General features: G+C 42.1%; 1 pseudogene; it reads left to right on the top strand.

The window, feature by feature from the left end:
- The first annotated feature begins 54,395 nt into the window (after positions 1–54,395).
- Positions 54,396–69,237, top strand: LOC126956136 (syncytin-1-like; annotated as a pseudogene).
- The last annotated feature ends 2,852 nt before the right edge of the window (positions 69,238–72,089 follow it).

Genomic DNA, 72,089 nt, shown 5'->3' with positions numbered 1-72,089 from the left:
TTAAATTAACACATAACAATATTAACCTTAAATGTAAATGGGCTAAATGCTCCAATTAAAAGACACAGACTGGCAAATTGGATAAACAGTCAAGACCCATCAGTGTGCTGTATTCAGGAGACCCATCTCATGTGCAGAGACACATACAGGCTCAAAATAAAGGGATGAAGGAAGATCAACCAAGCAAATGGAAAACAACAACAACAAAAAAGCAGAGGTTGCAATCCTAGTCTCTAATAAAACAGACTTTAAACCAACAAAGATCAGAAGAGACAAAGATGGCTATTACATAATGGTAAAGGGATCAATTCAACAAGAAGAGCAAACTATCCTAAATATGTATGCACCCAATACAAGAGCACCCAAATTCATAAAGCAAGTCCTTAGAGACTTACAAAGAGACTTAGACTCCCACACAATAATAATGGGAGACTTTAACACCCCACCGTCAACATTAGAGATATCAATGAGACAGAAAGTTAACAAGAATATCCAGGAAGTGAATTCAGCTCTGCACCAAGTGGACCTAATAAATATCTACAGAACTCTCCACCCCAAGTCAACACAATATACATTCTTCTCAGCACCACATTGCACTTATTCCTAAATTGACCACATAGTTGGATGTAAAGTTCACCTCAGCAACTGTAAAAGAATAGAAATTATAGCAAACTGTGTCTCAGACCATAGTGCAATCAAACTACCACTCAGGATTAAGAAAATCAATCAAAACTGCCCAACTACATGGAAATTGAACAACCTGCTCCTGAATAACTACTAGGTAAACAACGAAATAAAGGCAGATATAAAGATGTTCTTTGAAACCAATGAGAACAAAGACACAACCTACCAGAATCTCTGGGACACAGTTAAAGGAGTGTGTAGAGGGAAATTTATAGCAGTAAATGCCAACAAGAGAAAGCAGGTAAAATCTAAAATCCACATCCTAACATCAAAATTAAAAGAACTAAAGAAACAAGAACAAAGACATTCAAAAGCTAGCAGAAGGCAAGAAATAACTAAGATCAGAGCAGAACTGAAGGAAATAGAGACACAAACAACCCTTCAAAAAATCAATGAATCCAGGAGGTGGTTTTTGAAATGATCAACAAAATTGATAGACCAATAGCAAGACTAATAAAGAAGAAAAGAGAGAAGAATCAAATAGACGTAATAAAAAATGATAAAGGGGATATCACCACCGATCCCACAGAGATATAAACTACCATCAGAGGATACTGTAAACACCTCTACACAAATAAACTAGAAAATCTAGAAGAAATGGATAAATTCCTGGACACATACATCCTTCCAAGACTACACAAATAAATTCCAGGACCGGAGGGATTCACAGCTGAATTCTACCAGAGGTACAAAGAGGAGCTGCTACCATTCCTTCCGAAAACATTCCAATCAATAGAAAAAGAGGGAATCCTCCATAACTCACTTTAGTAGGCCAGCATCATCCTGATACCAAAGTCTGGCAGAGATGCAACAAAAAAGAGAATTTTAGACCAATATCCCTGATGAACATTGATGCAAAAATCCTCAATAAAGTACTGGCAAACCGAATCCAGCAGCACATCAAAAAGTTTATCCACCATGATCAAGTGGGCTTCATCCCTGGGATGCAAGGCTGGTTCAACATACAGAAATCAATAAACATAATCCATCATATAAACAGAACCAAAGACAAAAACCACATGAATATCTCAATAGACGCAAAACGCCTTTGACAAAATTCCACAGCCCTTCATGCTAAAAACTCTCAATAAATTAAGTATTGATGGAACATACCTTAAAATAATAAGAACTATTTATGACAAACACACAGTCAATATCATACTGAATGGGCAAAACCTGGAAGCATTCCCCTTGAAAACTGGCACAAGACAGGGATGCCCTCTCTCACCACTCTTATTCAACATAGTGTTAGCAATTCTGGCCAGGGCAATCAGGCAGGAGAAAGAAATAAAGGGTGTTCAATTAGGAAAAGTGGAAGTCAAATTGTCCCTGTTTGCAGATGATATGATTGTATTTTTAGAAAACCCCATTGTCTCAGTCCAAAATCTTCTTAAGCTGATAAGCAACTTCAGCAAAGTCTCAGGATACAAAATCAATGTGTAAAAATAACAAGCATTCCTATACACCAATAACAGACAAGCAGAGAGCCAAATCATGAGTGAACTCCCATTCACAATTGCTACAAAGAAAATAAAATACCTAGGAATACAACTTAGAAGGGATGTGAAGGACTTCTTCAAGAAAAACTACAAACCACTGCTCAATGAAATAAAAGAGGACACAAACAAATGGAAGAACATCCCATGCTCATGGATAGGAAGAATCAATATTGTGAAAATGGCCGTACTGTCCAGGGTAATTTGTAGATTCATCCCCATCAAGCTACCAATGCCATCCCCATTAAGCTACAATGACTTTCTCCACATAATTGGAAAAAAAAAAAAAAAACTACTTTAAAGTTCATATGGAACAATAAAAGAGCCTGCATTGCCAAGACAATCCTAAGCCAAAAGAACAAAGCTGGAGGCATCATGCTACCTGACTTCACACTATACTACAAGACTGCAGTAACCAAAGCAGCATGGTACTGGTACCAAAACAGAGAAATAAACCAATGGAACAGGAGGAACAAAGTCTTCAGAAATAATACCACACATGTACAACCATCTGATCTTTGACAAACCTGACAAAAATAAGAAATAAGGAAAGGATTCCCTATTTAATAAATGGTGCTGGGAAAACTGGCTAGCCATATGTAGAAAGCTGAAACTGGATCCCTTTCTTACACCTTACACAAAAATTAATTCAAGATGGATTAAAGATTTAAATGTCAGACCTAAAACCATAAAAACCTTAGAAGAAAACCTAGGCAATACCATTCAGAACATAGGCATGGACAAGGAATTTATATCTAAAACACCAAAAGCAATGGCAACAAAAGCCAAAATTGACAAATGGGATCTAAATAAACTAAAGAGCTTCTGCACAGCAAAAGAAACTACCATCAGAGTGAGCAGGCAACCTACAGACTGGGTGAAAAATTTTGCAATCTACCCATCTGATAAAGGGCTAATATCCAGAATCTACAAAGAACTTAAACAAATTTACAAGAAAAAATCATACAGCCCCATCAAAAAGTGGGCAAAGGATATGAACAGACACTCCTCAAGACATTTATGCAACCAACAGACACATGAAAAACTGCTCATCATCACTAGCTATCAGAGATATGCAAATCAAAACCACAATGAGATAACATCTCCCACCAGTTAGAATGGTGATCATTAAAAAGTCAGGAAACAACAGGTGTTGGAGAGGATGTGGAGAAACAGGAACACTTTTACACTGTTGGTGGGATTGTAAACTAGTTCAACCATTGTGGAAGACAGTGTGGTGATTCCTCAAGGATCTAGAACTAGAAATACCATTTGACCCAGTCATCCCATTACTGGGTATATACCCAAAGGATTATAAATCATGCTACTATAAAGACACAAGCACACGTATGTTTATTGTGGCAGTATTCACAATAGCAAAGACTTGGAACCAATCCAAATGTCCATCAATGATAGACTGGATTTAAAAAATGTGGCAAATATATACCATGGAATACTTCTTTACGGCTATGCAGCCATAAAAAAGGATGGCAGCCATAAAAAAGGATGCATTCATGTCCTTTGTAGGGACATGGATGCAGCTGGAAACCATCATTCTGAGCAAACTATCGCAAGGACAGAAAACCAAACACCGGATGTTCTCACTCAAAGGTGGGAATTGAACAATGAGAACACTTGGACACAGGGTGGGGAACACCACACACCGGGGCCTGTCATGGGGTTGGGGGAGGGGGAAGGGATAGCATTAGGAGATATACCTAACGTAAATGACGAGTTAATGGGTGCAGCACAGCAACATAGCACATGTATACATACGTAACAAACCTGCACGTTGTGCACATGTACCCTAGAACTTTAAATTGAATGAATGAATGAATGAATGAATGAATAGAAGTTGGAATGACCACCACCATAAAACACTTCAAAAGGTGACGTTTAACACAGGCAGAAGAGTCTCCTGATTGGCATGTAGTCCAGACAAAGTGATAAAAAGTGTCCACATACATGTACATAAGCTAGTCTCCCAAACGAGGGAACATGTGTGACATCCATTTGACAAAGAGAATTAGGTTCCAATCCTTGAGGATTAACTCCTCCTGCAAAAGATGAAGAATGCACCATTTGGCAAGTTGGGCATCACTGGATAACAGCTTTAGCTTCTTTCCAGGTAATGTACTTGAGACCAGAGGCATTAACATGGGTTAAATTGTGAAAGTATCTAGCATTAGATATTGCAGCAGCAACTAGCCGATCAGTCATTTGATTCCCTTTAGTCTAAGGTCCTGGAAGAAGTGTATGAGCCCTAATGTGAGTAATGTAAAAAGGGTGCATTCTACTCCTAACTGCTGTTTCCAATTATGTAAATAAAGTCATCAATGGTTCATCTGTGTGGAAAACTGAGCATTTTCAATTAATTGTGTAGAATGAACCACATATGAAGAATCAGAAATCACACTAATAGGCATACCAAAAGCAATCAATACCTCAATTACAGCTACAAGCTCCACTTTCTGAGCTGAAGTATAGGGCATCTGAAAAACTTTACTTTTCGACCCGTAATAAGAGGCTTTACCATAGCTAGATCCATATGTGAAGACATTTTCAGTACCTTCAATTGGTTTAAATTTAGTTATTTTAGGGAGAACCCAATTAGTTAATTTCAAATTTTGAAACAGTTTCGTTTTAGGAAAATGATTATCAAGAATAGCAACAAAGTCAGCTAAATGGGTTTCCCAAGTAAGACTATTTGTAAAAGCTTGCAGTATTTGTGCCTTTGTGAGAGGGACAATAATTTTTCCAGGATCACATCCATGTAATTTAACAATCTGAGTTATCCCATTTCCTATCATAGTAGCGACTTGATCCAAATAAGGGGTCAAAGTACATGAACTAGTATGTGGAAGGAAAAACCATGCTATAAGATCTTAGTCTTGAACAATAACACCAGTAAGTGAATGCTGAGTTGAAAAAATTAGCAAATCTAGAGTCTTCTGTGGATCTATTCTATTTATTTGAGCTTTATGGACTTGCTTTTCAATCAGCTGTAACTCTGCCTCAGCCTCCTTTGTTAATTACCAAAGGCTAGTGAGACTAGGATCTCCTCTAAGGATAGAAAATAGATCACTCATGGCATAGGTAGGAATGCCTAGAGCAGGTCATACCCAATTTAACATCCCCTAGTAGTTTTTGAAAGTCATTTAATGTTTTCAGTTGATCCTTATGTATGGTTACTTTCTGTGGCACTATTGTAGTGTCATTTACTAAGGTCCCCAAGTAGGAGTAAGGAGTAGCAGTCTGAATTTTGTCAGGAGCTGTAATTAAACCAGCACAAGAAATCGAATTTTACTAGTGATCATCACATTGGAGTAATATTTTTCGAGTGGGGGCACCACAAAGTATATCATCCATATAATGAATAATGTAACACTGAAAAATTTTTCCGAGTAGGTTCAATTGCTTGCCCTATATACATCTGGCGAATTGTTGGACTGTTTAACATGCCTTGTGGCAACACTTTCCAATGAAAACGCTTAGCAGGCTGCAGGATGTTTACTGCAGGAATTGTAAATGCAAACCGTTCACAGTCTTGCTCAGCTAAGGGGATAGTAAAGAAACAGTCTTTTAAATCTATGACTATTAAAGGCCAATTTTTTGGATTCATAGAGGAAGAACGCAGTCCTGGCTGCAATGCCCCGATAGGTTGTATAACTGAATTAATGGCTCTAAGATCTGTCAACATTCTCCATTTACCTGATTTTTTTCTTAATAACAAAGACAGGAGAATTCCAAGGGGAAAATGTTGGTGCTGTGTCCTCTTTCTAATTGTTCATTAACTAAGTCCTCTAAAGCCTCCAGTTTCTCTTTACTTAGTGGCCATTGTTCTATCCAAATTGGCTTATCTGTTAACCATTTTAAAGATATAGGTTCTGGAGGCTTAACAATGGCCACCATCAAAAATGATATCCTAAACCTTGGTGGGAACTCTGTCTTTCCACTTGAAGTAGTTCCTTCAAACCTTGCAAATTTTTTCCTAGTCCCATACCAGGGACATACCCCATTTCATGCATCATATGTTGACTTTGAGGACAATAATTGCTCTGGAATTAGAACATGTGCTCCCCATTGTTGTCATAAATCTCTTCCCCATAAATTTATAGGTAGAGAAGTTACAATTGGTTGAATAGTCCCAGGTTGTCCATCAGGTCCTTCACAATGCAAAATATAACTACTTTGATATACTTCAGGGGCTTTACCAACTCCAGCTATGTTAAATTGAGCAGGTTGAATTGGCCACACAGACGGCCAGTGCTGTAGAGAAATGACTGAAATGTCTGCTCCTGTATCTATCAAACCTTTAAATTTCTTTCCCTGAAGTTATTTCACAGGTAGTACATTTATCAGTAGTTTGATTCACCCAGTAAGCTGTTTTGCTTTGTTTGTTTGTGCTTCTAAATCCTCCTGTTTATTTAGTTTTACTTTTCCCTATTTCCACATATGGCAGGAGTTCTGCTATACACTCTCCTGGCTCTGCTTTCCAGGGAACAGAAGTAGATATAACAATTTGAATTTCCCCCATTGTAATCTGAATCAACGACTCCTGTATGTACTTTCACTCCTTTTAAATTTAAACTAGACCTACCTAGAAGTAATCCTATCGTCCCCATTGGAAAGGGTCCGCAGACTCCTGTTGGAACTTTCTGCAGGGGTTCCCAGGGCAGAAGGCTCATGGCTTCTGTGCATCATAAATCTACTGCAGCAATACGAGCTGTGCTGGGGGAGAGGCATTGTACAGCAGTGAGGGAATGGCCTGAGCCAGAAATGCCCCGGTTTGGAATGGGGCCCAGGATGGGCCCCTCATGGCATTTCTCGAAATTGGGGTCACATCTTTATCAAACTTAGAGTGACATTGATTAGCCCAATGTTTTCTTTTATATTTTGGGCATAGACTTGGTTCATACTGATTGATAGCCTGTTTAAACTCTTCAAGTATTTTAAAAGGAAAAGGTTCAAATGTCGCTATAACATTCCCCTGTTGATAAGGTGGGTGTATCCTAACAGGAAACTACCAAGGTTGATAAGGTGGGTGTATCCTAACAGGAAACTACCAAGCCTCTATATCACGCTCTCGTTTAGCTTGCTGAATTCCTGCCTGAATAGAACTGAGAGCAGTCACTCGAGGTGCTACTCAGACAGTCACTGGGGCAACTACTTTTTGCCCAGTGTTCTCAGGAAAAGAAAGATCCAGAGGGTCAGGCCACTCTTCTTCTTCAAAACAATGAGGGAGTTCGGAAGGGTAAGAATGAACCTCTTCCTCCTTTGCCACTTTAGCTTTATCTGGCAAACAAACCTGCTCTGTCACCTCTTCTGTTACTTGGTTATACTTTCCTTCCTCCTCATCATTAGTGTGAAAAGGTTCCAAGGGGGAACAAACCAGAACCCACACTTGTGCCATTGTTACACTGATGCTTCCGAGCTCTCCTTTGTACTCACCACAGGGATTGCTTAAGAGTACCCGGGAAGACCCAGAGCAAGAGGGCTGAATAGGAACAGCTCCAGCCTCCAGCTCCCAGGGCTAATGACACAGAAGATGGGTGATTTCTGCATTTTCAATTGAGGTACCAGGTTCATCTCACTGGGGAGTGCCAGATAATTGGTGCTGGTCAGCTGGTGAAGTCCCACCAGCGAGAGCTGAAGCAGGGTGAGGCATTGCCTCACCTGGGAAGCACAAAGGGGAAGGTAATCCCTTTTCCCAGCCAGGGGAACTAAGACACACAACACCTGGAAAATTGGGTCACTCCCACCTTAGTACTGCACTTTACCAAGGCTCTTAGCAAATGGCACACCAGGAGATTATATCCCACACCTGGCGGTGAGGGTAGCATGCCCATGGAGCCTCCCTCATTGCTAGCAGAGCAGTCTGAGATCTAACTACAAGGCAGCAGCGAGGCTGGGGGAGGGGCACCCGCCATTGCTGAGGCTTAAGTACGTAAACAAAGCAGCTGGGAAGCTCGAACTGGGTGGAGCCCACGGCAGCTCAAGGAGGCCTGCCTGTCTCTGTAGACTCCACCTCTGCAGACAGGGCATAGCTAAACAAAAAGGAGCAAAAACCTCTGCAGATGCAAATGACCCTGTCTGACAGATTTGAAGAGAGCAGTGGATCTCCCAACACAGAGGTTGAGATCTGAGAACGGACAGACTGCCTGCTCAAGTGGGTCCCTGAACCCTGAGTAGCCTAACTGGGACACATCCCCGACTAGGTGCAGATTGATATCCCACACCTCACACGGCAGGGTACACCCCTGAGATGAAGCTTCCAGAGCAAGAATCAGACAGGAACACTCGTTGTTCAGCAATATTCTATCTTCTGCAGCCTCTGCTGCTGATACCCAGGCAAACAGGGTCTGGAGTGGACCTCAAGCTATCTCCAACAGACCTACAGCTGATGGTCCTGACTGTTAGAAGGAAAACTAACAAATAGAAAGGACGCCCACACCAAAACCCCATCAGTACATCACCATCATCAAAGACCAGAGGCAGATAAAACCACAAAGATGGGGAAAAAGCAGGGCAGAAAAGCTGGAAATTCAAAACATAAGAGCACATCTCCCCCTCCAAAGGAACGCAGCTCATCGCCTGCAACGGATCAAAGTTGGACAGAGAATGAATTTGATGAGTTGAGAGAAGACTGTTTCAGTCCATCAAATTTCTGGGAGCTAAAGGAGGAATTACGTACCCAGCGCAAAGAAACTAAAAATCTTGAAAAAAGAATGGAAGAATGGATAACTAGCATAATCAATGCAGAGAAGGACATAAACAAACTGACAGAGATAAAAATCATGACACGAGAAGTGCGTGACAAATGCACAAGCTTCAGTAACCAACTCAATCAACTGGAAGAAAAAGTATCAGCGAATGAGGATCAAATGAATGAAATGAAGTGAGAAGAGAAGTCTAAAGAAAAAAGAGAAAAAAGAAATGAACAAACCCTTCAAGAAGTATGGGATTATGTGAAAAAAACAAATCTACATCTGATTGAGGTGCCTGAAAGTGAGGGGGAAAATGGAACCAAGTTGGAAAACACTCTTCAGGATATCATCCAGGAGAACTTCCCCAACCTAGTAAGGCAGGCCAACATTCAAATTCAGGAAATACAGAGAATGCCACAAAGATATTCCTCGAGAAGAGCAACTCCAAGACACATAATTGTCAGATTTGTCAAAGTTGAAATGAAGGAAAAAATGTTAAGGGCAGCCAGAGAGAAAGGTCGGGTTACCCACAAAGGGAAGCCCATCAGATTAACAGCAGATCTCTCGGCAGAAACTCTACAAGCCAGAAGACCAAGGGGGCCAATATTCAACATTCTTAAAGAAAAGAATTTTCAGTCCAGAATTTCATATCCAGCCAAACTAAGTTTCATAAGTGAAGGAGAAATAAAATCCTTTGCAGACAAGCAAATGCTTAGAGATTTTGTCACCACCAAGCCTGCCCTACAAGAGACCCTGAAGGAAGCACTAAACATGGAAAGAAACAACCAGTACCAGCCATTGCGAAAACATGCCAAAATGTAAAGACCATCGATGCTAGGAAGAAACTGCATCAACTAACGAGCAAAATAACCAGCTAATATCACAATGGCAGGATCAAGTTCACACATAACAATATTAACTTCAAATGTAAATGAACTAAATAGTCCAATTAAAAGACACAGACTGGAAAATTGGATAAAGAGTCAAGACCATCAGTTTGCTGTATTCAGGAGACCCATCTCACATGCAGAGACACACATAGGCTCAAAATAAAGGGATGGAGGAAGATCTACCAAGCAAATGGAAAACAAAGAAAAAGCAGGTGTTGCAATCCTAGTCTCTGATAAAACAAACTTTAAACCATCAAAGATCAAAAGAGATAAAGAAGGCCATTAAATAATGGTAAAGGGATCAATTCAACAGGAAGAGCTAACTATCCTGAATATACATGCACCCAATACAGGAGCACCCAGATTCATAAAGCAAGTCCTTAGAGACTTACAAAGAGACTTAGACTCCCATACAATAATAATGGGAGACTTCAACAGCCCACTGTCAACATTAGACAGATCAACAAGACAGAAAGTTAACAACGATATCCAGGAATTGAACTCAACTCTGCAACAAGTGGACCTAATAGACATCTACAGAACTTTCCACCCCAAATCAACAGAATATACATTCTTCTCAGCACCACATCACACTTATTCCAAAATTGACCACATAATTGGAAGTAAAGCACTCCTCAGCAAATGGAAAAGAACTGAAATTATAACAAACTGTCTCTCAGACCACAGTGCAGTCAAACTAGAACTCAGGATTAAGAAAATCAAAACCACTCAACTACATGGAAACTGAACAACCTGCTCCTGAATGACTACTGGGTACATAACGAAATGAAGGCAGAAATAAAGATGTTCTTTGAAACCAAAGAGAACAAAGATACAACATACCAGAATCTCTGGGACACATTGAAAGCAGTATGTAGAGGGAAATTTATAGCAGTAAATGTACACAAGAGAAAGCAGGAAGGATCTAAAATTGACACTCTAACATCACAATTAAAAGAACTAGAGAAGTAAGAGCAAACACATTCAAAAGCTAGCTAGAAGGAAGAAATAACTAAGATCAGAGCAGAACTGAAGGAGATAGAGACACAAAACACCCTCCAAAACATCTATGAATCCAGGAGCTGGTTTTTGTAAAAGATCAACAAAATTGATAGACTGCTAGCAAGACTAATAAAGAAGAAAAGAGAGAAGAATCAAATAGACACAATAAAAAATGATAAAGGGGATATCACCACCGACCCCACAGAAATACAAACTACAATCAGAGAATACTATAAACACCTCTACGCAAGTAAACTAGAAAATCTAGAAGAAATGGATAATTTCCTGGACACTTACACTCTCCCAAGACTAAACCAGGAAGAAGTTGAATCCCTAAATAGACTAATAGCAGGCTCTGAAATTGAGGCAATAATTAATAGCCTACAAACCAAAAAAAGTCCAGAACTAGACGGATTCACAGCTGAATTCAACCAGAGGTACAAGGAGGAGCTGGTAGCATTCCTTCTGAAACTATTCCAATCAATAGAAAAAGAGAGAATCCTCCATAACTCATTTTATGAGGCCAACATCATCCTGATACCAAAGCCTGGCAGAGACAAAACAAAGAGAATTTTAGACCAATATCCCTGATGAACATCGATGCAAAAATCCTCAATAAAATACTGGCAAACCGGATCCAGCAGCACATCAAAAAGCTTATCCACCAGGATCAAGTGGGCTTCATCCCTGGGATGCAAGGCTGGTTCAACATAAGCAAATCAATAAACGTAATCCAGCATATTAGAACCTAAGACAAAAACCACATGATTATCTTAATAGATGCAGAAAAGGCCTCTAACAAAATTCAACAGCCCTTCATGCTAAAAACTCTCAACAAATTCGGTATCGATGGAACATATCACAAAATAATAAGAGCGATTTATGACAAACCCACAGCCAATATCATACTGAGTGGGCAAAAAATGGAAGCATTCCCTTTGAAAACTGGCACAAGACAGGGATGCCTTCTCTCACCACTCCTATTTAACATAGTGTTGGAATTTCTAGTTAGGGCAATCAGGCAAGAGAAAGAAATCAAGGGTATCCAGTTAGGAAAAGAAGAAGTCAAATTGTCCCTGTTTGCAGATGACATGATTATATATTTAGAAAACCCCATTGTCTCAGCCCAAAATCTCCTTAAGCTGATAAGAAACTTCAGCAAAGTCTCAGGATAAAAAATCAATATGCAAAAATCACAAGCATTCTTAAACACCAGTAACAGACAGAGAGCCAAATCAGGAATGAACTTCCAGTCACAATTGCTTCAAAGAGAATAAAATACCTAGGAATCCAACTTACAAGGGATGTAAAGGACTTCTTCAAGGAGAACTACAAACCACTGCTCAGTGAAATAAAAGAGGACACAAACAAATGGAAGAACATACCATGCTCATGGATAGGAAGAATCAATATCATGAAAATGGCCATACTGCCCAAGGTAATTTATAGATTCAATGCCATCCCCATCAAGCTACCAATGACTTTCTTCACAGAATTGGATAAAACTGCTTTAAAGTTCGTATGCAACCAAAAAAGACCTCGCATTGCCAAGACAATCCTAAGCCAAAAGGACAAAGCTGGAGGCATCATGCTACCTGACTTCAAACTGTACTACAAGGCTACCATAAACAAAACAGCATGGTAGTGGTACCAAAACAGAGATATAGACCAATGGAACAGAACAGAGTCCTCAGAAATAATACCACACATCTACAGCCATCTGATCTTTGACAACCCTGAAAAAAACAAGAAATGGGGAAAGGATTCCCTATTTAATAAATGGTGCTGGGAAAATTGGCTAGCCATAAGTAGAAAGCTGAAACTGGATCCTTTCCTTACTCCTTATACGAAAATTAATTCAAGATGGATTAGAGACTTAAATGTTAGACCTAATACCATAAAAACCCTAGAAGAAAACCTAGGTAATACTATTCAGGACATAGGCATGGGCAAGGACTTCATGTCTAAAACACCAAAAGCAATGACAACAAAAGCCAAAATTGACAAATGGGATCTAATTAAAGTAAAGAGTTCTGCACAGCCAAAGAAACTACCATCAGAGTGAACAGGCAACCTACAGAATGGGAGAAAATTTTTGCAATCTACTCATCTGACAAAGGGCTAATATCCAGAACCTACAAAGAACTCAAACAAATTTACGAGAAAAAAACAAACAACCCCATCAAAAAGTGGGCAAAGGTTATGAACAGACATTCCTCAAAAGAAGACATTCATTCAGCCAACAGACACATGAAAAAATGCTCATCATCACTGGCCATCAGAGAAATGAAAATCAAAACCACAATGATATACCATCTCACACCAGTTAGAATGGCAATCATTAAAAAGTCAGGAAACAACAAGTGCTGGAGAGGATGTGGAGAAATAGGAACACTTTTACACTGTTGGTGGGATTGTAAACTAGTTCAACCATTATGGAAAGCAGTATGGCGATTCCTCAAGGATCTAGAAGTAGAAATACCATTTGACCCCACCATCCCATTACTGGGTATATACCCAAAGGATTATAAATCATGCTGCTATAAAGACACATGCACACGTATGTTTAGTGCGGCACAATTCACAATAGCAAAGACTTGGAATCAACCCAAATGTCCATCAGTGACAGACTGGATAAAGAAAATGTGGCACATATACACCATGGAATACTATGCAGCCATAAAAAAGATGAGTTCATGTCCTTTTCAGGGACATGGATGCAGCTGGAAACCATCATTCTCAGCAAGCTATTGCAAGAACAGAAAACCAAACACTGCATGTTCTCACTCATAGGTGGGAACTAAACAATGAGATCACTTGGACTCTGGAAGGGGAACATCACACACTGGGGCCAATTATGGGGAGGGGGGAGGAGGGAGGGATGGCATTGGGAGTTATACCTGATGTAAATGACGAGTTGATGGGTGCTGACGAGTTGATGGGTGCCACATACCAACATGGCACAGGTATACATATGTAACAAACCTGCATGTCGTGCACATGTACCCTAGAACTTAAAGTATAATAATAATAAAACAAAAAATAATAATAATTAAATTAAATTAAATTTTAAAAAAAGAAGTGTACTCAGGTATCCTCCAGCTTAGTTCCACATTCTCCAACTGTTGCTCCTGTGACCCTTTGACCCAGGTTTGAGCTGCACATATGGGCACCACTTGCTGAGACCAGCTCAGTCATGGAGACCCTAACCCAGTGGCACTAGAGGAATTAAAGACACACACACAGAAATATAGAGTGTGGAGTGGGAAATCAGGGGTCTGACAGCCTTCAGAGCTGAGAACCATGAACAGAGTTTTACCCACATATTGATTGACAGAAAGCCAGTGATAAGAACTGTTTCTATAGATTATAGATTAACTAAAACAGGAAACAAAGGGATGGGCTTTGGCTAGTTATCTGGAGCAGGAAAATGTCCTAAAGGCGCAGATTGCTCATGCTATTGTTTGTGGCTTAGGAGTGCCTTAAGCGGTTTTCCGCCCTGGGTGGGCCAGGTGTTCCTTGCCCTCATTCCGGTAAACCCACAACTTTTACTGTGGGCATCATGGCCATCATGAACATGTCACAGTGCTGCAGAGATTTTGCTTATGGCCAGTTTTGGTGACAGTTTATGGCCAGATTTGGGGGCCTGTTCCCAACACCACAGAAATACAACCTGCTGTCAGAGAATACTATAAACACCTTTACAAAAAACTAGAAAATCTAGAAGAAATGGACAAATTCCTGGACACATACACCCTCCCAACATTAAACCACCAAGAAATCTAATCCCTGAATAGATCAATAATAAGTTCTGAAATTGAGGCAGTAATTAACAGCCTACCAACCAAAAAGAAAAAAAGCTCAGGACCAAACAAATGCACAGCTGAAATCTACCAGAGGTACAAAGAGGAGCTGGTTCCATTTCTTCTGAAACTATTACAAACAACAGAAAAAGAGGGATTCCTCCCTAACTCATTTTATGACACCAGCATCATCCTGATACCAAAACATGGCAGACACACAACGCAAAAAGAAAATTGCAGGCCAATATACCTGATGAACATCGATGTGAAATTCCTCAATAAAATACTGGCAAACCAAATCCAGCAGCATATCAAAAAGCTTATCCACCATGATCAAGTCAGCTTCATCCCTGAGATGCAAGCCTGGTTCAACATAAGCAAATCAGTAAACATAATTCATCACATAAACGGGACCAATGATAAAACCACATGATTATCTCAATAGATGCAGAAAAGGACTTCAATAAAATTCAACACCGCTTCCTGTTAAAAACTCTCAATAAGCTAGATATCAATGGAATGTATATCAAAATAGTAAGAGCTATTTATGACAAACCCATACCCAATATCACACTGAACAGGCAAAACCTGGAAGCATACCCTTTGAAAACTGGCACAAGACAGGGATGCCTTCTCTCACCACTTCTATACAACATAGTGTTGCAAGTTCCGGCCAGGGCAATCAGGCAAGAGAAAGAAAAAAAGTGTATTCGAGTAGGAAGAGAGGAAGTCAAATTGTCTCTGTTTGCAGATGACATGATTGTATATTTAGAAAACTCCATTGTCTCAGCCCAAATTCTCCTTAAGCTGATAAGCACCTTCAGCAAAGTCTCAGGATAAAAATTCAATGTGCAAAAATCACCAGCATTCCTATACACCAATAACGGACAAGCAGAGAGCCAAATCACAAGTGAACTCCCATTCACAATTGTTACAAAGAGAATAAAATACCTAGGAATCCAACTTACAAGGGATGGGAAGGACCTCTTCAATGAGAACTGCAAATCACTGCTGAAGGAAATATGAGAGGACACAAACAAATGGAAAAAAATTCCATGCTCATTTCACGCTCATGAAAATGGCCATACTGCCCAAGGTAATTTAAAGATTCAATGCCATCCCCATCGAGCTACATCGACTTTCTTCACAGAATTGGAAAAAAACTACTTTAAATTTCATACGAAACTGAAAAAAGAGCCTGTATAGCCAAGACAATTCTAAGCAAGAAGAACAGAGCTGGAGGCATCACGCTACCTGACTTACAACTATACAACAAAGCTACAGTAACCAAAGCAGTATGGTACTGGTACCAAAACAGATATATAGACCAATGGAACAGGACAGAGGCCTCAGAAATAATGTCACACATGAAATGTAGCAGGATGAGCCACAGACAAAGCTCCTCAGACACTGGATTAAAGAAGGAAGAGGTTTTTTATTCAGCTGTGAACATCAGCAGACTCGTGTCTTAAGAGCCAAGCTCCCTGAAAAAGAAATACTTGACCTTTTTAAAGGCTTACAACTTTAAGGGGTCCACGTGAAAGGGTGGTCATAAATCAAGCAAGCATGGGAAATGTGACTGGGGCTTACATGCATCAGATAACAGAACAAAAAGTTTTACAATGCTTTTTTTTTTTTTTTTTCATACAGTGTCTGGGATTTACAGATAATACAAGTAGTTTAGGACAGGGGTTGATGTTATTGTTATTACTTTTTTTTTTTAACTCCTAGGGCCAGGTGGTGGTGCCAAGGTTGTCTGGCTATTTATCTTACTCTTGTTTCTTTCTCTTTCCTCCTGTCTTGTGAACCAGGCAAGGTGGGGGAAGGAGGGTAGCAGGAGTAGTAGTGGTCTCCTTCCTTACTACAACCACTGGATCTTTGACAAACCTGACAAAAACAAGCAATAGAGAAAGGATTCCCTATTAAATAAGTGGTGTTGGGAAAACTAGCTAGCCATACACAGAAAACTGAAACTGGATCCGTTCTTTACAACGTATACAAAAATTAACTCTAGATGGATTAGAGACTTAAATGTAAGGCCTAAAACCATAAAAAACCCTAGAAGAAAACCCAGGCAATACCATTCAGGACATAGGCATGGGCAAAGATTTCATGACTAAAACACCCAAAGCAATGGCAACAAATGCCAAAATTGACAAATGGGATCTAGTTAAACTAAAGTGCTCCTGCACAGTAAAAGAAACTATTGTCAGAGTGCACAGGCAATCTACAGAATGGGAGAACATTTTTGCAATCTATCCATCTGACAAGGGCTAATATCCAGAATCCACAAATAATTTAAACAAATTTACAAGAAAAAAAAAACTCCAATAAAAAGTGGGCAAAGGATATGAACAGACATTTCTCAAAAGAAGACATTTATGCAGCCAACAAACATAAGAAAAAAAGCTCATCATCATAGGTCATTTGACAAATGCAAATCAAAACCACAATGAGATACCATCTCATGCCATTTGGAATGGCAATCATTAAAATATCAGGAAACAACAGATGCTGGAGAGGATGCAGAGAAATAGGAACACTCTTACACTGCTGGTGGACATGTAAATTAGTTCAACCATTGTGGAGAACAGTGTGCCGATTCCTTGAGGATCTAGAACCAGAAATGCCATTTGACCCAGCAATCCCATTACTGGGATTATGCCCAAATGATTATAAATCATTCTACTATAAAGGCACAGGCATACATATGTTTATTGCAGCACTGTTCACAACAGTAAAGACTTGGAACCAACCCAAAAGTCCATCAATGATAGACTGTATTAAGAAAATGTGGCACATATACACCATGGAATCCTATGCAGCCATAAAAAAGGATGAGTTCATGTCCTTTGCAGGGACATGGATGAAGCTGGAAACCATCATCCTCAGCAAACTAACACAGGAACAGAAAACCAAACACTGCATGTCCTCACTCTTAATTGGGAGCTGGCCAATGGGAACATATGGACACAGGGAGGTGAACATCACACATTGGGGCCTGTCAGCGGGTTGGAGGCTAGGGGAGGGATAGCATTAGGAGAAATACTTAAAATGTAGATGATGGATTGATGGGTGTGGCTAACCACCATGGCTTGTGTATACCTATGTAACAAACCTACACATTCTGTACGTGTATCCCAGAATTTAAAGTATAATAATAATAATAAACATCTTGCATGATTCTCTACTCCCCTCTTTCCTGTATATAGCAACTCTAAGACTGTTCCAGCCAGTAAAGCAACAGGATGGTGGGGCCTCATCAGATGCATTCTGAGTGACTACAAGGAACAGGAGTATCTCCACCCATTCACCCTTTGGGCACCTACTGTACTTTAGAAATAAATCTTTTTAAATTTTTTGTTAATTTTTTTTTTTTTTTGAGACAGAATCTCACTCTGATGCTCAGACTGGAGTACATTAGCAGCATCATGGCTCATTGCAGCCTCAACCTCCCAGGCTCAAGTCATCCTCCCACCTCAGCCTCCTTAGTAGCTGGGACCACAGGTGCACACCATCACGCCCAGCAAATTATCTTTTAATTTTTTGTAGAGACAGGGTCTCACTATGTTGCCCAGGTCTTGAACCTCTCACCTCAAGCCATCTTCCCACCTCCACCTTCCAAAGTGCTGGGATTACAGGTATGAGCCACCACCTCCCTCCAGAAAGAAACCTTGACATTTGACAATAATTAACATTTCGCGGTTAATATAGTTCGTGTACTGGCTAGTCCACACAGTAACCTCAACTGGATGTCTCAGAAAGCACACTTTTGGTAAAAAATAAATAAATAAATAAATAAATCCAAAGAAAGTGTTTGCTTGAAATTATTCAAATCCACCCAACCTTCAGAAAAATTGTTTTCAAGGGTCCTATTACTGCATCCAGAATTGGTGAGTTCTTGATCTCACTGACTTCAAGAATGAAGCCGCGGACACTCGTGGTGAGTGTTATAGTTCTTAAAGGTGGTAATCTGGAGTTTGTTCCTTCAGATGTTCAGATGTGTCCACAGTTTCTTCCTTCTGGTGAGTTCGTGGTCTGACTTCAGGAGTGAATCTGCAGACCCTCGCGGTGAGTGTTACAGCTCTTAAAGGCAGCACATCAGGAGTTGTTCGTTCTTCCCAGTGGGTTCGTGGTCTTGCTGGCTTCACAAGTGAAGCTGCAGACCTTTGTGGTGAGTGTTACACCTTATAAAGATGGTAGTCCAAAGTTTGTTCCTTCAGATGTATCCGCAGTTTATTCCTTCTGGTGGGTTCGTGGTCTCACTGACTTTAGTTGTGAAGCTGCAGACCCTCGTGGTGTTACAGCTCTTAAAGGCAGCATGTCTGGAGTTGCTCATTCTTTCTGGTGGGTTCGTGGTCTTGCTGGCTTCAAGAGTGAAGTTGCAGATCTTCGCAGTGAGTGTTACAGCTCATAAAAGCAGTGTGGACCCAGAGTGAGTAGCAGCAAGATTTACCTAAACAGCAAAAGAACAAAGCTTCCACAGTGTGGAAGGGGACCCAAGCAGATTGCCACTGGCTGGCTCGGGCAACCTGCTTTTATTCCCTCATCTGGCCCCACCCACATCCTGCTGATTGGTCCATTTTACAGAGAGCTGATTGGTCCGTTTTGACAGAGTGCTGATTGGTACGTTTACAATCCCTGAGCTAGACACAGAATGCTGATTGGTGCATTTACAATCCTCTAGCTAGACATAAAAGTTCTCCAAGTCCTCCTAGGTTAGCTAGCTGCAGAGTACTGATTGGTGTATTTACAAACCTTGAGCTAGATACAGAGTGCTGATTGGTGCATTTGCAATCCCTTAGCTAGACATAAAAGTTCTCCAAGTCCCCACTAGACTCAGGAGCCCAACTGGCTTCATCTAGTGGGTCCCTCACCCCACCTGCAGGCAGAGCTGCCCACCAGTCCCTTGCCGTGGGCCTGCACTCCTCAGCCCTTGGGTGGTCAATGGGACCGGGCGCTGCAGGCACAGGGGGCGGCTGCCTGCTGGGGAGACTCAGGCTGGGCTTGGGCATGGTGGGCTGCAGGTCACGAGCTCTGCCCGGCGGGGAGGCAGCTGAGGCCCAGTGAGAATTCAAGCACAGCACCGGCAGGTCGGCTCTGCTAGGAGACCCAGCACACCCTCTGCAGCTGCTGGCCCCAGTGCTAAGCCCCTCACTGCCCTGGGCCAGCAGCTCTGGCCGGTGGCTCCAAGTGCTGGGTGAGCCCAGCGAGCGCGCACCCAAACTGGCGCTGGCCCATGAGCACCGCACACAGCCCTGGTTCCTGCCTGTGACTCTCCCTGCAAGCAGAGGGAGACGGCTCCAGCCTTGGCCAGCCCAGAGAGGGGCTCCCATGGTGCAGTGGTGGGCTGAAGGGCTCCTCAAGCACCGCTAGACTGGACACCGAGGCCGAGGAGGCAACGAGAGTGAGGGTTGCTAGCACATTGTCACCTCTCATTACTATTAAGTTAGCACATGTTTATTATCATCTGCATATTTTACCTTAATCACCAAAGATTGCCATTCTTGGCCAAAAATAAATTCTACCAAACTTTAAGCTTTTTCCTACTTTACCAAATGTGGAAAACACAGAGGGAGATAGATTTTTCCTTAAATATCTGGGGATGTTTTTACTTTGTTAATAACTGAAAATTGTAGCTCAACTGTTAAAAGAAAAATTTTTTAAGTAGTTCAACTTTAAAACTGCCAGGTAGAAAGTTGAAATGAGGAGACTAGAGTCCATGTTAGGTTGTCTTCAATTTGGGGTTTAAAGTAATATATACTTAATATTTGTAAAATACTCAGTATAGTTATGGGAAGTAGGAAATCTTTTTAACCTAAAAGATGAATATAACTTGAATAATAGCATCAATCTGTTCTCCAAGAAAGAGCATTGTTATATATCTTTAAGTAAATACTAAAACTTAAAGGCTTATACCTTTATAAAGGCCTTAAGCCTTCCTTATACTTTTGTTGAGTAACCCCCTGGGTGAAAGGAAATATACTCACATGCTGTTCTTGTTTTTTGGGATTAACAACAAAGGAAAAAGATCCCAAATCTGAGGTGGCAAATCTTAGATTAAAGCTTAGGGCAATAGTTGTAATATGTGACAGAACAAATTCCACTCTGCTCATGTATGGTTCAGGGAAGGTATGGCTAAAGCCTCATTGTGCTGCCCCTTGGAATCTTAACCCCTTGTGCTCCCAGAATTATACCACTTTTATTCCAATATCAAATAATTTCAAACTTTCAAGTTGACAGATTTCATTTATATTAGGTTGGTGCAAAAGTAATTGCAGCAGATGCCATTAAAATTTGAAAAAACTCCAATTACTTTTGCTCCGACCTATAAAAGGCAAAGGCTAACCAAAAGTAAGCAAGATTTAAAACAAGAAAAAGAAAAACAAATTTAAGAAGAGAGCCACAAGAATAAAGAGAAAAGTAGAAATCGGGAAAAAAAAAAAAAAGAGAGAGAGAGAGAGAGGCAGGGCAAGGTGGTGATGAGAGTCACCCAGCTTCCGCCTCCCTCAAGGTATACCAGACAAGGAAACAATGAACAGCTGAGAAAGGCTATGGGAACCAGCTGTGCAGGAACATAACCTGAGTCTAATGGCATATGAAAAATTACCTGATGACTGTTTATTTACATTTGGCTTGTCTCATTATATCATTTCATTTTTAAAGTAAGGGACCTTTAACCCTAACAACCAGGAGCCCAGCAGGTATCATTTACTCTATAATGAGCCCTCTGTCCTATCTGGTTCTACTTCAAGTCTGTTCCTTGCTTATCTCACCCTTAGGGTCAAAAGAAGTCAAATATTCTTCAGCCTTCTCATTATCTTGATGAACTGAGCATTTCAACATAACTTTTAAAAAACTCTAAGTACTAAGTTCTACAAGATTACCTTCCTTCTCTTTGCAAAGCCTTTTACTGAGCACCAAACAGTAACATTTATAAATCCACATACTTCTATTCACATTGCTTCTATTCTAATATAATTGACGTCCTCCCTCTCTGTATCAGAATCTATCATTCTCCCTGAACAATCTTATTCAAGCCCTTTCACTATTGTCTGTAGATGGATGACTTCCAAGTCTATATCTGTAACGCAGATCTTTCTTCTAAATGCCAGCCCATATTTTCAGCTATTTATTTGGCATGTCCCTGAGCCACTTTGTTTCACTCCAATTCCCTGGGAGAAAGACTCTGAGTTGGAGATTTGAAAGTGGGTGGTTCACTGGAGATGTCCTTAGGAACAGCACCTGTAGGTGAGTAGAGGCAGCAGGACTGGGTAAGTGGAGAAGCTGAAGTGTGATGCACCATGGCAACAAACTGTCAGTCCCACAGGCAGCTGGGAGGACCCTTCCTTTCTGCCCAACATTGTGGTAAGGGGGCTCAAATTTTGTACCCTGAGATCCACCAGCCTTTAGCTGTAGGCTGCCCCCAGGGAAGGGACAAAATCTTAAGTAAAGCAGCTCCCCTCAGCCTAGGGCAATTCCCAGGGAGGAATTTTGCTGTGAGATATCACAGCCAACTGCCCTGGCAGTGGGGAGACGAGTACCTAGCAGTCATACATCCATTTGATGATCAGAGTAAATTCGTACGGCCAGTTAGTGATTTCTTTGCTTGCATCATGCCATCTTGGCAAGAGGAGCCTGGGATAACTAAGTGGCAGCCACAGCTTGAAGTCTAACACAGACTTTTATGTTTCCTGGTGGAAGCACGCCTTTCTGGGCACCAGGACTTCTAAACCCAGGAAGCCCAGAGTTGCCGGGATAAGAAGCACAAATTGCCCAAATGGGCCACTTGGAGTAATGGTAAAAGGAACCACTTCTACTTCTACCCCTTGATTTCCAGACCCATATATTCTACCTGTAAGTGATATAGCACTACATATTGGTTGTTGATTTAGGATGCATATTGTATCCTAAAGAATGACACGCATTCTGTGAGGTATTATCTTCAAGCTGGTGCCATAGCTGTGCCTTTGAAAGGCCTTTCTGTTGCTCTCTTCAGCTGAAGCTAGGTGGACAGCTAGGTGGAATGATGTTAGAACCGGAGGAGCAGTACGTGGGTCCCTGGGTCATAGGCCTCCTGCTGCACTTCCTTTGCTGTAAAATAGGACTGAGTGACACATCACTCAGCTACATATTCAAAACCAAACTCATCATCATCCCTGTCCCCACTCTCAATCCACTCCAAATACTGTTTTTCTACATTATAATAAGTAGGCTGCCATGCTGTTCTCATGGGTCATGCCCAGAGAGGCAGCACCACTACTGGAGGCAGCCTTGAACCAGCATCTTCCCAGGCATGTGGTTCCATCACCCCAGAACACACCCAAAGCATCCTCCTGGAGCAGCAATTCTACTCCAAGATAAGTAGCTTTTAATCACATTACTATACAGAAGGAACAAACATGTTATACAGTAGAACAATAAATCTGATGAATTTTAAAAATAAACAGACAATTTCAAATAAACATATTTATGACAGTTGATCAGGGCTAAGTGCCCTGAATCCCAGGAAAATATGTGCATTGTCCTTTATTCTTTGACATCACTCGATAGAAAGAACTGGTCAGGGAATGAGCACTGAAGTAGGAATCGGGAGATCTGAAATCTAGAATTGGATCTTTCATTCTTAGTGAGAGAATTTTGTTAAGACATTTGGCAACTTAAGTTCTCCATCTCCTCATCTACTATTCAATGTCTCCTCTTGGATGCCTCAAAGACATCTCAAATTCAACATGTCCCAAAGTTACCTCATGATCTTTCCCACAATCCAGTCCTTTTCCAATATTTCTTATTCCTACAAATGGCAGTATTGTATATTCAAGTGCTTAGGTCAAAAATCTAGGAATTATCTTTGACACCTACTTCCTAACTGCTATATTAAATCTACAAACAAACCCTACTGGTTTTACACCCTAAATTGCTTTAGGAGCCATCCACTGCCATACACCACCTCAGCCACGACCCTCAGCTCAGCTTCTTCTCATCTGGACTGTCTCAGTATCCTCCCAACTGCTCCACCTGCATTTACTCTGCCTCTGCCCCATTCTCCTGGGATGCTGAGCATTTAGCCCAAATGTCCCACAGACACACACACATCTGCCCATTTCTCCCCAAAGCAACCAGAATAACCCTTTTTAAAACAAACTTCATCCTGCCACCACCACCTCCTTGTTAACACAATCTGTGAGGCAGATGGGGCCTGGCCCCTGCCCCCTTCCCAGTTTTGTCCGACTTCAGGCTCCTATGCTCTCTCCAGCCACACAGCTTTCTTCACACCCTCAAATCCCTTGACTCTGTTCATTCCCTCCAAAGAGCCTTTGCACATACTTTTCCTCTCTGTTAGGACCTTTTTTTCCCAGCTCCTCACCTAGTACACATTGCCTTACCTGCCACTCTTTCAAACAAGCCCCCACATACCCTGGATGTAGCTAAATATTGTATTGATATAATATTCTGAAAAGGAAGCCTTAAATTCTTTATTGGACCGTGTAGGAAATTAAAAAACAAACTAATACCTATTTTGGCCACGTGCCTGCCACCTCTATCAGCACCTCCAAAGGAAAGGAGGATGGCTTTTGAAAGGGAGTAAGGTGGGTTAGGGGACATCCCCCATGCATCCAGGTGCCCCGAAGGCCTGCGTCTTAGTCCACTGGGGCTGTTATAACAAAATACTATAAACTGGGTGGCTTATAAGCAACAGAAATTTATTCTCACAGTTCTGGAGGCTGTAAATCTGAGATCAGAGTCCCAGCATGATTGAGTTCTGGTGAGGGCCTTCTTCTAGGTTGTAGACCGAAACTTCTCATTGGAAGGGGCAACACAGCTCTCTTGGGCCTCTTTTATAAGGGCGTGAATCTCAATCATGAAGGCTCTACACTCTTGACCAATCACCTACCAAAGGCCCCGCCTCCTAATACCATGGCCCTGGGGTTAGCATTTTAACATATGAATGTCTGGGGGATACAAACATTAGATCTACAGCTGCCTGCTTTCTGGTCTCTGCAAAGCCCAGTAAAAGAGTGTACCTGGCACTGCTTCTAAGCAATGATATGAAGAAACATCTCTCCCTTTTAAGAAATTTCACACCAATTCTTTAAAAAATGTAAACTTTCCTGAAAAACAGAGGTCTTCTTTCCCCCTCCTCTTACTCGTTCTAAGCCTCCTGCTTCATACTGGTTTCCACCTGAGGCACTCAGAGAGGCTAAGACCACCTCATTGCTTCACAGGGATGGAGAATTAACTTCAAGATAATGTCTGCCAAGACCAAGGATTACATTAAGGAAGTTCAGAAAAGGGAGGTACCCCAAGAACTAGCAGATTCAAGGTCCCCCTGATACTTTTCTCCTAAGAAAACAAGAAATATAAGTGTTGGCATATGATTGGGGGGCACAGCCCCCGGTATGCATATCTTAGGTGATTCCTGCCTTTGGGAAATGTTCCTCTGTTATGGGCTGAATTTGTCCCCCAAAATGCTCATGTTGAAATCCTAACCCTAAGTACCTCAGAATGTGACCATATTTGAAGATAAGTTCTTTAAAGAGGTAATAAAGGTAAAATGAGGACACTAGGCTGGGCCCTAATCCAGTATATTGGGTGTCCTTATAAGAAGAGGAGGTCAGTACACAGGCACATGCAGAGGGAAGACCCTGTGAAGACACAGGAAGAAGACAGCCATCTACAAGCCAAGGAGAGAGGCCTCAGAAGAAACCAACCCTGCCGACACTTTGATCTTGGACTTACAGCATCGAGAACTGTGAGAAAATCAATTTCTGTTGCTTAAGTCACCAATCTGTGACACTCTGTTATGGCAGCCAGCCAAAGCAAACATCTTCCCTAAACAAAAATCCAAAAGTCCAAAAATAACAGTGAGCAGTTTCTGAGCTCCTGCCCTGTGCCAGGGTCTGCCCTTTGCAACATCATCTCATTTAACTCTAACAAGAACCATTGTCACACACGAGAAGGAACTGAGAAGTTCTTGGATTTGTCAAGTCCACCATGCTCCAAAGCCTCTGCTCTTTTTGTTACATACCATGACTTTCCATGGAAAACTTGCCCAATATTTTTGGGATTCTCCTGGATAATCTGGATTTTTGCTTAAAGTGTGAGTGTTATGAAAAGCAAAGCCTTCCTTGCTCAATTCTCCTTGAAAACTGAAGAGCGGCTCTCAGCCCCAACTGGTAAAAAGCACCAAAAGGATCTACCAGGATGGCAGTGGAAGGAGGGAGAAAGGAGGATGGATGAAGGTCTTGTCTACAGGAGAGTTCTGTCATCTAGATAATCTCCCCTAACTGTCCCTCTATCCTGTTCTTCCAAAACCGGGCCCTCAATAAATGGACAGTGAGAGGGCCTGCAAAACCATTAGGGGAGGAAGATACTAGATTAAGCTGATCCTCTAGAGGCTTGCCTATGTCCATCCATGTCCTTCTGAATTTGCTTAGGAAAATAATAACTGCTTTAAAGCATGGAGTGTTAGACTGATACAAGCCTGGGTCTGAATACTCGTTCTGCTCCTTCTATCTGTGAGAATGTCAGCAAACCATTTAAATTCTTTAAAACTGCAATTTCCTCTTTCATAAAAAAAAAATCGCAATTATCATAACTTACTATTATAGGGATGTTATAAGGATTAAATGAGATAGTATGTGCAAAGCACTTGCAAAATGCTTGGTATAGAGTAGGCCTTAAATAATGTCTCTTATTAGAATTAATTTAATAAGAAAATGTGATTCTATTTGGGGTCTATCTACAACCCTTAGCATTATTTCTTACCTTAGTTACAATCTTGTAGTGAACACTGTCAGTGCTCCTCCTAGAGCTCTCACATTCCTTTTACTTTACCCAGCAGAGCACCCTTCCTCTGGCTTCGGTGCTCTTTGCCCTCAACAGTCTGCACCTGTGCCTCTCTTAGAAGGTGGCTGCAGCTCCTGGAGCCAGAGGTGCTTGGGGAGGCTCTTTGTGATGGATGAGTGGTACAGTACTATGAGAGTATGGCTCCCTTGCTTTGAGTGGGGACAAACTCTGCAGCATCATGTACACACCAGAGAGCCCCTGTGGAATCAAGCTGAGGATGAAATGTCACCTTGTTTGACCCCTTCCAACTCCCTGTCCTGCCTCCTCACCTCCTCACCAGTTTTCTCCTGGCATCATTTCCTTAATAAACCTCTTGCACATGGGCCCCTGTCTCAGGGTCTGCTTCTGGGAAACACAGCCCAGGAAGGATCTTGCCCCTCCTGGTGCTGGAGGAAGAATGACAGCCTTCTCAAAGGTCTCTGGGGTCCTGGAGTTTAAAGCTTCAGCCCCTCAAAAGTCTAGCTCTGGGGTCCTGAGTTTAGACCCTCTGGCTTCAGAATGTTAGTCGTTCAGTCCTCAATTCAGAGATTTAAAGGACATTCAGAGATTAAAAGCACTCTTTTTGGAATCATCCCATCTGAAATTTGAGAAATAAGTGCCCTTACCCTTTTAACTTCTTCTGAGCCTTAGCTCTGCTATCAGTGAAACTTTAAATTAACAGGTCTCACAGGAGTTCATGGGGAGGCCTGCAAGAGTATCTTAAACAAAATGTTAAGTTCATATATTTTCCTTCTACAACATAACCTTCTCCAGCTTAGCTCACTGTTGTCAAAGATGGTGCAACAAACCCTGGCCAGCAGCATATGGTTGGCTGGAACATGGGGGCAGGAGGCAGGAGGCAGTCATGCCATGGAAATGACACAGGTGTAAAATAAGGGTCTCCATTTTCAAGGGGACTGCAGCTACCAAGTGGGCCATTCTTTCTTCCCACAAATTCAACAAATGCATATGGAACGCCCTCTATGCACCAAGCACTCCACTATCTGCAATAGTAAGTGAAGCTGATGCAACTTTGCTCTCATGGAATTGCAGACACGATAACCAAACAAATAAGCATGTACTTATCAACCAGGCTAAATGGCAAGAATGAGGAAGCATGTGGTGTGAGGAGGACGTACAATAGGGGATCTGACCTGTGGGGAGTGAAGTAAAGAAATGTACATAGAGAAAACAAAAAGAAGAAGGGTGGGAGGAAAGGAGAGAAAAGAGTTCAGGCATGTACAAAGATTCTGAGGCCAAGACAGCATGAAACATTAGAGGAATTAAAAGAAAGTCAACAGGGCTGGAACACAAAGTCAAGTGAATATGGTGGGAAACAGTGCTGGAGGTGACCTGGAGCCAGAGCACACAGAGCCAAAGACATCAGGCACCTTCCTTGCCACCACTTCCTGCCTGAACCCTGCCACCCCTAGAAGGCACAGCCCACCTCTCTCTGGAAGGTCAGGCTGGACTTAAAAACCTAATTATCTCTGATTGGGCCTATCCTCATTTCAACTACATTCAATTTCTGGTATTCACTGAGATTGGATTTTATTATAAATTATAAATACAGAGCAAAGTGCACAGTGCTGTAATGGTAGAAGTGCAGATCATAAACAGGAAGGGCAGAAGACATTAGCACAAGTAGTAGTCAAACAATAGGCAGACATTTTCTACTGATAACAATTAGCAGTCCACATCAAGAAGCTAGGAATCATGTCCCTTCCTCTCCTAGGGTAAATTACATAAAAGCTCTTGAAAGACACTACTTCTCCTTTGCTGGTAAACCCAGATCAGAACACCACTAGACAGAGACCTCTGAGCATCTGATTTTTTTTTTTTTAATGCCTTGAGTGGCTTTCAGTATTAGGGCTAAAATAAATATGGAGCTTTGCCAACAATAACTAAAATAAATGTGAAGGACTCTTTTTTACAGTGAATGACATCTGCAATTACGAAGGAAGTTCAAGGGAAAGAGCCTCCAAGGCAGTCCTTCACAGATGAAAGAGAATCTAGGAGAGGGGAAAGAAAAGTAACCCTGCTTAGCCTGAGCAAGGCTTCTGAGCTCCAATTCGACCTTATGGCATTCACACAGGGGCATGGAGGGCCAGCCTCTTCAGCACATAGTGATATTAATAGTTCTCATTTATCAAACCCCACCTGTATGCTACACAGAACTTAAAATGCTTTACCTGCATGCTGTCATTTAATTCTCACCATAACCTCACAAGGTAGTTACTTTCATGACACCCATATCACAACTGAGGAAACCAGGCCTCAGAGAGATTAAATAAATTGCTCAAGGTTACACAGCTAGAAAAAGCAGACACTCAAACTCAGGATTACCTGCCCCCAAAAGCCCATGCTTTTTATCTCTGTCATCAACCCTTCAAGGACAGGGAACATGTCTTGTTTGTTGGTCCAGCCTACCACTATAGAGGAATGTCAGTAAACAACAATGAACTGAAATGATCCTACCCAAACTGGTGCCAGTTTCCCACCTGCTGGCTCATGAAAATAAGCAGAGGAGAAGGGAACACAGGCCTCCTCTGTTTGAAGGGTGAGTAGGCCTAGGCCAAGGGGCTCCAGACTCAGGTAGAGCAGAAAAAAGACTTCGAGGGTAGGATCAGTTTCCAGCTGTCATACCTGCACAGTAAGTGGTGCTCCTAAAGGCCATGGCAGAAATTGTGACACCATGAAGGGAAGAATGAGAGTCTCTCTATGCGAAGTCTTCACACCCCCACTTCTGGATTGTCTGAGCCCATAAAGAAAGATGAGCTAAGGAGGGGTAGAGGTCAGGGGCCTAGAACTCTAGTTATGACCACTTGTTGCCAGAGCTGCATTCTCCTGGGAGATGCACAGGGTCAGTGTATTAGTATGTTCTTAGGCTGCTAATAAAGTCATACTCCAGACTGGGTAATTTAGAAAGAAAAAGAGATTTAATGAATTCACAGTTCCACATGGCTGTGGAGGTCTTACAATCATGGCAGAAGGCAAAGGAGGAGCAAAGGCACATCTTACATGGCAGCAGGCAAGAAACCAGGTGCAGGGAAACTCCCCTTTATAAAACCATCAGATCTCGTCAGACTTACTATCATGAGAACCGCTCAGGAAAGACCCACCCTATGATTCAATTACCTGGGACCAGGTCCCTCCCACAACAGGTGGGAATTACGGGAGGTACAATTCAAGATGAGATTTTGTGGGTGCACAGCTAAACCATATCAGTCAGGTAGCACAGACGGGGCCTGAAAGGCCAAGGGAGACACAACAGCGGTGGCAGAAAGAACTCTTCTCAGAGTAGGGAGAACTCAACAGATACCTATGAAGGACTGAACAGAAGCAAACAAGACGTTGTACCTTGGATGTGTCTGCCTCAAAACAGCTCACAAGGTTGATTATTAAAATTATTTTGGCCTACAGCAGGAATTTTGGCCAAGTTTCTAGACCAGAATTAGGCCCATAAAATGGCAGCATTTTTAGGAAACTGAGAGAAAAGAAGACAGAGGTCTTCCCCTGAGCTCAGCCAAGTCAGTGCGAGAAACATGCTGAGAAGCCCCTTCTTGGGATGTCTCCTCCAGAGCCTCCACCTCGCAACTTCCACACTTGCCTAAGCATAAGGTAACCTGGGGAACTTGTTTTAAAAATATGGACTCCTAGGCCTCACTATACATTTACTGAATCTGAGTTTTCAGGGTCCTGGACATGCATGTTTTTAGCAAAGACTAGGTCCTTTAGGAACAGAGGAGTCTGGGAAACACAGCAACAGTCCAGGCTCTCAAATTGTTACACCAGTGTAACAGTTTTGAAAGCCATTTCCAAGTTTGAATGAATGTTTAATGGTTTCAGATTTTTTTAAGTAAAAACAAAATACAATGGGAAAATCATCTTTGAGAGAATATAAATTAAATTTAAATGGGCCAGTTAACAATTATTTTCAAAAGCCAGATGATTTTGAATAAAATCGCCAGCACAGCAGAAGCTAATGGCTTGTTCCCTTGCCTCAAACGTGCTAATAAATGTGCTAATAGAGAAGATTTATTTGGAATTTAAATAAAGGTAAAAGAACAAGTTCACTTCAGACCTGGCTATATTTTTTGAGACTGTCCTTTTTAAGGAACTTCAGACTTGAAATGAGGAAAAGTAAGTGTATCTTCTGAATAAATCACTGAGAAAGGTCTTGATCCCAATCCACCTTGCAGAAGGTTACATTATCCCGGCCCTGACTAGGTGGTGGTTATGAGAGTGCTCTCTTTATTTCTACTTGCTGGCCTGCAGGAGGCTGGATAGGGGAGTGGTTGGGAACATGGGCTTTGGAAACAAAAAGATCTGGGTGGGCTCAAGTCCTGCTTCTACTACTATGTATCCTTGGACACACAATTTAAACTCTCTGGGTCTTGACTTCATCACCCATAAAACAGAGTAATCATGAAACCTTGTTTGTAGGGTTATTGTATGAAATGAGTAAACGAAGCACAACATCTGCATATAATCAATACTCCATAAAAATTAGGCACTTCTATTTCTATTTGAATTATGAAGACAATGTTACTCAGCTTTTTAATTAGCACTGGCCTTGCCTGGTCACTTCCTGCTAAACCATTTTTTATTTCTGGTTTCTAAATTTGCTTGCTGTATACGTAACATCTGAATTTTCATCCAGAGCAAAGAGTATTATCCACTTTGGCATAAAAACTTTAAAAATCTATTCCCAAGCAGTAAGTTACTCTAAGTTGTCCTCATGATAAATAATTGCCCCTTAAGAGAAATGGCCTGAATTTTTCTATATTTTAACTATGCTGCAAAGTCAGCTCTTACTGATGTATATATACATATCATGATGAGAGTCTCTCATTCTCTACTTAGCTAACTCTTACTTTTACCTTAAAGCCTCCTCCAAAAGGTCTGTCTTCCCAGTGGACTCAACGTATGATGGGGCTGTACTTCGATGATGACCTGAATTCTGTACTCATTCATTCATTCAATAAAGATTTGCCAAATACCTACTATCTGCTAGGCACCAACCTTATTTTTGTCTGTATTTTTTATCTGACACTTTTCCTGTGATTTTGTATTATTAGTAGTAGTATTATTATTCCCACTCCACACTGAATTGTAACTCCCTTAACAGCTGAGGCTATGCTGAATTCTTCTCTAAATCTTCAGTGCCCAGCAAGTGCTTTCTACACATCAGACTTGGGAAAAAGTTTCTTGTTGCCATCTGGCTGATTCTTACCCAGGTGGGGCAGTTTCCCTCAAGATGGAGAAGATATGGTGATAAACCAGCTTGCTTAGGCTTGCTGGTTTGTTATAAGACCTTGAGTAAATTACTTTGTGACTTACTGAGATCCTCTCAAGCCTCAAGACTTGGCAAAACTTAAATCCGTGTAGCTCTAAAGCTTAGTTACACCATCCTGGGCCTCAATTGTCTCTCTGGGTATTGCATAGCAGAAAGCCATGGGACAGATAGACCTGTGGATACTAATGGAATGGTTTCTACATTTTCCCAGAAATGTCATATGTTTCATTTCATTTTATCTTAAAATTTAAGAACATTCTACTTACTGATAAATCTCTCTCCCTTCAGTGAACAACAAATAAAAACAGATTAAGACCAATTTGACTCAAATCAGCATCATTTTCAGCATTCATTCTGTGAAGAACAATGAACTCAGTAGTTGGCCGGCCACAAGGAAAATTACAAAAATAAAAAGAACAATATCTGCCCTGAAACAGACTGAAATTTTTCTGCTCGTCTGATTTGTTTTACTTTTTATCCAGATGATTTGGCATCACAGAGACACAATCTATACTCTGTTTATATTCTTTGCCTTCAAAAGTAATTTGTGCAAGACAAAATAAAAATTTTTTAATGCAATTCGTAAGTCTTAGGTAATGGGAGTTTCATGAAGACATATTTGTTACCTAGATATGGCATAAAAATTCTATTTGAGTCTGATATTTGAACACCTCCATCAACATTCCTAGGCCCCTAAAATACAAAAGCCCCTTTGTGTTTTCTTCTCCACTCACAGGTGTGTTCCGATCATGTTATGAGCTTGGGTATCAATTGTTGTAAAGTTGCCTGAATCACATGGCCTAATTGGAGACCAAGGCTACAAGCTCAGTCTCTTTGGAGCTCTCCATGCTGCTATGAGGGCAACTGTACCCATAACCCAGCTCACAGCCCTGCCCTTAGAAAGCACTGGTACTGAAGCAGAGAGAAGAAGGTCACGGGTAGATCTCTATAAAGTCAGCACCATGACTGGAGAAGCAAAGTACAAGTTGTGCTCGAGGTGGGTAGAAAGCATCTTCCAACTCCAAGTACAGCACACTTTGCTTTCATAAAATATTAGCGGGATGTTCTCAGGCAACTAACAATGCATCTGATTCCCACCCTAATCTGCCCAAAAGGGCAGTGATGAAAAAGCCTGGCAATTAGCGTGGGCATACAAAATGCAAAAAGGCCACAGGAAGGTTATAGTTCTTCAACCTGCTGGTTGTTTTCATGTTGCAAGGAACATGAACTTCCATTTCTGTTTCTACCCAAAGTGAGCCACAGACTCCAGTTCCTGCCACTGGAGCCATCTTGTTTCTTCATAGCCTCTTTCTACTTCTCTTCTTATTATAATTAATGTGCTTTTATCTTGCCTGGAAGTGAAATTTGTAATGTGATTTTAAATCTATATGCTAGGTCCATCGTCTGTCCCTAAATTGAATATCTGGGACCCACAAGCAAAAACTGCAAAGAGAAAAATAACAAAAATCAGTAAAAGCAATTGCCCTATAGTTAGAGTCTGGACTTTTCACTAGTTTTCCTCATGAGGAGCAATGCTGGTTAGGCTGGCTGTTTTGGTGCCATTTGGCAAATTCACTCTTCCAGGACCCAAAACAACTCCCTGAACTGAGAATTAGATCCTTCATTTGGTGAAAGGAGCCATGCAACTCTTATAAAATCGAAGTCATTTGAAACTTTGCTACTCCCTATTAAAAATAATAACAAAAAGACCCTGTTGGCTCAAGGAGTGAAGAAGTGATGTCTTACAGAAAATAATTCATTTCTCTACTTTTCTTAGATAACATCCCCCCCTCTCTCTTCTTCCTCCTCCCACAATTCCCTCCCTGACCCTTCAGTTTGCCATTCCCATGCACAAAGGACCCAGAGTCCCTTAAAACAGAATGGATGTTCATGAAGAAAGAGAATCAATCGGGCCACGTGAGGGTGGACAATCAAACTCAATTCTTCAGGCAGCAAGATCACATAACTTCATTCCTTCCCTTGACCAACACAGATGGGTGACACCCGATGAATATAGCTAAAAGGAAGAAGCCATTTTAATCCAAATAAGAGTAATTTCATGAGTGTTTGGAATCATCCAGGCTTCAGCATTGCTTTTCTTACCTCTTTCTCTGAGTAGCAGATAAATTCTGTCAAGGGAAGTGAGACTAAATTAGTCCTCTCTGGGAGAAAGGAGACAGTTATACTTTTCCAGTGAGGAAGTACAGCTAAAGATATATGTTATATATTTATATTTCTATATGTTTATAATATATATATATCCTTAATCGTAGTATATCAGTTAATCATTGGAAAACAGTTACTGAAAGTTTATAGACAAATAAGAGGGAACATTTTTGAGGCCAAACCTAAATAACACAGAACTGCCTTTTAGAGGTTTTCACGGGAAAATATTTTTCTTCTCAAATATTATCAGGTGGAGAACAGTTGAAGCCAAACCAAATAGCACTAAACTGCTTCCCAGAGGTTTTTGTGGAAAAATATTTTTCTTCTCAAATATTATCAGATGGAAAATCCAACAGCCACACTAGAAAAATCCCAGTTGGTTACAGCAATCCAGTTTCCCATCAGCAAGCTTTTGTTGTCCTCAAAGCTCTGTATTGGCAGACCAAACGGCAGTGCTGCAGGGAAAGCAGATCCAAAAGCTAAGAACACTGACTACAAATTGTTCTTTCCCTTCTTAGTCTCTTTAGAAGGAAGTAAGCTCAAAGGAAAACCAAACCAACATCCCCCTCAAAACCTGAGATTTCTCCAAACTTCCGTGTATGAAGGAGCAATACCATGGCTCAGAGCATGACCTCCATAATCAGACAGAACTGGGTTCCACTTCTTCCTCTTCTTAGCAAGTGACTGAGCCTCAGTTTCCTGGACAGTAAAATTAAGTTGTCATCTACTTCATAGCATTGTTGTAAGACGTAAGATCAGGCCGGGCGTGGTGGCTCACGCCTGTAATCCCAGCACTTTGGAAGGCTGAGGCAGGCAGATCATGAGGCCAGGAGATCCAGACCATCCTGGCCAACATGGTGAAACCTGTACTCTACTAAAAATACAAAAATTAGCCAGGCATGGTGGCATGCACCTGTAGTCCCAGCTACTCAGGAGGCTGAGGCAGAAGAATCTCTTAAACTCAGGAGGCGGAGGTTGCAATGAGCCGAAATCATGTCACTGCACTCCAGCCTGGCAACAGAGCAAGACTCGGACTCAAAAAAAAAAAAAAAAGATGTAAGATTAATGCACACAAAGGACGTAGTTCAGTGTCTGAGTAAATTCTCAGTAATACTAGAAATACATGTTAATAGTTATAGAAATAGTTATTTTTATTAATAAATTGTACATAAGGCTTATGGTTAAGATTCTGAATTTTTACATTTTGTTTTTACTTTTAATTGTTTTTTTGTAGAGATGAGGTCTTACTATGTTTCCCAGGCTGGTTTCAAACTTCTGGCCTCAAGCAATCCTCCCACCTTAGCCTCAAAAATGCTAGAATTACAGACATGAGCCACTGCACCTGGCTTAAGATTCTATAAATCTTGATATTGTTGTGAAAATTATGACATTGATTAACAAGATCATGCATCCTAGAATTTCCAGGAAAATCTCTATTTCAAGTATCCTATGGTCATGCATACAAAGTGTTGTTTTAGTAACCAGGGTATTCATTGATCGTCACTGTAGGTTGTTTGAAATGGAGAAAGTTTAGGGAGAGGAAGTGAAAAGAGGGACAAAGTGAGAGAATACAGGATTTATTGAACATGAACCCCAAACTGGGGTTCTTGAACTCCTTAGAGATTAATACGAGCAATCTTTTTGTAAATGAAAAATCTTAATAGACATCAGCCATACAGATAGATGCAAAAATATGACCAATATATTCAACAAGTATATTTAATGCTTTTTGCTATTTTACTGCATATTTAGAGAAGTTCAAAGACATGAAAAAAGAAATGAGAAACACTTTCATAAATATAGCTTGTCATTGAAGTCCTGGCAAAGAGAGTAGCAGAAAGGTGTTTGGTGCTGGAAAACCTGGAAACCAACATTTCAGATCAAGTCCTAATGGCTTCTGCACCAAAGCTAGGCAGGCAGTTACCTAGGAATGTCAAGCCTATCAAAAACTTGCCTTTTGAGTTGTTGATCCAAGGAACAAAGGAAATGCCACTCTCACAAATCCTCCCCAAGCTCCTCTTACATCAAATCAGCAATTGCCTTCTTTTCAAATCATAAATACTGTAAATGTGGGCTGGCCACGGTGGCTCATGCCTGTAATCCCAGCACTTTGGGAGGCCAAGGTGGGTGGATCACAAGGTCAGGAGTTTGAGACCAGCCTGGTCAATATGGTGAAATCCTGTCTCTATTAAAAATACAAAAAAATTAGCCAGGTATGGTGGCACATGCCTGAAATCCCAGACTTGGGAGGCTGAGGCAGGAGAATTGCTTGAACCCAGGAGGTGGAGGTTGCAGTGAGCCAAGATCGTGCCACAGCACTTCAGCCTGGGCAACGGAGTAAAACTCTGTCTCAAAAAAAAAAAAAAAAAAAAAAATACTGTAAATGTGAAGGGACATTTTCACAGAACTGGTTTGATTAGATCACATTTTTTAAATAAATAGAAAATGTAAAATCGTGTATTTTAACTGAGGGTGCTAGACTTTGTATAAATAAATAACACAACTGACATATCTTGAATGGGATGGTGGTTCTGGCAGTTACTTTTAGTAAGGCCTTGGTTCACCTCCCATGCTGTTATCTGCATATCTCCCTCTGATCAGACTTCATACCTTTATTGTCTGCATTCAGGAGGCTCTTGAGGCTGTGGAATAGAGCTTACCTCTGTGGGGCATAACTGGTTGGTGTCGGAAGTAGGCTACCTACCTGTTCTATCCAGCAGAGCTTCAACATAAAAGTGGAAGGAGAAGACCACAGGTGCCTCTTATACACATAAGCTTACAAGTTTACCATAACAGTCTGTTCTCAACTGAACAGTGCGAACAAGTTGAACCACAGTAACATTAGAAGTGTGAGATTTAAAAGTCAGAATGTCTATATTCCAACTCAATGATTTAAAAGATAGCCACGACACTCAACACACTTGGACACAAAAGAAATTCCATCCACTGAGATATCCAAAACTTTCCACTGTGAAGGCTGGTGTGTGGGTCTAAGGGATGATGCTGTTCATCCCAGAAGAGATGCTTCGAGTGGGAAGCTGAGAAGGAGGAGGAATAATGGCCCTGCCCTCTTCCTAGGGTCTGCCCTATACTGTGTATCATTATCTTATTTAAAAGTATATCTGAGGAGTGGGCACACCCAAGATGACCGAATAGGAACAGCTCCAGCCTCCAGCTCCCAGCGTGAGCAACACAGAAGACAGGTGATTTCTGCATTTTCAACTGAGGTACCAGGTTCATCTCACTGGGGCATGTAGGACAGTTGGCGCTGGTCCACGGGTGCAGCTCAACCAGCAAGAGCTGAAGCAGGGTGAGGCATTGCCTCACCCAGGAAGCGCATGGGGAAAGGGAATTCCTTTTCCTAGCCAAAGGAAATTGAGACACACAACACCTGGAAAATTGGGTAACTCCCACCCTAATACTGCACTTTACCAAGGGTCTTAGCAAATGGTACACCAGGAGATTATGTCCCACACCTGGCCCGGAGGGTACCACACCCATGGAGCCTCCCTCATTGCTAGCGCAGCAGTCTGAGATCGAACTGCAAGGTGGCAGCGAGGCTGGGGAGGGGCGCACAGCCTTGCTGAGGCTTAAGTAGGTAAACAAAGCCTCTGGGAAGCTCGAACTGGTTCAACAAGGCTGGTTCAACATACGCAAATCAATAAATGTAATCCAGCATATAAAAAGAACCAAGACAAAAACCACACGATTATCTCAATAGATGCAGAAAAGGCCTTTGACAAAATTCAGCAGCCCTTCATGCTAAAAACTCTCAATAAATTCGGTATTGATGGAACGTATCTCAAAATCATAAGAGCTATTTATGACAAACCCACAGCCAATATCATACTGAATGGGCAAAAACTGGAAGCATTCCCTTTAAAAACTGGCACAAGACAGGGATGCCCTCTCTCACCACTCCTATTCAACATAGTGTTGGAAGTTCTGGCTAGGGCAATCAGGCAAGAGAAAGAAATCAAGGGTATTCATTTAGGAAAAGAAGAAGTCAATTTGTCCCTCTTTGCAAATGACATGACTGTATATTGAGAAAATCGCAACATCTCAACCCAAAATCTCCTTAAGCTGATAAGCAACTTCAGCAAAGTCTCAGGATACAAAATCAATGTGCAAAAATCTCAAGTATTCTTATACACCAGTAATAGACAAACAGAGCCAAATCATGAATGAACTCCCATTCACAATAGCTTCAAAGAGAATAAAATACCTAGGAATCCAACTTACAAGGGATGTAAAGGACCTCTTCAAGGAGAACTACAAACCACTGCTCAGTGAAATAAAAGAGGACACAAACAAATGGAAGAACATACCATGCTTATGGATAGGAAGAATCAATATCATGAAAATGGCCATACTTCCCAAGGTAATTTATAGATTCAATGCCATCCCCATCAAGCTACTAATGACTTTCTTCACAGAATTGGAAAAAACTGCTTTAAAGTTCATATGGAACCAAAAAAGAGCCCGCATTGCCAAGACAATCCTAAGTCAAAAGAACAAAGCTGGAGGCATCACGCTACCTGACTTCAAACTATACTACAAGGCTACAGTAACCAAAACAGCATGGTACTGGTACCAAAACAGAGATATAGACCAATGGACCAGAACAGATACCACACATCTATAGCCATCTGATCTTTAACAAACATGAGAAAAACAAGAAATGGGGAAAGGATTCCCTATTTAATGAATGGTGCTGGGAAAACTGGCTAGCCATAAGTAGAAAGCTGAAACTGGATCCTTTCCTTACTCCTTATACGAAAATTAATTCAAGATGGATTAGAGACTTAAATGTTAGACCTAAAACCATAAAAACCCTAGAACAAAACCTAGACAATACCATTCAGGACATAGGCATGGGCAAGGACTTCATGTCTAAAACACCAAAAGCAATGGCAACAAAAGCCAAAATTGAGAAATGGGATCTAATCAAACTAAAGAGCTTCTGCACAGTAAAATAAACTACCATGAGAGTGAACAGGCAACCTACAGAATGGGAGAAAATTTTTGCAATCTACTCATCTGACAAAGGGCTAATATCCAGAACCTATAAAGAACTCAAACAAATTTATGAGAAAAAAAACAAACAACCCCATCAAAAAGTGGGCAAAGGATATGAACAAACACTTCTGAAAAGAAGACATTCATACAGCCAACAGACACATGAAAAAATTCTCATCATTACTCGCCATCAGAGAAATGAAAATCAAAACTACAATGAGATACCATCTCACACCAGTTAGAATGGCGATCATTAAAAAGTCAGGAAACAACAAGTGCTGGAGAGGATGTGGAGAAATAGGAACACTTTTACACTGTTGGTGGGACTGTAAACTAGTTCAACCATTGTGGAAAACAGTGTGGCAATTCCTCAAGGATCTAGAACTAGAAATACCATTTGACCCAGCCATCCCATTTCTGGGGATATACCCAAAGGATTATAAGTCATGCTGCTATAAAGACACATGCACACGTATGTTTATTGTGGCACTATTCACAATAGCAAAGACTTGGAATCAACCCAAATGTCCATCAGTGACAGACTGGAATAAGAAAATGTGGCACATATACACCATGGAATACTATGCAGCCATAAAAAAGGATGAGTTTGTGTCCTTTGTAGGGACATGGATGCAGCTGGAAACCATCATTCTCAGCAAACTATTGGAAGAACAGAAAACCAAATCCACATGTTCTCACTCACAGGTGGGAACTGAACAATTAGATCACTTGGACACAGGAAGGGGAACATCACATACCGGGTCCTATTGTGGAGAGGGTGGAGGGATAGCAATAGGAGATATACCTAATGCAAATGACAAGTTAATGGGTGCAGCACACCAACATGGTACATGTATCCATATGTAATAAACCTGCACGTTGTGCACATGTACCCTAGAACTTAAAGTATAATAATAAAAAATTTAAAAAGTGTATCTGGGAATGTTCTGAGCATTTATTTGATTCCTAAATGAGGCTAAATATGACTGTGCTAGAAAATAATTGCTATTAGAATGGAAATAAAACAAAAATAGATAGTGAATATCAAAGAATGTGTACCTCCATATAAGCTAAACAGCATTGTTAGTGCTGCCTTCAAGGTATTCTTTGCTCAGGCTGTCTGCATTCATCAACCTAGATGATGTACCTGGTGGGCTACTGAGATCTGCTCTGAGTATTCATATCCATCACAAACAAATCAAAGATACTGTGTTGTCTATAGAAAGATGTGACCTACGCACCTAGGGCAGGACAGGCACTTGGAGTGTTGCCTTCCCACTTGTAACTAAAGATTATATTTATGAGAAGTCTCATAATCTGTATTTATAAAGATTTCCCCTCGTGACCAAAAATTAAATTTATGAGATGCCTCTCCTTTTTCCTTTTTCTTTTTATTATCCTTTATTAAATGAATAATTATACCAGAAGGTACCATTTGTTAACCACCTCATTGATTCCAGGAACAGTAATATGCCCTTTTCCTTTAACTTTGAAAACAGCCCTTGAACTAAGTTCTATTATTGTAAGAATTGAAGAAAGAGGAGAGAAACAAGAAGGGTGGCTCAACAGTCAACAGGTTTATTTCCAACTTTGCAGGGACTACTGACAGAGTTAGGTCAGAAGCTGCAGTTTCTTATAGACTAAGAGTTTTTAAGGATTCAGGGTGGGAGAGTTTATCAGAGGCTTGGACTGCTTCTGTGCTTCTTTATTGTGCTTATGTGGGAGGGAGAGTTGTGAGTCTATTCCCACACATCTTTCTGCAGCTGCAGGCATACCCCCTGAGTTTTCCTTTAGCTTCTGTATCTTAATGCACCTGAAGGGAAAGGAATGTGATTAAGGCCTACCGTTTTACTGGAACCGCACTGTATGAGGGTGAAGTTTGGCAGTTACCCAAGAGACTTCCCCTCTGCCTTCCTCTGTGCCTGAGCTGTCTTATTTGTGTTTTAGTGTCTGCTCTTTTCTGGCTGCTTGTAGTTAGAAGAGAAGTGATTTCCTTGAAATGCATGAAGCTGGAAAGGCACCTGGAACTTTGTTTGTCTGAGGTGATGGTGCTCCTGCTCTGTCAATTATCACGTCGGGGAGATGAGAAACAAAGGCTCAGAGATGTTGTGTAGCATGCCCCAGGTCACAATCCTATGAGGTGGCAGAGCTGGAATTCAAAGCCCAAGTCACTCCAACTTCAAAACCTATGCCCTTAACCATCTCACTAGACATCTGCCAAGAATCAGACCAACAGGCCCAGGGCAAATGGGATTATGGCAGCCTGCATCAAGGACATACCAGATACAGCCTTTCCTGCCCACTCATGCCCAGCTCATGTGTCCCATGTTTCTCTCTGTCTCCTACTTCTGGCTTACCTAAGCTGCCTTCATTGACCACAGTCCCTGGCTTTGACTTAGTGAACTTGAGATGAGAAGTCTTCTTCCGATCGAAGGTTTTTATCCATCGAAGAGTTCGTGGTATCATGAGCTTCAAGGAATGAAGCTGTGAACCGCTGCAGCAAGTGTCATAGCTCCATTAGTGGCAAGATTTATTAAAGTGAAAGAGAAAGTAAAGCTTCCAAGTGGTGGAGGGGACCCGGAAGGGTTGCCCTTTCGGGCTTGCGTGTCTTATGCTTATATCCCCTTATGACCCCTCCTCTTTTCCTTTTTCTGTACTATAGAATTAGCTTATTTTCTATCCGCTTGTGGGTTGGTGGGCCTGATTGGCTAAAAACATCAGCTGCAGCTAGAGCTTAAACTCCCTATATGATTGGTTGAAGTTTCAATCCCTTAGCTTACAGCTGTGACTCATTTTGGCTTAGGGAAAAGTCCCTTTAGGGAAGTCCCTATTGACCCAGGAAGTCCAGCCAACTTAGCCACTTAGTCCCTCAAACTGACTCCAATCTCTTTGTTTTTTACCACATTTTCTATTTGGGGGGTCTGCATTATCCTAAGTCCTTGCCTCTGATTTGAGCCCAGTCAGCCCTTCCACAGTTCTATCAGTCTGGAACTCCATCAACTCAATCAATCTTCCCTTTTGTAGATCTGTGTGGAACCTCGTGTCATAAACTGGATGCCTGGAACAATTAACATGCATGAGCTAATAACATTTTCATAATAAAGGTGTTTTAGTGTATGTTTCTATATGTGTTAGGCATAAATATGCACATATCTTTTTTTTAAAACTAATACTAAGATGACCCTCTGTCTAGACTGAGGAGATTCCTACAAGGAAACCATTTGCTTCCTTCAGGGAATTCTTCACAGTCCCATACAATAACCCTACAAGATCAAAACCAACTCCACGCAACCCTCAAGTTCTTGCTGTTTTTCCTAGGCCTAGCTTGCCACCTACTGGCAAGAAACAGGAGTGAGAATCCAGGTGCAAGGACAGAAAAGGAATGACAAGAATTGAACACGATGCCTCTGCTAAATATTCTAGAACTTAGATTCTAGCTTTAGATCTCCCAAGGCCCAGATCTGCCAAAAACCTACAGAAAGACTGGAAGCAGTCAAAGAAGGCTTTCTCCTCTAAGTCACTGTTAACATCTGTGTCTTCTTGAAAAAGAGTATGAACAAATCAATGGTCTTTATGCCCTTCATTGGCAGAAGATCTCCTTTTGTTAAGACACTACAGGATGAATAAGTTCTGGAGACCTAATGAACAGCCTAGTGACTATAGTTAATAATACTGTTTTGCATACTTGAAATTTGCTAAATGAGTAGATCTCAAGTGTTCTCACCACCCACACACACACACACACACACACACACACACCAGTGAAGTGATGGATATGTTAATTAGCTCAGTCGTGGTAATCTTTTCACAATGTATGTGTATATTAGATATCATCTTGTACACCTTAAATATATACAATTTTATTTGTCAATCATACCTCAATAAAGCTGGAAGAAGAGAAGAGTTTGGGAGTTTTTAAGAAAGAAAAAGAAGAAACTGCACAAAAAAGAATAGCAGAGAGAAGGAGCAAATTTGAAATTCCCAGAGAAAATTCGTAAAGACAGCCAAGGAGGAGTTTCTCAGCTCAGTCTATCAGCAGACATCATCAAGAATGCAGGGCCCACAGCAGTAGGGTTGTGGACAAAGTGCATGATAAAGCAGCTTCTTTCTCTTTCCCTCGAACTTGAATCTGTGAGCTCAACTGAACAAACACCAATCAAATGTAAAAGCCTAAACTAAACTCTTACGTTAACATTTTTAATGACCTTCAAACTGAAAGGTTTTCTTAAAAATGATATCTTTACCTAGCTCATATAAAATTATACATTTCTAAAAATATTAAACATATCAAAAGCATGTCATGCAAATTTGATTTCAATGTCTTATATCCACATCCTCACATCATAAACATCTCACAAATAGCAACCCCTTCCAAAATGACTCTTTTTCATGCTTTAATTTTGTGCCCCAGTTTTCTCTAACTCTTGAGAAAAGATGACAATAAGGAAGAAAAACTGACCAGCCCTTCTCATTTTCCTTCCTTCTCACTTGTCAGAAATTGGGGGGGAAAAAAAAAAAAAAGCCTGATGGGTTTTAGAAAAATTTTAGATTTTATGACCTTTTCTCTGTTTAAAGTGCAGATGAATTTCAAGTTAATCATAACAGATTGACCGCACATAGCCATTTCCTTCCTCTCCTGACACTCAAAATGACAACAACAAAATAAAAAATATATTACTCACAAGGACAAAGAGAATGGGAGAGGACGCAACAGCAGCCAAGGGATTTAAACTCATTTGCAGAAAATTGAGTAAGGGTAGACTTTAGAGTGATGGCATTTTTACCTCACTGCCCACAGAGAGCAGTGCTGCTAAGAAGCATGTGAAACATGTGCCTGAGATCCCGCTCATCAAAAGGCACCTAATATCAAAGGCAGGGGTAGGGTGAGCGGCTGGAGAAAAAAGAATTAATTGAAGGTCTAGAGATAGAGTAGTTGGAACCCAGGTATAACCTATTCCTACAGAGCCAGAAATGAAATCTACAACCAATGACTTTGTAGGAAAAATGATGCCTTCTCTGACAATATGTCACCCTTAAAGGAGAGCATCTGACAGTTTGATGCTTGGCAGGGAAGACAAGGGCATGCGCAGAAGTGGGGTTGGGGGGAGTTGATCAACAGTCCAGTATTTTACAATTCTCTTGCTCCTGCCATTCAGAAGCAATTACACTTCAGCTTTACTCACCTTTCCCTAGCTTAAACCAACCAAAAAACTCCTGCCCAAGGAAAATGTTCAGATTTGCAAACCACCCAGCAGTAGCAAACAAGACAATTCATAAAGAGACTCAGGAGCTTAGAAAAGAGACATATACGTAGCATTGACCACTTTCTTTTGCTAGTTTCAGAGCTCATCTTTAAGATATTTATTCCCTACAGAGGGTCAAGCTTTTGGTTTTGATGAACCTCCATATGTCACACACCAAAAACATGCTTTCTAGCAAAATACTACATGTAATACCTACCCATTAAGACCAAACAAATCAAGTACATGCTAGAGAACCTTACAATGTAATTTTACATGCACACCGAAGCACTCATCTCCAAATCATCTAATAACACTGCCAACTAATTTCCTTAGTATCCTGACCTGAGAAAAATCTCAACCTTACAGGTATTTCTGGGAATTGGGGAAACATAGTGAAATTTAGTTTCTGTACTGTAGGTGTCCAATAAACATTTTGGTTCTGTTGTTTTTACTGTAACGTGACCTGTGCCTTTTCTAACTCCCTTCTGAGGCAGAACTATTTTATTCATTATTAAAAGCGGTAAGAGTTTGTAGAAATACAGAAGTATAAAGCAGATGTTATGGGTGAACTGTACTTATGACCTCAGCCTCCCAAAGGTCACACAAGGTGGTTCCTACTCCTCCTGCTGACTTCTGGCATCTCTATGCCTAAGGAGGTCATCTGGCCACAGGAGTGTGTCTGCATATTGTGTATAACAGGCCAAAGGGGCAAGGAGTTAATGCTCCAATGAAGGAGGAGAGTTGGTAGATAAATACCCTAAGCTTCCTGCCCCTCAATGGGGACGATTACAGCTATGTTCCAAATACTGTGTCAGCAGGATGGAGATCTGGTTGTCTATCATTCATTAATGGTTTCTCTTGCCTTACTCCCCCATTCTCTCATAGTACTTCTGGCAACCACCCCTCAAATAAACAACTTGTTATATGGAGTCTCTGGAAAAGTCCAGTGGGAGAAAAAACATCACAGCAACACCAACAGTTATTCACCATTTGAAAAGCAGCTTCTAACATGTTGCTAGAGACTAAATGGTGGACCACAGAAAAATCACGAGACCACGTGACCAGGGCTACCCCTTCAGAAGCTGGGTAGGGCCAGATCACTAAATGCCAAGGTCAGGCAGCCTCAACATAAATACCCAGCACAAGGGAAATGCTACTGATACAGCTCCGTTGTCTAGAGAAACACCCAGGGTCCTTGGCGACACAAACACACATGGAGTGGATTAAAGAGCAGAAAGTTTAATAGGCAAGCAAGAAGAAAACAGCACCCCCATACAGATGGAGGAGGGCTCTGAACAAAAAACTCCATGTGTGGCAGAAAGCAGTCGGTTATATTGGGAGGCTAGAGGAAGTAGTGTGTGATTTACATAAGGCTCAGGGGATCAGTTTGACCAGGTGTGTCATTCATGTAGCCTGTGAGAGGACTGGCCTTCCCACCCTGGAATTTTAATATGCAAATGTGGCTACCTGGATGGTCACCATGATGTCCTGCACATGTGGCCTCTACTTGGCTGGTCGCCATGATGTCCTGCATACGTGGCAACAAAGAAAAAGTGGGGGGAACCAACCACCATATTGAGTGGACCTGGCTTTTAGCCACCAGCATTTGCATATCAATGCTTGCAGATCTAGTTTTTCAGGCTGCTTTCTGTTAGAAAAGAAATGTTTTGGGGACTGTTTTTATTAAACAAAAAGCCTTACCAAGGACTCTTTTACTCTCTCTAGCTGCCTAAAATAATTTCTTAATAACTCCTGTAATATTTCCTCCCTCAGAAGATGTCAGCCTAACTGCTGTTAGGGAGTTTTGAACTGCAACTCTTTCTAGCTACTTCCTGCTGAAAAGGGGCATTGAGTGGGAAACAACAGCTAGGGTTCCTCCTGGGGTCGATCTAAGAGTCCTCAGAAGAATGGCTTTTCCACGTGTGGTTCTCTTTGTAACACCATTTGGAATTTGATCGCTTCTAGGCAAGAGAAAAAAATTTGAGTGTACAAGGTCCAAATATTAATACAAGACATGTAAGCAAGAGGCGACTTAATAAAGGAGCTAACCAATTCCATGAGGAAGACTGAAATTCATTAAAGAGGGACTGTAGCCACCCAGAGCTGAAGCCCACATTTTCTCTTAGCCTGTCAATGATTTCGATGTGATCTTTAAGTACCTGTAGGTTTTCTTCTACTTGACTAGAGGTGTTAATCCAGAAGCAGCATGTTTCATTTAAAAGTGCACAGGTACCTCCCACTTGGCTGTAAGAACATCTAGGGCTTGTCTATTTGGTACTACTACTGAAGCCAAAGCATCTATAGATTACTGTTGTGACTCTGTGGCTCCTACGGCAAGAGAAAGAATACAGGGCATTCAAATAGGAAGAGAGGAAGTCAATTTGTCTCTGTTTGCAGATGACATGATTGTATATTTAGAAAACCCCATCATCTCAGCCCAAAATTTCCTTAAGCTGATAAGCAACTTCAGCAAAGTGTCAGGATACAAAAATCAATGTGTAAAAATCACAAACTTTCCTATACACTAATAATAAACAGAGATCCAAATCATGAGTGAACTCACATTCAAAATTGTTGCAAAGACAATAAAATACCTAAGAATACAACTTACAAGGGATGTGAAGGACCTCTTCAAGGAGAACTACAAACCACTGCTCAAGGAAATAAGAGAGGACACAAACAAATGGAAAAATATTCCATGCTCATGGACAGGAAGAATCAATATTGTGAAAATGGCCATACTGCCCAAAGGAATTTATATATTCAATGCTATTCCCATCAAGTTACCATTGACTTTCTTCACAGAACTGGAAAAAAATACTTTAAATTTCATATGGAACCAAAAAAAGAGACTGTATAGCCAAGACAATCCTAAGCAAAAAGAACAAAGCTGGAGGCATCACACTAACTTACTTCAAACTATATTACAAGGCTACAGTAACCAAAACAGTATGGTACTGGTACCAAAACAGATATAAAAACCAATGGAACAGAACAGAGGCCTCAGAAATAACACCCCACATTTACAACCATCTGATCTTTGACAAATCTGACAAAAACAAGCAATGTGGAAAGGATTCCCTATTTAATAAATGGTGTTTGGAAAACTGGCTAACCATATGCAGAAAACTGAAGCTGGACCCCTTCCTTACACCTTATACAAAAATTAACTCGAGATGGATTAAAGACTTAAATGGAATACCTAAAACCTTAAAAACCCTAGAAGAAAACCTAGGCAGTACCATTCAGGACATAGGCATGGGCAAAGACTTCATGACTAAAACACCAAAAGTAATGGCAAGCAAAGCCAAAACTGACAAATGGGATCTAATTAAACTAAAGAGTTTCTGCACAGCAAAAGAAACTATCATCAGAGTGAACAGGTAACCTACAGAATGGGAGAAAATTTTTGCAATCTATCCATCTGACAAAGGGCTAATATCCAGAACCTACAAAGAACTTAAACAAACTTACAAGAAAAGAAAAGAAAAAAAAAAAAAAAAGCATCTCCATCAAAAACTGGGCAGATGCTATGAACAAACACTTCTCAAAAGTAGACATTTATGCAGCCAACAAACATATGAAAAAAAGTTCATCATCACTGGTCATTAGAGAATTGCAGATCCAAACTACAATGAGATACCATCTCACGCCAGTTAGAATGGATATCATTAGAAAGTCAGGAAACAACAGATGCTGGAGAGGATGTAGAGAAATAGGAACACTTTTACACTGTTGGTGGTAGTGTAAATTAGTTCAATCATTGTGGAAGACAGTGTGGTGATTCCTCAAGGATTTAGAACTAGAAATATCATTTGACCCAGCAATGCCAAATACCCTAAGGATTATAAATCATTCTACTATAAAGACACAAGCACACATATGTTTATTGTGGCACTGTTCACAATAGCAAAGACTTGGAATCAACCCAAATGCCCATCAATGGTAAACTGGATAAAGAAAATGTGGCACATATACACCATAGAATGCTATGCAGCCATAAAAACAGATGAGCTCATGTCCTTTGAAGGCACATAGATGAAGCTGGAAACCATCATTCCCAGCAAACTAACAGGAACAGAAAACGAAACACCACATGTTCCCACTCATAAGTAGGAGTTGAACAATAAGAACACATGGACACAAGGAGGGGAACATCACACACCAGGGCCTGTTTGGGGGTGGGGGCCTAGGGGAGAAATAGCATTAGGAGAAATACTTAATGTAGATGATGGGTTGATGGGTGCAGCAAACCACCAGGGCACATGTATACCTATGTAACAAACCTGCACATTCTGCATATGTATCCCAGAGCTTAAAGTGTAATTTAAAAATAAAATAAAATAATTCAGGAACTACTGTTACTATAGTACATATTCTCTTCCAAGGCCTTGGGAGGATTAAGTGTAGTCAGGAACCACAAAGAAAATATACCCCTGTTCTTTGAAGGGATGGTTCTAAGTTGTGGCCTGATAGAGACACCAGCAGTTTTTTCTCATATATTAAAAGTTTCCCCTCTTTACATATAATAGGGGTACCCTTGGATATGGATAAGGATATCAATATTCAGGATAGTCATTTACGATGCCATTTTGAACTGGATATGCCAAGTGAGAAGGTCAACCTGATAAATTGAGTTTTGAAAAATTACAGACATAATATGCCCTGGCCAATATCTACGATGATCCTTGTGGCAAGGGCTGTCAGTCCAAATGTCTCCGGTTTGCCCACAAATTTGTAGGCTGCTACTATTAGCGAACATCATACAAGGGTCTGGAATTCCATGAGGGGGCATGTTTGGAAAGGCCCATGTGTTATTCTTTACATTATAGTCAAAGTGCTTACTTAGAGCATGCCATTTCTATTGGAACTTCCAACCAGAAAGAGAGGCTAGATTCTGAAAGCCCCCCAGTAGGGCTTCTGATCCTTTTAGATCACCTTTACTGCACTTTCCTCCCCAAATCTTTGAACTATCAGCAATTACAAGTGTGATTTGACAATGTTTGAGATATCCCAAGTATGGTCCTTCCCTGTTGCTTTTAAAGCAGTAATCCCAGCACTTTGGGAGGCTGAGGTGGGCAGGTCATCTGAGGTCAGGAGTTCAAGACCCAGCCTGGCCAACATGCTGAAACCTCATCTCTACTAAAAATACAAAAATTAGCCTGGTGTGGTGGCGGGCACTTGTAATCTCAGCTATTCGGGAGGCTAGGGCAGGAGAATCGCTTGAACCCAGGAGGGGGAGGTTGCAGTGAGCTGAGATTGTGCCACTGCACTCCAGCCTGGGCAACAAGAGTGAAACTCCGTCTCGAAAATAAAATAAATAAATAAAATTAAAGCAGAGGGAGGCATTTGTATTATCCGGTCAACTTTTCCCAGCCTGAGGGTGTGAAGCTTATTATGGGGGAGAGTGGTCTTTGGCACTGGGGGCAGAGTGTTTTTCTCAGAGGAGTTAGTTGCCCAGCTGAAAGTGCTCCCATACCATGTTCCTACTGCAAATAATAGAGTGAGTATAACAATTCCCACAAGGGAGGCATGGTAAGTAATTTCCATCTAAAATTGTTATTTGCCAAGATACATAGAATTTATCTTTAGAGTTCTATGAAGTTACAGATGTAACTCCATGGATAATTAAAAATGTCCTTGCAAATATGCCTCAAAAAGAAATTCTAATATTTGGCAGTAAATCTCAAAAGGAGAGGCAGAAATGACAAAAAGTATTTGATGAGGTAGGGGTGGAAATGAGTAAGAGGAGTAGTTCTCACTCAATGACTTCTCTTTCATGATTTTTAGCTTAAGGTCTCCTATTTCTTCACATTGATATTCAGGACGTTCCTGTGGGCTGTCAGGGGTTGTTCCCTCAGCTCTCCAGGCTTTGACTCAAGTGCAATGTATCCAGGAGTCTATTCCTGTACATTTTATTGCCGAAGGGGTTGAAAGAAGAACAGCGTAAGGCCTTTCCCAGTTTGGGCTTAGGAAAGCAGAGAGAGAAGGGAGAACCTTTAACAGTACCAAATCTCCTGGGTTAACAAGAGGTGGTCCTATTTCCTGGGGTTGGACTTTTGCTAATTGTGCTAATTCCTGTTAGAGATGAGCCAGAGAGGACATGCTTAACTAACTCAGAGGTTTCCTGATCTAATAGAAAATCACTGGTGAGGAAAGCCTGTCCATACAGCATCTCAAAAGGTCTGAGACCTACTTTTGAAGGGGTATTTCTTATTTGTATTAAGGCCTTGGGAAGAAGAGTGGCCCAAGGAAGGTGAATTTCTTGGGATAATTTTCTGAGGTGTCTCTTGATAATAACATTAGTTTTCTCTACGTTTCCTGCAGACTGGGGTCTCCAAGCACAATGTACATGATATTCTATGCCTAGTGCTATTGAGGCCCCTTGTGTGACAGCTGCCTTAAACATGGAGCCATTGTCACTTTGAAGGTACTTAGGTAGGCCAAAGCAGAGAGTTTTTTCATTAACTAACACTTTTATTACCTCAGAGGCTTTTTCTGTGCAGCATGCAAATGCTTCTACTCAATTAGTGAAAGTATCTACCCACACCAGAAGGTATTGAATGCCCTTCATCTTTGGCATGTGGGTGAAGTCTATCTGCCAGTCTTCCCCTGGATAACTTCCTATTCTTTGGTTTGAGGAGGAAGGAGTCCTATTCAGGGGACTATTTTTGAAAAAGACTTCACTGGCATTAACAACTTGTTTGAATGTTTCTAGTATGTTCTCTCCTGAAAACAATCTCTGGGCACGTTGATAAGTTTTATCCTTTACCAAGTTAAAAGTTTGGTGAAGGATTTTAAGGACTTTACATTGGCTAGAGGCTGACAAGTGGAGTTTGCCATTCTTTGACTGTAGACATCCTGAGGGCTGAAAAGTATACCCTCGAGAACTGGCCCATTCTATTTCTGTAGGGGAGTACTGAAGTTTAATTTCTCTTACAGAGCATCCCCAAATTAGAGGGGTTTGAAGTATGTTGATGTCTTGAGACTTCCTTGCCACTGACTTAGTTGCCTGATCAGCTAATCTGTTTTTTTCAGCTACTTTATCTGTTCCCTCTTGATGTCCCCTACGATGCATCACTGCTGTTTCTCATGGAAGGAAGACTGAGGATAATAATCTGTTAACTTCCTGGTGATATTTTATAGGAGATCCATTAGTGGTAAGAAAATATCTTTCCTTCCAAATGGCAGCAGGAGCATAGAGAACCAGGAAAGCATACTTGGAGTCAGCGTAAATATTAGCTACCTTTCCCTTGCTTAATTAAAGTGCTCTTTTAAGAGCTATTAGCTCAGCTAATTGAGAGCTTATGCCTGTAGAGAGAGCAGCACTTCAATGACATCATTTAGAGTGACTACTGCATATCCTGCCCTGCAGATTCTTTGTTCTACAAAAGACCTCCCATCTGTCAAGAGGGCCCAGAATGGGTTCTCTAGGGGAGTTTCCCTGAGATCTTTCCTGGCTGCTTAGGTCTGTATTATGACCTGTTCACAGTCGTGTTCAGGTTCCCCAGTTTTCTTAGGGAGGAAGGTGGCTGGATTTAGGCGAGAATAAGTTTTTAATGTGATGTTGGAATCCTTTAACAGAAGGGCCTAATATTTAATGAGTCAGCTATCTGTTAGCCAAAGGCTTCCCCTAGCGTACAGTAGTCCTGCCATGTTATGTGGGGTATAAACAGTTAAGTCATTTTCCAGGGTTAATTTGGAGGCTTCTGGGACCAGTGGGGCCACTGAGGCAATGTTTCAGATGCATGCTGGCCATCCTTTAGCCACCAAATCAAGTTCCTTACTTAGATAACCTGCTGGTTGTTGACCTGGTCCTCAGGCCTGTGTTAAAACTCCCAGGGCCATTCCCTTACTTTATGATACGTACAGGTTGAAGGCCTTCCCTCTAAGAAGGCTGAGAGTTGGTGTCTTAAGCAAGGTTTGTTTTAGATGGTCAGAAGCCTTTTGACTGTTAGGTTCCCAGGTTAAAAGATGAGTTTTAGCTCCCTGAGTTTCTTTTATGAGGTTAAATAACAAACAAGCTATTTCACCATACCCAGGTACCCATAGTCTACAAAATCCTGTAATGCCCAAAAATCCTCATAGTTGCTTGAGGGTCTTGGGGAGGGGGAAGCAGAAAATAGACTGAATCCTTTCTTCCCCTAATGCTCTGGTCCCCTCTGACAGCACTAAACCTTGGTATTTCACTGAGATGTTGCAAAGCAGGGCCTTGAATTTTGAAATCTTATATCCTCTGCTATTTAAGAAGTTAAGAAGAGCTTCAATGCCTTCATGAGAAGCTTCCTCAGCTGGGGCACAGAACAGAATATCATAAATGTACTGCAAGACCATAACTTGAGGGTGGGAAGTCTCAGAGAGATCTTTTGACAATGCTTGTCCAAACAGATGAGAACTATCTCGAACTCCCTGAGGCAGCACCGTACATATTAACTGGGCAGTTTGGCAGGAGGGATTTTCAAAGGCAAACAGGTATTGAAAATCAGGATGTAATGGTATGCAGAAAAAGACATCCTTTAAATCTAACACTGTAAACCATTTAGTTCCCTCAGGTATTTCAGTTAACAGGTATAGGGATTAAGGACTACTGGGTGGATTGGAACTACAGCTTCATTAATAAAGCAGAGGTCCTGAACTAGTCTCCATTCTCCATTGGGTTTCTGCACTCCTAATGTTGGGGTGTTGCATGGGCTATTACAGGGTTTGAGGAGGTTCTGCATCTTTAGGTTAATAATGGCTTCTAGCCCTTTCCTAGCCTCTGGCCTTAGGGGATATTGTCTTTAGTTAGGAAAAGAAGATGGATCTGTACTGGCCTAGAGATTATAGCTCAACCTATTCTTCCTTGAGTTGCGCACACTTCTTAATATTAGCTTCCATCAGGGAGAGACAAAGAGTTTGTCCTGGGGCTATACGGATGCTGGCCCCCATGTGAGGTAGAATATCTCTACCTGATAAAGGAGTGGGACTTTCAGGCATGATTAAAAAGCTATGTGTAAATAATAGGTCCCACCTCATCTGCAGCTAAGGGGTTAGAAAAATACTGGATTAGAGTTTTTCCTGAGACACCACTTACAGTTGTGCTATGAGAAAAGGGGAGGCCTGGAATCAAGAGGAGAAGAGAGAGACTGGCTCCAGTATCCAGAAGAAGATCTACCTTCCTTCCTTCAATTTCCAGAATCACGCAGGGCTCCTGTAATGGCAGTCTGGGCTGCTGGAGCCAGGGGTTTGTGCCCCGGGACCTGTCAGTCCTGCTGGACTATCAGACTGGTTCTGAACCCAGTGACCTCCATCTCCAGGGGCAGTTTGATCTCCAGTGGTCTCCGCCACAGACTGGACAGGGTTGAGGTGGCTTCTTCTTGCTGCCTGGGCATTCCTTCTTAAAATGCACTGACTTGCGACATTGATAACAGCTAGTGGATGTGCTCTGGGGATCCTGGACTTTGCAAGCTTGCAATGCTGCTACTAGAGCCTCTGTCCTTCTCTTGGTTTCCTCTCCTTTTCCTGGGCCTCCTCCTAATCCCTACTGTAAAAGGCCAAAGTGGCTATTCTCAGGAGGTTTTCTAGGGTGCTATTTGGTCCTATAGCTTGCTTCTGTAGTTTCATTCTAATATCGGGAGCTGCCTATGTAATCAACTTGTCCTTCAGGATGAGCTGTCCCTCAACTGAATTGGGGGATAAAGAAGTGTGTTTTATTAGTGCCTTTCTCAGCCTTTCCATAAAGGTTGTGGGATTCTCATCTGCTTTTTAGTCTATCATGGACAGCTTAATTCAGAAGTTTGGCCCTGGTTTTTCATAAGCCCTCTAACATGCATATTAAAAAGTGCTTCCTTTTCCATTCATCTACTGATTTATTGGGGTTCCATCAGGGTTGTCTGCCAGAACTGCTTCTCCTCCTGGTGGGAATGGAGTTTCCATTACTTCTTCACCTTCCCTATCCCCTTTTTTCTCTTTGGTCTACTGTAGCAGACAAGTTGCTCATCTCCATATTTTTCTGCTGGCTGCAGAACTGCCTGCTTCTCAGCTGCAGTAAGGGTCTGACCTAGGAGGAACATAACATCCCTCCATGTGAGGTCAAACACCTGAGTTAAATTTTGTAAAGTTTCTATATACCTATTGGGGTCATCAGAAAATTGGCCTAAGTCTCCCCTTATTTGCTTAAGGTCCTGTAATGAGAGGGCAACATAAACCCTCATGGCACCATTTCCATCAGGCATTTCCCGCAGAGGTAAAAAGTGGGGAAAGTGGGTAATACTGGAGATGGTAGAGCTGGAGGAGCTGATGGTATGACTGGAGGGGGTTCTGGATGAGGGGTACTGGAGGGTTGGGACATTCAATAGCTCTCTCAGATTGTTCCTGTGGAATCTGCTTTAGCTCTGGGGAACTATTCCCCGTGGGTTTGCCTACCATGGCTGCTAAGAGAACTAGGTTGATCATGCAAAACTTGTAAAGGTTTGTGTTGTGTTGCAGGGCAAAGAAAGCCTGTACATAGGAGACCTCAGACCGTTTGCCCTTCTGTCTACAGAAAAGATCTAATTGTTGGATAATATTAAAATCAAGACTCACCCCAGCAGGCCAGGTTTTTCTGTCCCCAAGAAGGTAAGAAGGCCATGCCCTTGTGTAACAGAATATGAGGTGATTTTTATTCAAAGTCTCAGGGTTAAAGGAGTCCCAGTGCTTCAGAATGCACTCCAGTGGAGTGCATGCTGAAGATGATTTGTTACCCATCTAGAAAGAGAAGTGAGAAAAAGGTGTCCCTGAAGTCTTCTTCCTTTCTGTGTGTGACCCAGGGTAGAGAAGAAGACAGTGGGAGTGTCCCCCTTGACTGTTTTTTGACTCCTTGGTTCCTGGCTCCCTGTTAAATGTGTCACCCATGGTTGTAGGAATGACCCTTCAAGCCATGGCAACAGAGATACTAAGCTATTGGGCTAGTCATGCTCACCCAAGTAGCTCTAGTCCTCTGCTTGTGATTTCCCTTTGACTTCCTAGACTTGTGTGACCTGTGTGCCTCCTTGCCACCCCACCCCTCACAAAAAGGATCTTGGGAAAGACTATATAAAAGGCAAGGCTCCTTCAATGGAGGGAATGTGATAGATTGTCTGCTATTATGGCCCATGCTAAAGCATTTACCCTTAGAAAAATGGTTCTGTTTAACTTCTGGACCTTAAAAATCCCCTTACTAATTAAGTACTGTCTTAATCAGAGACAGAATAGGTGTCTTAAAGGGACGTAGGGACCTAATGGCAATTTTCCTGCTAACGGGACAGTATCAGGACTAAAATTTGGCTGCAGAGGACATTTTACTCCTAATTGTTGAAGCCAGAACTTTCGCATTCACAGAAGCAGCATAAAGCCTGGTTTCCAATAGAAAGATGCAAAAAGGAAAAATTGGGAAGCTGCAGTGTACAGCAGAGTACCAGCAATGTGTCTTATAAAGAGGATTTATATTTCCATTAGGTGGCGCTGTTGGCTTAGAAATACCACGTGCTCACCAGAGGACTAGTAGTAAATGACCTCACTATGGGGGAAAGGGAAGACCTCTGTTCCTAGAAGATCGCAGTGGCATTCACCTGAGCTATCTCCCCAGTTATTACAGTATTTCTTGATCTTGCCTAACAGGATTACTTCCCCAGGCTGTAAAAACTCACACATATTCAATACACAGAGAGAATGAGACATAGCAACTACAGATAGAAAAAGAAGGAAAGTTTTGTGACAGAATAGCTGCGGATCCTTTAAAAACACCCGGGCAGGCTGTCAGAGGCTGAGTCCAGTCAAGAAGCCTTTGAATAACACCAGGGTGTGCCCCGGCCAGAAATTCTTAGTTACTTCAGGACTCTTCCCAGCCTCACACGATGGCTAAGGTTCCCTGTGAAAAGAAGCTGGTTTGAAGCATGACCAACATTCCCAATGACCCGTGGGTATTTGGGGGTTCTCCATGTTCTCCCCAGAAAGCCTGAAATCCAAGTCTTTAAGAATGGCTGTAACACTAAGCATATCTAGACAGCTGACAGATGCCCATTATTGATTTGGTTTTTTGTCTTGTTTTGAGACAGAGCCTTGCTCTGTCATCCAGGCTGGAGTGCAGTGGCATGATCTTGGCTCACTGTAACCTCCACCCCCTGGGTTCAAGCAATTCTCATGTGTCAGCCTCCCAAGTAGCTGGGACTACAAGTGTGCACCACTATGCCCAGCTAATTTCTTGTGTGTGTATTTTTAGTAGAGTTAGGGTTTCACCATGTTGCCCAGGTTGGTCTTGAACTCTTGAGCTCAGGCAATCTGCCCACCTCAGCCTCCCAAAGTGCTAGGATTACAGGCATGAGCCACTGTGCCTGGTCAATTTGATTTGATTTTAAAATGAAGGCCAAGAGCTTGGAATGAAAGGACAGATTTTGAGTTCACTCCTCTGCTCACCACCCTGATGAATGTTGTACCTTTGCTTCCTGACCAACGCACCATGACATTTAGGATTAGGCCTAAGGAGGTCTGGCAGACACAACTAAGTTACACAGAAGGGTGGCCCAGATGCTAAGTTACCAAACTCTTGCACTCTTGCCTCTCCCTTAGTTCTTACCTATGACCTTGTGAGGGATTTCCTAAGATCAGCTGGTGGAGAGAGAAAAACATAAAGCTCTCCCAGTAGAAAGAGCTTTGAGCAGCACATGTAGTCATTAACTGTGGGGGGAGGAAAAAGTGGCCAGAGGTAGAGATATTCAAGAACTCCTGGGAAGTGGTAAACAGCTCTGTTGGCTGGTCAGGGCCTGAAGAGAAAAAGGGAGAAATATTAGAAGATAGGATCAAGGAAGTCTGGAGAAGGAGCACATGTATTGATGTTTGTGATTCAGGTCAGTGCCTACCAGATCATTCATCACAAAGGGGTTACACAGGAAGGCTCATCCTGTGCTGGTAGCCAGCCTCTGTTCTCAGGCACTCCGGTGTTTTCACGGTAAGTTTGTGACTAGAGTAATCACGGTGGCAGGGATGGAAGCTATGCCGAAGCCTGATAGCACAGGCCCTTCTTATCAAAGATACTCTAGTTACCACCATTGCTAAATGTCAATGTCAGAAACCAATACTAGCCAGGTGCAGTGGCTCACATCTGTAACCCCAGCACTTTGGGAGGCCAAGGCAGGAGGATCACTTGATGCTAGGAATTTGAGACCAGCCTGGGAAACATAGTGAGACCCCATTTCTAAAAAAATTAGGCATGGTGTTTCATACCTGTAGTCTCAGCTACTCAGGAGGCTGAGGCCGGAAGATCACTTGAGCCCAGGAGTTCAGGGCTACAGAGAGCTATGATTGTGCCACACTGCACTCTAGCCTGGGCAACAGAGTGAGACTCTGTCTCAAGAATAATCAATTTCTTTAATAAAAATTTTAAAAAGAAACAGACAGGCACAATGGCTCATGCCTGTAATCCCAGCACTTTGGGAGGTCAAGGCAGAAGCATTGCTTGAACCCATGAGTTCAAGACCAGCCTGGGCAACATAGGGAAACCCCATCTCTACAAAAATGTAAAAACTAGTTGGATGTGGTGGCACACTTGTGGTCACAGCTACTGGGAAGCCTGGGAGGTCGAGGCTGCACTGAGTCGTGATTGCATCACTGCTTCACTGCTTTCCAAACTGGGCAACAGAATAAGACAGGAATGAAGGAAGGGAGGGAGGGAGGGAAAAGAAACTAATACTGAGGCCTAAATATGGCATTCATTCCCTCAAGGAAGCCAACAAATCATTTGGTGACAAGTTGATTTCCTTACACACTAGAGAAGCAGTGATTCATCTTTACCGGGATGGATGTGTTGTCCAGGTAAGATTTGCCTTCTTTGCCTATACTGCCTATATCAACACGATTATTGGAGGGTTCATATAGTATGTGACTTACCAGTAAGAGATCCTATATAACATCTACTTGGACTAAGGGACCCACTTTATAGCAATGTAACAATGAGCACATGTTCACAGGATCCACTGGTCCTATCATTTACCACTCCACCCAGAAGGTTGCCAATGTGATAGAACATTGGAATGACCTGTTAAAGACACAGCTATGGTTCCAGCTTGTGAATGTCAGCCAGTTGAGGTATAGTCCTTCAAGATAAGATATAAACATTGAATCAACAGACATTAAGTAGTTAAAATACATAGGACTCGGAATGAAGGGGTATGAGTAGAAATAACCCCTGATATAGTCTGAATGTTTTTGTCCCCCAAAAACTCCTATGTTGACATCTTAAACCCTAAGTTGATGGTATTAGGAGGTGGGGCCTTTGCAAAGTGATTAGGTCATGAGAGTGGCCCCTTCAGGAATTGGATCAGTGCCCTTATAAAAAAGGCCCAAGAAAGCCAGATCATTTCTTCCAACATGCAAGTTTACAGTAGAAGTTGCAGTCTGCAACCAGAAGAAGGCCTTTGCCAGAACTCAATTATGCTGGTACCCTGATCTCAGACTTCCAGCCCCCAGAACTGTGAGAAATAAATTTCTGTGGTCTGTAAGCCACCCAGTGTGTGGTATTTTGTTATAATAGTCCAAATGGACCAAGATTTGGACCAAACCCAAATGGACAGATCTTCTCACCATCACTTCCAGTGAACCACTTATGTTTTTTGGCATTCCTGTCCTTACAAGTTTAGGTTCTGCAGGATTAGAAATTTTAGTCTATGGGCATGGAATACACACAACAGAGTTCTACTAAACCTAAAGTTATGACTGTTTCCTGATCATCTAGGGATCCTCTAAAGAAGTTAATAGACTAGCAGGCATAACTGATGAGGATTGTGATAAGGAGACATGGTTGCTGCTACATAGTGGGAGCAGGGAGAATGTCAGTGGTTCAGTGGGATGCCCCTTAATGCTTCCATAGCCTTCCAAGTGCAAGATCACCAGGGACCCAGACTCATCAGGGTCTGGTCATCCCATTAGGTGAGCAACCTAGACCAGTAGAAGCATTAACCGAAGAGGAGGGGATCCCAGAATGAACATTCTGTGAAGGAGAGGATGAATATCCCCACAGCCTGGGAACAACTGCAGCAGCATCCCACCAACCACCCTGCTGTTAGGTCCTTCCATCAGGGGTATGATTAAGGCCATAAATTAATGACAGAGTGAACTTAACATGGGCACATTGATAAGCAATACAAAGGACATAGTGTGAAAGATGCACTCATGCCCTGTGCGTATCCCCTTGACACACCCTGGAGGTGATCTGAAGATAACTCCCTTACTGTCCAGTGGCTTCCTGTGCCTCCCAGTCCACGGGCACTCTCCATCCCAGGACTGTGCTTGGCTCACACACGGGGCAGGCTGGAAGTACCAGGGAGTTAATGTCTCAGAGACTGTCAACCAGAGTTGGAGTTGATAATGACCCAGCTTTCTCACCTCTTGATGGGAAATGTTCGGATTATTTTCCACAGTTTCTTAGAGGGATATTAATAAGACTGAGCTCCATTCACCCTCAAAAGTTACCCATTATTAATGCAGCTTCAATGGCTTTCTTCCTTTTCCTGACTCACTTCCCCACTTTCACCCATGGCGTCCTGGGATCACCTTCCTATTCAACTCCTTATACCCAAATCCTTGACTAAAGTCTACTTTGGGGGGAAACCCAGGCTAAGATAAAAAGACAAAGAAAATTATCATATTTTCTAATTAATAGAATAATATGTGGCCAATGAAAATATGTACATAATACAGAATATGTACATAATACAGAAATACAGAAAGACACGTGGATTACAATGTTAACTGAAAAACAATAATTTGTCTATTCTCATTACAACTACAAATAAGTAAAAACAGATCCTTGTGGATGGAAATATACAGGGATGATCATCACTTTGTTGGGGCTGAGGAAAAACATTTTTTAAGGAGGGAGAAATCAGAGTGTTAAAGTGCCCAGGGTTCAAGTGAGATAAGCGTGACATTACTCCCTGTTGTGTTTGGACTTTTGTGCACAGCATTGTTCTCAGCAGTCACAGATCTGCTGGTTGTAGCAAGATCACCACCATCCTGGGTACTGCCAATTCTTTTCCCCAAAGCTGCCCATTTACTCACAAAGGATGGGAAAGCTCAGCTGTCTCTGGCTGTGACTGTAGAAAGCCTAGATTAGAGAAGCCAGACTAACAATGTGCAATCCTCATAAATTAACCTTGGTTTGGAAGAAAAGCTTGACTTACAGGTTGGGATATTCAGTAGCAAAACCCTGTACCCCACAAACTACAATTAAGTATAACCTGTCTTCTGAGTCTAAGGGGGCATGACTAAGCCACAAGAATGACCTTATATGGCCTCTGGCATTGGAAATGTTCCTTTTTACTGAGAAAAAACAGATTAGCCTATGCCAATGGCCAGACCATAAATGAAAAAGATTTAGTTATTTACCATATAAAAATATAAAGCATTTGGGGGGAAAGTATACTACAAAAAAGAAAGTCAGAGCTGGGTGTGGTGGTGTGCTCCTATAATCCCAGCTATTTGGGATGCTAAGGCAGGAGGATCACTTGAGTCCAGGAGATAAGAGACCAGCCTGGGCAACACAGGGACACCCTCATCTCAAAAAAAGAAAAATTCAAGAGCTAAACAAGAAACTGGGGGGAAAAAATCTTGCAATAAATATGGTAAAGGGTTAATATCCTTAATAAATAAAAAAAAGAAGACAGATGGTGAATAATCTTTATTCATCAACTTCACCAACATATTTGCCCTGAACAGGACTGTCAGCTCTCAGCAGATATCTGGAACTCTACGCTGACTTAGGAGGAAAATTTAAATGCTCTACTGGTAAAAAGAAGTCAGCATTTGTCAGTGGCAGTAGAACTGCTAGAAACTGTAGAGAAATCCAGGAAAAGCATGGTTTCATTTCCATGTTTTTACCCTGAGCAAAACAAGGAAAGGAAAGTGTTATATTGGGGCTGAACTGGCACATTTAAAATATAGAACAACTTAAAACCCTGTGATCTGGGGCTTCCTGAAAGTTAACAAAAATCTAGCAAGCTACAAGGGAAATAAATAATAGGAGAATCATTCAACAACAGCTCTGTCTTTAATAAAGCTAATATTTTGACAATTTTATGAAGTTTGTGTGGTTTTTGTTTTGTGGTAAGCTCAGAAGTAATCACAAAATATAATATGAAGGCATTATTGTAATAAAATAAAAACAACAAAAACAGATTGAACTAAGAGCAAAGGAAATCAATTCAATACCTTGCATTTCTCAAGGACTGATAGCCACACAGAAGGAGATGGCTACCAATACTGTAATTTGAGGGGCCCTAGAAAGGCTCCAGTGGAGATAATTCCTCTCATTTCCTCCACTGAAATTCAGCCTTTGAAATTTAATTCGTTAAGATCTCCAATGCCTTTGGTTTCTTATGCAAATAAGGACAAGGATATCAACCTAAAGTCATTTCCAACTCTCACCCTTTGGGGAGGATCTTTTTCAAGGCCCCAGTGGAAAGAGAATTGAGACTAGAAAGTGAGGTGAGAACCCTAAAAAGGGGAAACCTGGGAGGAGGCAAATACACATTTCTAACCATTCTGTTTCTACCAAGGTCAGCATATGTCCCAGGCACACATCACACAGGCATATCTGAAAGGGAGAGAACTGACAAGGAAACCTGCATAGATTCTAGAGCAGGTGCTTGCTAAGGTGTAACCTGCTGGCTTAGAAAGCACTGGCAAAGACACAGGGTTACAGACATCAACTTCTTAGCAGATCTCCTTCCATTCATCGCCTCAGCCTTTGGGGCTTCTTCAGAATTTCACAACTGCACCTGTTGTTGTTGTTTGTTGTTGTTGTTGTTGTTATGGAGTTTCACTCTGTTGCCCAGGGTGGAGTGCAATGGCGCTGGGTCAGCTCCCTGCAACCTACGCCTCACAGGTTAAAGCGATTCTCCTGTCTCAGCCTCCCAAGTAGCCAGGATTACAGGGGCCCACCACCACACCTGGCTAATTTTTGTATTTTTAGTAGGGACAGGGTTTCACTATATTGACCAGGCTGGTCTGGAACTCCTGACCTCAGGTTATCCACCTGCCTCAGCCTCCCAAAGTGCTGGTATTACAGGCTTCAGCCACTGCACCTGGCCACAAAGGAACCATTTCAAAGAAGTTTCCCCCAAGATGAATAACTGCCCCAGTGGTGGGCTTCCAACTTCCCTGCAGTCAGTGCCTGCCTTCTCTGTATTTGCATATCTTGCTGGGTTTTAACAAGAAAAAGAGTTGGTCACAGGTGAATTAACAGCTCAGGAAAAGCAAGACTGTTTTTCTGAGAAAATAAAATAAAAAGCTAAAAGCTTGCAAAGTCACCAGATGCTGAATGCCTCAGAAAAAGAATTACTTTGTAATACTGCTTTGAAATGAGCTTCCTAAGCAGATGAGGTTCTCCTTCGTTGTAAACCACCTCCCAGCAAACCAGATATTCAGGTCATTCTCCTTACCTTCTGGGGATATCTCCATAGTTTAGAAAGCAAGATCACAATTTTTCTTTTCTTTTCTTTTCTTTTCTGAGACAGGGAGCTCTGTTGCCCAGGCTAGAGAACAGTGGCAGGATCACCACTCACTGCAGCCTCAGGCTCCCAGGGTCAAGCGATTCTTCCACCTCACCCTCCTGAGAAGCTGAGACTACAGGCATGCTAGCTTGCCCAGCTAATTTTTTTTTTAATAGAGATGGGACTCTCCCTATGTTGCCCATGCTGGTCTCAAACTCTTGGACTCAAGAGATCCTCCTATGTCGGCCTCCCGAAGTGCTGAGATTACAGGCATGAGCCCCCATGCCTAGTCATAAGGTCACTAAATTCCAAAGAAATCTAACATTTCTTTAGCACTTACCAATGTCAGGCACGATAAAAGTGACTTTCATGCATTTAATCCTCAACTCACCTCTATTTTGGGTATGAGGATTATTATCCCTGTTTTGCAAATGTAGGAGCCGGTACTTACAGAGCTCAAACCTCTGCCCAAAGTCAGCAACTGGGGCAGAGCCAGACAGCAAAGTAAAAAGAAAAGCCTGCTGACACTACAGCTGGAGCCCTTCCCCTTCCGCACTCTACTCTCAGATTCACAAATATGGGGAAAAAGTGCACCTAAACTCGGCCAAGATCTACAAAGGTCAATTGAACAAAGGAGCTAGAAATACTTGGGCGAGCTTTACTGGGGAAAGTGGAAAGGGAGGTAAGAAGTGGCTCCTCCACTACTTAAATATCATCAGTGCAGTAATTCATGCAGCAAGTACTTATTGAGCTCCTGCTATGTGCTAAACAGTGTTCTGAGCATGGGAGATGGACTAGAAGGGGACAAACCAAACACTAACCTCATAGAGTTTAGATTGATAATGAAGACATACAACACGGCAGCTGGCAGTGAGAGACAGGACTAGCTGAATTTCCTAGGCCAACTAAGAATCCCTAAGCCTAACTGGGAAGAGGACTGCATCCACATTTAAACATAGGGCTTGCGACTTAGCTTACACTCGATCAATAAGGTAGTAAAGAGAGCTCACTAAAATGCTAATTAGGCTAAAACAGGAGGTAAAGAAATAGCCAATAATCTATCGCCTGAGAGCACAGGGGGAGGAACAACGATTGGGATATAAACCCAGGCATTCTAGCCTGGCAACCCCCTTTGGGTCCCCTCCCATTGTATGGGAGCTCTGTTTTCACTCTATTAAATCTTGCCAACTACACACTCTCTGGTCCATGTTTGTTCCCATTTGAATTGAGCTTTCGCTCACCATCCACCGCTGCTGATTGCCGTCTTTGCAGACGCCACCACTGACTTCCACCCCTCCCTATCTGGCAGGGTGTCCACTGCACTTCTGATCCAGCAAAGCAGCACCCATTGCCGCTCCCAACGAGGCTAGAGGCTTGCCATTCGTCCTGCACTGGCTAAGTGCCTGGGGTTTGTCCTAATCAAGCTGAATAGAGCTAAAACACTCACCGCATGGCCCAAGATTCCATTCCTTGGAATCTGTGAGGCCAAGAACCCCAGGTCAGAGAACAAGAGACTCGCCGCCATCTTGGAAGTGTCCTGCCACCTTCTTTGGAGCTCTAGGAGCAAGGATCCCCCGGTAACATTTTGGTGACCACAAAGGAACTCTCCAAAGTGATGAGTAATACTGGACCACTTTCACTTGCTATTCTTTCTGTCCTTCCTTAGAATGGAGGAAAATACCAGGCACCTGTTGGCCAGTTAAAAAAATGATTAGTGTGGCCCCGAACTTAAAACTTAGGTGTGAGGCTGTCTGGGAAAGGGCTTTCTAACAACTCCCAACCCTTCAGTGTTGGGAGCATTGATCTGCCTGAAACCAGTTTCTGCTTTCAGTTTTCCTGGGGAAGCAGAGGGCCGACTAGAGGCAGAAAGCTGTCATCCAAAACTCCTGGCATTAGCCAGTTGAGATCAATGGTGCAGCCAGAAGTTTCTACTCAACAGTTGCCCATGCGTGTGCTGCTACCTTTCCTTCTGACCCATACCTCCTGGGTCCCAACAACGACTTTCTTGAAAGTGTAGCCCCAAAATTCTCCTTACCTCTGAATCTACTTCCTCCAACCCCTGCCTCCTAGGTACTAATGCTTCAGACTTTCACTTCCTCTCCCAAGCATTAGAACAAGTTGTATCTCCAAAGGGATCTAGGGAAGCTCGATGCTGCATCCTTAGGCATCTAGGCTATGAACCCAGGGAGTCTTGTCCCTGGTGCCCCTCCCAATTTAGGTATACAGCTCTTGACATGGACAGTTATGTGACACCCATCCCTCACCACCCTTGCCAGGGCCCCAAGTTTGTAAATGGCTAGTAGGATTGCTCTCCCTTTGTGTAGATGCTCTCCTCCCCCATTTTCTACCCAGCTTACCCCTACACAATACAATCTCCAACCCTTGGCTTCTTGGCCAGGGCCTTGGAACTGACAACCCAGTACTCTAACAACTGGAACTGGGTCTACAACAGCATAATAGATCAAGATGAAAACGAATTGAGTAAATTAAAAGGGAGGCACATATTCCTATAGTGGCAAATGGGGGAAACAAGTGAATGTCCTTCCGCTGTGTTCCTAAAATCCATCTACAAAGAAAAGGGAAGAAGAAAGAGAGAGACAGAGAGGAGAGAGAGAGAGAAAAAGAGGGAGTCAAAGAGAGAGAGAGAGAGAGAGAGAGAGACAGAAAGTCGAAGAGAGAAACAAAGAGAGAGATCCCAGTAGTAGCAACTGCTTTGCTAACAGAAGAAAGTAGAAAATTAGTCTTTAGAGGAAACCTCATTGTGAGCACATTTCACAGTTCAGAACTATCCTAAGTCAAAAAAAGAAAAAGGGGGTAGCTTACTAACTCAAAAATCTTAAAGTATAGGGCTATTCTGTTTAAAAAAAAAAAGATAATTTAACATTAATCACTGAAAATTTCCTTAATCCAGCAGATTTCCTAACAGGAAATTTATATCTTGATTACCATACAAAGGTCCAACCAGACCTAGAAGGAACCCCCTTCAGGACAGAATGATAGATGGTTCCTCCCAGGTGATTGAAACACACACACACACACACACACACACACACACACACACACAATGGGCATTCAGTAATTGAGGGAAACTCTTGTAGAAGCAGAGTTAGGAAAACTGCCTAACAATTGGTCTGCTCAAACATGAGAGATGTTTGCACTCAGCCAATCCTTAAAGTACTTACAGAATCAAAAAAACTATCTCAATTCTGACTCAAAAGGTTACCCACACCCTCTCTGAAATGAATTTGCATAAGAACTGTTGTTTGTGGTAATGCATCTTGATGGGGCAACTGGGTTGTTATGAAATATTCAGGAACCCAGCCCAGCTCTAGAACTCACCCCTAAGCACAAAAGCAACATTGGGCATGCTGGTAAAGGACCACTAGAATCCAGCACTCTGGACCCCTTTCTTTGTGGTCAAGAAAGGTGGGAAAAGTGGCGCAGGACTGCTACATCAGTGAGTGTAAACTAATCTGATAAGCAGAGGTCCATGGGTGGTTACACATGCTGAAAAGAAATAAGCATTAGGACCATAGAGGATGCTCTAGGACTAATGCTCATCAGAAAATGACTAGGGGTGCTATCATCCCTATGTTCTTTTTCAGATGGGGAATGTTCCCCCCAAGGCAAAAACGCCCCTAAGATGTATTCTGGAGAACTGAGACCAATTTGACCCACAGATGCTAAGAAAGAAATGACTTATATTCTTCTGCAGTACCGCCTGGCCACAATATCCTCTTCAAGGGGGGAGAAATCGGGCCTTCTGAGGGAAGTATAAATTATAACACCATCTTACATCTAGAACCCTTTTGTAGAAAAGAAGGCAAATGGAGTGAAGTGCCGTATGTACAAACTTTCTTTTCATTAAGAGGACAACTCACAGTTATGTTAAAAGTGTGATTTATGCCCTACAGGAAGCCCTCAGAGTCTACCTTCCTACCCCAGCATCCCCCAACTCCTTCCCCAACTAATAAGGACCCCCCTTCAACCCAAATAGTCCAAAAGGAGATAGACAAAGGCATAAACAATGAGCCAAAGACTGCCAATATTCCCTGATTATGCCACCTCCAAGTGGTGGGAGGAGGAGAATTTGGCCCAGCCAGAGTGCATGTACCTTTTTCTCTCTCAGACTTGAAGCAAATTAAAATAGATCTAGGTAAATTCTCATATAACCCTGATGGTGATATTGATGTTTTTCAATGGCTATATTGATGTTTTACAAGGACACTTTAAAAAAGATTGTCCAAATAGAAATAAGCTGCCCCCTCATCCATGCCCCTTACGTCAAGGGAATCACTGGAAGTCCCACTGTCCCAGGGGACAAAGGTCCTCTGAGTCTGAAGCCACTAACCTAGTGATCCAGCAGCAGGACTGAGGGTGCTTGGGGCAAGCACCAGCCCATGCCATTGCCCTCACAGAGCCCTGGGTATGCTTGACCATTGAGGGCCAGGAGGTTAACTGTCTCCTGGACACTGGCCCAGCCTTCTCAGTCTTACTCTCCTGTCCCAGACAACTGTCCTCCAGATCTGTCACTATCTGAGGGGTCCTAGGACAGCCAGTCACTAGATACTTCTCCCAGCCACTAAGTTGTGACTGGGGAACTTTACTGTTTCCACCTGCTTTTCTAATTATGCCTGAAAGCCCCACTCCTTTGTTAGGGAGAGACATTCTAGCAAAAGCAGGGACCATAATACACTTGAACATAGGAGAAGGAACACCCATTTGTTGCCCCCTGCTTGAGGAAGGAATTAAGTCTGGGCAACAGAAGGACAATATGGACAAGCAAAGAATGCCCATCTTGTTCAAGTTAAACTAAAGAATTCTGCCTCTTTTCCCTACCAAAGGCAGTACCCCCTTAGACTGAGGCCCAGCAAGGACTCCAAAAGATTGTTAAGGACCTAAAAGCCCAAGGCCTAGTGGAACCATGCAATAGTCCCTGCAATACTCCAATTTTAGGAGGACAGAAACCCAACGGACAGTGGAGGTTAGTGCGAGATCTCAGGATTATCAGTGAGGCCGTTGTCCCTCTATACCCAGCTGTACCTAACCCTTATATTCTGCTTTCCCAAATACCAGAGGAAGCAGAGTGGTTTACAGTCCTGGACCTTAAGGATGCCTTTTTCTGCATCCCTGTACATCCTGACTCTCAATTCTTGTTTGCTTTTGAAGGTCCTTCAAACCCAACATCTCAACTCACCAGGACCATTTTACTCCAAGGGCTCAGGGATAGCCCCCATCTATTTGGCCAGGCATTAGCCCAAGATTTGAACCAGTTCTTATACCTGGACACTATTGTCCTTCAGTACATGAATGGTTTACTTTTAGCTGCCCATTCAGAAACCTTGTGCCATCAAACCACCCACGTGCTCTTAAACTTTCTCGCCACCTTTGGCTACAAGGTTTCCAAACCAAAGGCTCAGCTCTGCTCACAGCAGGTTAAATACTTAGGGCTAAAATTATCCAAAGGCACGAAGGCCCTCAGTGAGGAACTTATCCAGCCTACACTGGCTTATCCTCATCCCAAAACCATACTAACTGTTGGATGTGTCTCCCCCTGCACTTCAGGCCATACATATCAATCCCTGTACCTGAACAATGGAACAACTTCAGCACAGAAATAAACACAGCTTCCATTTTAGTAGGATTTGTTGTTTCCAATCTGGAGATTACCCATACCTCAAACCTCACCTGTGTAATTTTAGTAATAATATAGAAACAACCAACTCCCAATGCATCAGTTGGGTAACTCCTCCCACAGGAATGGTCTGCCTACCCTCAGGAATAATTTTTTGTTTGTAGTACCTCAGCCTATCATTGTTTAAATGGCTCTTCAGAATCTATGTGCTTCCTCTCATTCTTAGTGCCCCCATGACGATCTACACTGAACAACATTTATACAATTATGTCATACCTAAGCCCCACAACAAAAGAGTACCCATTCTTCCTTCTGTTATTGGAGCAGGAGTGCTAGGCAGACTAGACACTGGCATTGGCAGCATTGGCAGTATCACAACCTCTACTCAGTTCTACTATAAACTATTTCAAGAACTAAATGGTGACATGGAATGGGTCACCGACTCACTGATCACCTTGTAAGAATAACTTAACTCCCTAGCAGCAGAAGTCCTTCAAAATCGAAGAGCTTTAGACTTGCTAATGGCCAAAAGAGGGGAAACCTGTTTATTTTTAGGGGAAGAATGCTGTTATTATGTTAATCAATCTGGAATTGTCACTGAGAAACTTAAAGAAATTAAAGATTGAATACAATGTAGAGCAGAGGAGCTTCAAAAGACTGGACCCTGAGGCCTCCTCAGCCAATGGATGTCCTGGATTCTCCCCTTCTTAGGGCCTTTAGCAGCTATAAGATTGCTGCTTCACTTTGGACCCTGCATCTTTAACGTCCTTGTTAAGTTTGTCTCTTCCAGAATTGAAGCTGTAAAGCTACAAATGGTTCTTCAAATGGAACCCCAGATGAGTCCCTGACTAAAATCTACCGCGGACCCCTGGACCAGCCTGCTAGCCCATGCTGTGATGTTGATGACATCAAAGGCACCCCTCCCAAGGAAATCTCAACTGCACGACCCCTACTAAGCCCCATTTCAGCAGGAAGCATTTAGAGCGGTCGTCAGCCAACCTCCCCAACAGCACTTGGGTTTTCCTGTTGAGAGGGAGAACTGAGAGACAAGACTAGCTGGATTTCCTAGGCCAACTAAGAATCCCTAAGCCTAGCTGGGAAGGTGACCGCATCCACATTTAAACATGGGTCTTGCAACTTAGCTCACACCCAACCAATAAGGTAGTAAAGAGAGCTCACTAAAATGCTAATTAGGCTAAAACAGGAGGTAAAGAAATAGCCAATCATCTATTGTCTGAGAGTGCAGGGGGAGGGACAATGATCAGGATATAAACCCAGGCATTCTAGCTGGCAATGGCAACCCCTTTTGGGTCCCCTCCTGCTGTATGGGAGCTCTGTTTTCACACTATTAAATCTTGCAACTGCACACTCTCTGGTCCGTGTTTGTTCCAGTTTGAACTGAGCTTTCGCTCGTCATCCACTGCTGCTGATTGCCGTTGTTGCAGATGCCGCCACTGACTTCCACCCCTCCAGATATGGCAGGGTGTCCATTGCACTTCTGATCCAGCGAAGTGGCACCCATTGCCACTCCCAATCAGGCTAGAGGCTTGCCATTGTTCCTGCATGGGCTAAGTGCCCGGGGTTCATCCTAATCAAGCTGAATAGAGCTATAACACTCACCACATGGCCCAAGATTCCATTCCTTCGAACCATTGAGGCCAAGAACCCCAAGTCAGAGAACAAGAGGCTTGCTACCATCTTGGAAGCAGTCTGCCACCATCTTGGGAGCTCTAAGAGCAAGGACCCCCGGTAACAGAAGCATGGGCTATGAAGAAAAACAAGGAAAAGTGGTGTGATTTTGGAAAGGGTGACCAGGGAAAGCCTCTCCAAACAGATGACACTTGAGCAAGAGCCCTACCTGAAGCAAAGGATTCAGTCATTCACAGGGCTGAAGGAAGTGTTTAGGCTGAGGTGCCATAAGTGCAAAAACTCTGAGGAGTTGATCGGACCTGTTCCAGGAACAGCCAGGCCAGTAAGCCTGGAGTTCCATGAGTGAGGAAGACTGGTAGGAGAGGAGGCCAGAGAACCAGCTATGGGACAGGTAATATGGACTGTGCTTCTCAAAATTTAGCCTGTCTCGGTCTCACTAGCATACACTGTGTGTGAAAACTCATTTTGCTGGCTACCCCCAGAGTTTCTGCCTCAATAGGTGGGGCCTGGGAATTTGCATTTCTAACAAGTTCCCAAGTGATACTGATCCTGCTGGCCTGGGGACCACACTATGGGAGCTTTCCAAGTCCTGATAAGACTTTGAATTTTGTTCTAAATGTGACTGGAAGCATTGGCAGATTCGGAGCAGAGGATGTGGAAGCCATTACAAGAGTTCAGGCAAGAAATAGCGATGGTCTAGAATGAAAGCAGCTGTGCTGGAAAGTGGGGAAATGGTCGGACTCAGACACTCTGAAGGTAGTACTGATGTACTTGCTCATGGACTGATGTGACATGAGAGGCAAAGAGAAATCAAGAGGTAAGTCCTAGGTTGTAGACTGACCTACTGAGTGGAAGCATTTGCTGAAATGGGAAGATAGGTTTGGAATTGGATTTCATTTTGAACACAATTATTTTGAGATTCCCATTAGACATCCAAGTGGGGTAGTGAGTGGGCAGATAACTTACATGTCTCAAGCCTTGGGAGATGTCCAGGACAGAGGTACAAACTTGAAAGGTATATTTTTATAACCAATATGTATAATAATAGGGCTGGATGAGATCATGAGAGAGTGAGTGTAAATACTCACTCTCATGGCCCAAATACTGAGCCCTGAGGCACACAGAGTAGACAGAGAAGGAACAGCCTATGAAATAGGAAAAACCCAGGAGAATAAAAGCTGTGGAAACCAAGAGAAAAGGTGTTTCCATAAGAAGGTCATAACCCAATGCTGATAGAGTAAGAGGAGGACCAAGACGTGACCACTGGAGTTGGCAACCTGTACCGGGAATCATTTGGTGAATTGGTGGCCAGAGCTGGATTTACCGTAAGGCTAATGAAGCTTAATTTCAAGGCCCCTCACTTCCACAGGAGCATCAAAATTCCCAGAAAGGGCACTAGCAAGATATTCACAAGTTGATATGTTTTTGTAAAATTTGCAAAGGTAAAACTAAGACTTCTATTAAATTTCTCTTTTCACTTTGACTTCCCGTCTGTCAAAAGGCACTGATGTGGCCAAGGGCACTTTTGGAATCTGGCTAAGGGCAAGTTGAGTTGGGGATACATTTATTTTGTGTTTACCAGGGTATATTATATGATTCATGGTCACTTTCATATAGAATAGTTATTATCAGTTGTTCTGGAAGGTGAGATCTTTGGTTATCACATCTTCTGGAGTTTTCCATGATTTATAGTAAGGGAGATGGGAGCTTGGAAAATAGACCAAATGCCACTAAGTGTCACCAAAGAATCTGTACCTCAAGAGTTTCTCCTGGTGCCTGCCTTACATTCTAATCTCGCGTGGACATGAGAGAGAAAGGGAGGGTCATCAGAAATTGTATTTTAATCAGCTAGGGCACGGGTTTTAAAAGTTTTACCCATTGTTATTTTTGTTGGTATCTGGTTTTAATAGAAGAGACTATTCAATTAAAATCTTACAGGATCACTCATTATTTGTCAGAAACAGAAGCAGTTTTAAAGTCAATTGGGCCTCATGCATCCTGGTTCCCCAGTAGCCAACCCAGCCCCTAAGGACTGTACTTTGACAACTGTTGATGTGGGCATTTGGATTTCTCTGACTTGCATCACAGTTACATACACTATTAGAGCAAAAGGAGAATTGTTTGGACTCCAAATTTCACATGGGCAGACTAAACCTAAGTTAAGTTTGGCCTTGCCTACCTACC

The sequence above is a fragment of the Macaca thibetana genome, chromosome 6 (assembly GCF_024542745.1).
Source record: "Macaca thibetana thibetana isolate TM-01 chromosome 6, ASM2454274v1, whole genome shotgun sequence".
NCBI classification, from domain to species: Eukaryota; Metazoa; Chordata; class Mammalia; order Primates; family Cercopithecidae; genus Macaca; species Macaca thibetana.
This window is presented reverse-complemented; position numbering and strand designations above follow the sequence as displayed.